At 44.1% G+C, this 72,089-nt stretch overlaps 1 protein-coding gene and 1 long non-coding RNA gene across 3 annotated transcripts; one reads left to right on the top strand and one right to left on the bottom strand.

Annotated features, from left to right (window-relative positions):
- Nucleotides 1–13,136: 13,136 nt before the first annotated feature.
- On the top strand, nucleotides 13,137–51,718 carry LOC127055372 (uncharacterized). Of its 2 annotated transcripts, XR_007775469.1 has the most exons (5): nucleotides 13,137–13,471; nucleotides 14,695–14,862; nucleotides 15,987–16,088; nucleotides 17,662–17,779; nucleotides 50,493–51,718. It is a non-coding gene; the product is annotated as an uncharacterized LOC127055372 (long non-coding RNA). The 2 variants fall into 2 exon arrangements; XR_007775468.1 differs by having other exon boundaries at nucleotides 13,137–14,862.
- Nucleotides 29,284–33,626, bottom strand: WNT8A (Wnt family member 8A). The gene is made up of 5 exons (XM_050962260.1): nucleotides 33,551–33,626; nucleotides 33,201–33,339; nucleotides 32,176–32,301; nucleotides 31,670–31,812; nucleotides 29,284–30,527 (listed from the first exon to the last, which is right to left on the bottom strand). The coding sequence occupies exons 1-5, from the start codon at nucleotides 33,563–33,565 to the stop codon at nucleotides 29,967–29,969; spliced, it is 984 nt and encodes a 327-aa protein (XP_050818217.1). The 5' UTR covers nucleotides 33,566–33,626; the 3' UTR covers nucleotides 29,284–29,966.
- Nucleotides 51,719–72,089: the final 20,371 nt, after the last annotated feature.

Below are 72,089 nucleotides of genomic sequence, written 5' to 3' on the forward strand. Positions count from 1 at the left end.
TAAAGTCAAGGCTTGAATGACAAGGACAATACAGAGCAGGGGGAAATTAACCACAAAGATTTTGCTTTTCTATGCCATTTTCCATTACTTGCTATGTTGTGTTTTAATAAAATGCACTTGGCTCTCAAACCAAGGCAGCAATGTGATATGTAAGGACTAGAGCATCACAGGAAATAGGTAGTTGATTAGATTTAAAAGTTAGTGCACTTCTCTGTTTCAGCAAGGCGCACCATTGCCTCGGGTAGCCCAGAAAGCTCTCAGTTCTGGAAGTCCATTCACTGCGGGCTTGGTGTGTCAGTAACATGATTGATACATAGTCTCCTAAAGAGGATGCCTGCCAAATTCTTGTGTTATTACCTCCTGCTCTCAGCTCAGGGGAGAGCCTTTTGTTGGTCTTCCCAATCAGAGGTGAGGCATTGTTACAGACAAATGGGCAAATGATATTCTAATGATAACACTGAAGGATCAAGAATTCTCTTCAGTTGTACCTCACAGGCATGTTTCACAGCTGAAGCGAGGTGATGCTATTGTATGAAATAGTTTGCATGACTTGTTAGAAAGATATGTTTACATAGTTTTGTCCTGTGTTCTATTTCCCTCCTCAAATTAGCTTAAAATGTGTGGCAGAACCATAGCTAGTGATGGAGAAAACTAGTTTGCTCATCCTTAGTTTAGCATGTGACACTACTCTGAAACCTCACAGTAAAAATGGGGAAGACTTTTATTATCTCTCTGACTCCATATCAGATTTGCTTGATTTAGAGGGTTTTTTTTTTATTGTTCACCTTCTTTTCAAAAATCAACCTCACATTTGAAACCTAAGCTGGGAGTGTTTTGGTTTTGGTTTTAGGTTTGTTTTTTTTTTTAATAAATTCCTCACAGATAATCAGAAAAAAATTCTGCAGCGAAAACTTGGGCTCAGATTGTGAACCCCTTACTCTCAAGGGTGAGCAGTTGCTCACATGATGCAAACTCTTGAAACCAGTGGGAATTTGTGTGTGCCAGGGCCTAATTTAGCTTTAAATTCTTTGGACTTTGGAAAAGGATTTTCCAAATTACCCATCCTTCTTTGTAATCTCATTTATAGTCCATTCCTAAACTCTCATTTCCTTTGTAAGGGGACAGTTATATTCTGTGGCATTTCCAGAAGCTGTACTGATTGTAAGGTTGGGAAATTCTGCACTTCCAAAAGCATCTTCTTATTGCTATGCTGGCTGGAGTTTCTTATCTCCTTTAGGAGTTGTAAAAGCCTTTTCTTACTGGGTGGCATTTCTGTTACAGCATGAATGACAGCAATGTTTTGAATTTATTTAGTTTCTATGTTAGGCCTCTTCTCTTCTTTCTATGTGAGAAGATTCCCAGGAGTTTTTAACATACGCATGTGGATAAATCTCCTGCATGCACCATAAAGTAGTTTCCCGAAGACCAATGGAAAGCAGTCATTACAGACTGATGTTTAAGCTTCTGAGATTAACACAGTCGCGCAATTGCAGTTACTTATTTTTATAATGTGTAATTTAGCAAATGAGCTGTGAAAAGTCTTAAGCATGGCAAAGGCTGCTTTAAAAGCATTGGGCCCAACTATGCTTTCAGTTGTACTAGTATAAATCCAGACAAGTGACTCCATAGTCTGCAGTCACAAGGAAAAATGAAAATCTGTGCAGCTGTGAGATCTGCTCAGCTGATTTATTATGTACCTGAAGTGCATAGTCTGTCTTTAGGGAAGATATAGAGAACCCTCAATTCCTACTGAAATCAATGGGAGTTGTGCCTGATTACTCCAGCCCTGATCTTGGCCAATGTGCAGCAACACCTTCTTATGGCAAGCAGCACTTTGAAGGAAGTACTGAGCCCCATCAGCGGTGGTTTTGCCCCTGCAAGGAAAGTTTGATCAGGCCCACTGAGTTTAAGACCAGTTTCCTCTTTCCTTGCCCACCACAGGTCTGGTAAGCACTGAAATCATTCTTTGTCAACTTATTACTTCCAAGAGAACCATCCAATTAGGGCGTTTCAGGATACATTTTTCTCCAGGGGCCTCCCATGCAAATATATGGAATTGAGTTTTGACCATGACTGTCTTTGTTTTGCAAACTTCTCTTGTAAACAAGACATCATGCTGACTTGCCTGAATAGCACTATCAACTCAATTCAATAGGAGCAACAAAGGCTTAGGAAATGAAATCCCCATTCAATTTCCTATTCATGTAAATGATAGCTTATCATACTGATTATTAGGTTCATGCATTTAAGATCAGTCTGATGGTTTTAAAGTCTTTTATTGCTTTTTTTATGAACTGCAATAAAACATATTGCCCCACCTGAGCAGAGTGCATCTGCATTGAATAAATGTTAACTGAGTGCTACAAAAGCTGCAAACCCATCATTACATACAGCAAAGAATGCCACTGAACTATAAAGCCAACATGAAGCCCCTTCTTTGCCATTTCAATTGCTAGTTCACTTCGGCAAAATATCTCTTTTAAATGACAACAGAACCTCTGAACTATCGATCATGTTATTTACAAACGTATTTTTAAAATACATGTCTCCAGTGAAAGGCACCAACTTGTAATCAAAGGACAGTAAGCACTAATTACACTGTTTTACAACCAAAACGCTTCTGAAATAAATGTCGTCCAACTTTACTAATTCTGGGTCACTGAGAACGAAAATGATGCTTAAAATTGTTGATTGGCTCTAGTTTTCAAGATATGCTACTGGGTGAGAACATACGACCTTTGACTTGGGAATAGCGGAGGATAAGTGAGTTATAAAGGGAAGGGATCTCAATTTAAACCAGAAATGACTAAAATACATCTTTGACTGGATCTATGAATAAATCTATGACTGGGTTTGGACAGTACTTGCTTTTTAGGCAAAACAATGAATGATGCAATCTGAAGCTGGTATTGCATCATACATGATATGAATTGCATCATGTTATTCCTAGAAGTCATGGATGATGCAATCATAACAAAGCTTACATCACTCTGCTGAACAAATTGCCCTATATCAGCTCTAGAAATCATACAGTGTAGTGCTCTCTTATTTGTCAGTGTTTGATTTTGCAAAGGGACACATTTCTGTTTAGCCAAAGTGAGCAGAGATGCCTCGTACTTGTGTGAACAGTGCAGATAACTTCTGCTATGTATGTGGTGACGTGACTTCTGCATCACAAAAGCGCAGTATAACCACTATGGTTAAGAAAGCCTATCACCTTTATTTTGGCTGCAAAATTGGAGATCAGGACAAGAGGTGGGCCCCACACATATGCTGCAACACTTGTGCAACAAATCTTCGCCTGTGGTTGAACAGGAAAAGGAAATCTATGCCTTTTACAGTGCCAATGATTTGGAGAGAGCCAACAGATCATACCAGCAATTGTTACTGCTGCATGGTGCCTCCAGTTGGGAAAGGTATGTCAAAGAAGAAAAAGTGGACTGTGCACTATCCAAACATTCCATCAGCTATACGCCCAGTACTCCACGGAGAAGGACTGCCGGTTCCTGATGCACTAGAATCATTCTCACTTGAGTCAGACAAGGAAGAGGATGAAACTTCTGGTCCTGAACCATCAATGTCACAGGACCCACATTTTCTCCCATCTCCTCCTCTGAACCACACCTCATAACACAAGGTGAACTGAATGACCTCAGGGATTTGGAACTACCCAAGAGTAAGGCAGAGCTGTTGGGCTCTAGACTACAGCAGTGGAATCTCCTGGCAGGCTATCAGGGCAAATGGAGCCCATCAATGCTTGCAGACTACTGCTAGACAGTGACAAGAGATGCTCCATTTAATGAATACAAGAGACAAGCCAAGAAGTGCCGAGTAGACACTGAATAGGACTAAACTATGTACATAATAGTTTTTGCCTTTTGTTTCATAATACATTTTATTTATATAACCCTTTTGCTGATTTTTAAAGTGTTACATAAACAGGACAGGTGAAATATTATCATGTAAACCTAGGTCTTTTCATGTGTTTATGGTTGCTTTACAATTTATGATTAAAACTCTATTATCTACACAATATACATAGACATAAAATGTAAAAACTTAAATATCTTAGAAACAGTAGCCAATCAGTTGTTTTAATTGTCATATTTGAATTCAGCACATCAAAATACATAATAAATATCACGTTTTATCTCTGAAGCAGACGACTTCTCAAAAATTGTAGACCAGTGTTATTTGACCTGGCCCAATTTAACTTCGACTGAAATCATTGGGAATCTTTCTGTTTTCTTTGAGCTGGATCTGATCCCTAACTGCTAGAGCAGAATAGTGCATGTCAAGACTACTAGATTTTAATTCTGCCACTGAATTTGTGTGGCCAGTGCTCAGTTTCCCTATCTGTAACATAGATGAGTAATTATCCACCTCCCATCCAAGCATCAATGGAATTGCAAGGCTAAATGGTCCAGTTTTCAAAGAGATGGGGCTAATGCACATGCATGCACCTGTTGCATGCACTAAACTTTGGAGTGGAAATGTGGGTAATTGTGGAGGGAAATGGGAAGTGCATATGCAGTAACCTGATCTGCACATGTAAGCACCTACTTGTGTACAGAAGAGCTGAGTTTCACACCTGTATTTTGCATAGTTTCCTAATTGCTCAAGGCCTTGATAATTTGGTCAACGGTGCTTGTAAATGTTTTGCTATAGTGGCCCTCATCCAAACATATGTAGAGAATAAATGACTCACTAATACCTTTGCACTGGTGAGTAAAGCAGTGATCCTAACTTTACACTAAGAAAATTTTCTTAGTGTAAAGTTAGGATCACTGCTTTACTCACCAGTGCAAAGGTATTTTTGGATATCCTAAATCAGTGCCCATGAAACCAGGTTATATTGGCCAGTTTACTTTAGTCCAACAAAGGCTTATTTTAAATAGTAAAGTTTATCGAACTGCAAGCTTACAGAATCAGTAAATTGCACATCTGGCTTGATTTTTATTATCTGTTCTGAAGGTAAATGAATAGAATATGTGATTTTGCAATCACTATTTTATTCCCAGGACATAGAGTGACAAACTGCTACGGTAAGTAAAAAAAAGTCATAAGAAAAGTGTGTGTGTGTGTGTGTGTGTGTGTGAGCGTGATATACACAATCAGGGGTTCCATTTCTGCAAACAAATACTGCTGAATGTATTTCTCACTTGCAGATGTCGCTCTTGTCCATGTTAAAATATGAGGCTTACAGAAGAATTCGTCAGTGATATAGGGCTTGTCTACATCAGAAAGTTGCAGCGCTGGTGAGGGAGTTACAGCGCTGCAACTTAGGAGGTGTACACATCTGCAGGGCACCACCAGCGCTGCAACTCCCTGTTTGCAGCGCTGGCCGTACTCCCGTTTTGTCTCGGGTGTAGAGGATCCAGCGCTGGTGATCCAGCGCTGGTAATCAAGTATAGACACTTACCAGCGCTTTTCTTGACCTCCGTGGAATAAGCAGGTATCCCAGCATACCTGAGGAAGCCTCTGGTAATCAAGCTGGTCTCCTTTCCCGGTTTGCTCTCTCGTTCCCCGAACCCCCGAGCAAGCAGGTCTCCTTCCCTGCGGTTTGCAGGGTGGTTCAGGGAACGCGAGAGCAAACCGCGCGCGGCGAAGCTGGTCTCCTTTCCCGGTTTGCTCTCGCGTTCCCCGAACCCCCGAGCAAGCAGGTCTCCTTCCCTGCGGTTTGCAGGGTGGTTCGGGGAACGCGAGAGCAAACCGCGGCGAAGCTGGTCTCCTTCCCGGTTTGCTCTCGCGTTCCCCGAACCCTCGAGCAAGCAGGTCTCCTTCCCTGCGGTTTGCAGGGTGGTTCGGGGAACGCGAGAGCAAACCGCGGCGAAGCTGGTCTCCTTTCCCGGTTTGCTCTCGCGTTCCCCGAACCCCCCTTGAAGCCGCCCAACAGCGCTGCAGTGTGGCCACATCTAACACCACTTGCAGCGCTGGTTGCTGTAAGTGTGGCCACTCTGCAGCGCTGGCCCTATACAGCTGTACTAATACAGCTGTAACAACCAGCGCTGCAAAATTTTAGATGTAGACATGGCCATAAACTAGCTCCAGTGAGTTCAGTAGGGCTATGCTGATTTATACCAGCTAAGGATTCATAGATTCCAAGGCCAGAAGGGGCCATTGTGACCATATAGTCTGATGTCCTGTATAACAGAGGCCATAGAACTTCCTCAGAATAATTCCTAGAGCAGAACTGTTAGAAAACCATCCAAATCTTGATTTTAAAAATTGTCAGTGATGGAGAATCCACCATGACCCTTGATAAGTTTGTTCCAGTGCTTAGTTATTCTCACTGTTAAAAATGGACACTTTATTTCCACTCTCAGTTTGTCTAGCTTCAACTTCCAGCCATTGCATTGTATTATATCAACAACATGTTGTATATACTAGCTGCATCCCCAGCTACCTCTTGCTTTTCCTTTCTCTGTTCCTTTTAGTTGCAGTCAATGAGTGCTCAGAAGAAGGGATCTAAATGTGAAAGCATAATATAAATGAATAAGACTTGGAAATTATCTGATTCTTTCTCCTCTTGAAAAGCTCAGAACACACTTCAGCCCAATAGAGGGGTCCTGCCACAGCTACATAAGCAAAAACCACTGGTGTTATGTCAAATCCTGCTGCTGCTGGGGACATTTTCACTGTGGATCTTCCCTCGGGGGGATGAAGTAAAAAGGACAGGCAGAGGGAAGGCAAAATGGGGAGATGAAGGAATATGTTTTCCATTCAGGTCAAAATGGGCTGTATGTAATATAGCCATAATCTGCTTTCATCTCAGTTTGACTTTTAGCCGGCCTCCTCCTCTGTTCCCACCAATCACTTAAACCCTTATGTAGGCCTCCACCCTGAAAACACTTATGTACGTGAGTAGCCACATTCAACTCGCCCAACTCAGTGTGAATTCTTGTAACAGTTGCATGTTTAAGTGTTGGCAGCTCTCACCTAGACAGCCTGGGAGATGTCAAAAAGGCTGGGGGGGAAACTGAACTTCCCGGCTGATTGTGCTCCAGTTGCTGTTGTCTGGGTACGCAGAGTAAACAAACAGCTCCTCCTCCACAGTGAGACATGAATGAAAAGGCTATTAGCTAGGGATAGGCGAACCAGTTTGGGATAAGAGTAGCGTGCAATCCATGTTTAGAATAGAATATCAGATGTGTGCTCTTTTATAGCTTATAGATTTATGCGTACAGAAGATAGTGAGCTAGATCCTCAGCTTGTATAAATTAGTGTAACTCCATTGAGGTCAATGGAGTTGTACTGATTTGTACCAGCTGGGTATCTGGCCAACTGTCTAGATACAGAGTCAAATTCCCTGACAGTGTAAATTGGCACAGCTCCTGGAGCAGCACTAATTTACACCAGCAGAGAACTGGGCCCATATTTATCCATCATAATATAGACCTTATTAGTGAGAAACTGCCTTTCATATTTCTGTACTATATTAGCTGTTTTGTTATAGACTCTGCTTCTTAGTTACAACTAACAAAGTTTGAACATAAAAAAATCAAGATCACTATCATTTGCATCTGCGACTCATTTGTCCATGCAAAATAAGACCAATGCGTTTTGCACAAGTAAAATCTCAGTTGTGCCAAAAATGCTACATGCAAGAGATTGTGTGCTGGAATCTGAGCACTTAGCCCAGAGAGGATAGTCTGTTTAAGGTAAGAGAATTTCCATTTTTGAAGACAGAATAAAAACTAGCTTATAAAAGTTGCTTATCTTTTAGGCCCTGGTCATTTTGTAAGGCAAACCTCTGAAGTCAAGGGTTCATTGTTTTCAATTTCATTTCCAACATAAAATGGACAATCTTTCATAAAATACACAGATCAAGGATTTTCTTTTTTCCTCTCAGAAGCAGGTTTCTGTAACCAAAACATGCTAACATTTCTTCTGTTTTGCAAGGGAAAAACCAAAAAGTTCAATACAACTAATGTTGCAACTCTGCAGGTGTCTTAAGTTCAGGTCACAGCAGGGGGTGCAGACTCATAGGGAGAATGCAATAACTTTCTGCATCTCTTCTTTGAAAGAGGGAAGAATTAACCCATTCAGCTAAATTAGTTAGCAAGGGACCAAGAGCTGAGGAAGACTAAAGACTCCTGAAGAATCTCTTGGTAAAAAGAATCTGAGTTGGTTTATTAAACTCAAAGACCTTTGGTATTTGGGATATTCCAAAGCCTATAGACTGAGTAATCTGTTACTTGCTTCAGAGTGCCATCATGTTGCCTTTCCTTGGATTCCCACCTCTGGAAAGCAATCACCTCTGCAGTCACCCTACAGTTTTGGAAACCTAACACTGTAACAAAATTGCTGAAAGCACTGAGGCAGAGCTTCCAGGGAGGACATCCAGTCCTACTCTTTGAAGAGCAAAGCTGATATTTTGGATGACCCGGATAACCAGGGTACAGCACAGTTAGTCGTGTGTGTTCTGAAGTTACAAGACTTACACGCTTAACCCACTGAGCATAGCTATGAAAAAATTGCCTTAAAGTTTATCTGTTCTTATTTCTTGCCTCAGCCATCCCGTGGAAAGTTGATTTCAGGTCTGGGTATTGGGAACTCGGTTCCATCCCCAGTTTAGCTGCAGACTTCCTGTTTGACCTTGGACAGATCATTTAACTCCACTGTGTCTCAGGTTTCCTATCCATAAAATGGGGATAGTGATACTTAATGTAGTTCCACTATTCATGGCATTGGACCCAATAATGTGGTAGTAGTTTTGAAAAGTTCTGTGATATGCTGGAGGCCTACTGAGAACAATTAGATTGAAATATCATTTTGTAGAAAGACCAATATAAAGAACAGGATCAGCAGAAATCTCTTGCCAACAGCTTGTGAGGTGGTTCTTTTCAGTATCTTTTCCAATGCACTAATCTATCTAGAAGCCAAGTTTTGATTTAAGTGTTAGGAACAGGTCAGTGGCTTTACATATGATGGCAAGATAGTTAAATTGTTAGACTTGGTTTACAAGTTAAATAGAGTCATCACTCATCCATATGTTGTGTTTCAGCCTCAGGCCTATTAGTTCCAGTGGTCTGCCCTGCAGGAAACTAAAGACCAGGCTCTTCCTTTGTCTGTTATCCATTCAGACCCAATCACTAAGCCTATCTCCACTGCAGGGGACATAAATTCCCTCCTTCCCTGAACACATCCTTCTCTTACATGTCCATGTTGACATATCTTGATCTGCCTTAAAGACAACCAAGAACTGGTTTTGATGGATTTGTTCCTCAAACCCTGGCATGCCAGCACATTTGGACAATGTCCTGACGTCCTCCCTCAATTTTTCTTAAATGACAGTTTTGTCTCATTAAGGACTCACTAAAACCTGACTAAGGACTTAACATTATGGCCCATTGTGAGCACCAAAAGGTCATGAAACACAAAATATTATTAGAACATGGCTATATAGTGCACATAACAGTGCATAAAATTGTATGGATGTGTCACTCTTACATAATTAGAGCACAGTGGGTGCTATGAAATGTACCATTCATCTGCAGGGACTACCTGAGTCAGTATACTTCAAAAATTCAGTGACTTATGAAGAAAAATGTCATGGTTGTAGTCCATAAGGTAACTGGAATCTCAGATAAATTCATATTCAACTGTGAAAACAGATTACTCTGTCCTGTACTTTTGCCACCAGCTAATCTGACAGAGTCTAGGACACAAGTTGTCCACTCTTTCAGAGAAGTAGGCAAATAGTCAAATAATATCAAAACCAGTGTTTGGGGATATTTTTGCTTAATGGAAGCTCAAAGCCAAACCAATAGAATCTGGGCTTCTTGTCCATCCCAGATCACCCCTCGCGCATTAAAGGAAAAGCAGGGTGCACTGAGCAGGAATAGAAGGGAAGGTGAGTTTTTCACCATTCACGTTATTCTGTGCTATCTATTTTTCTTCTGTCTGTTACCACTGATGCATCTACTTGTGCTATTAAGTTGCCCTTGTAATTCTTAGCTTATCACATTCAATACCACTTCAGGAGCTGGCCAGCAAGCTGGGGGCTCTGTAAGAACACACCAAAGAGAGATAGTTGTGGCAGCCTAACAATAGCAAATTTATAGATGAGTGGAAACATCTCAGAGGGCTCAGGAGAATTAAGATATTTAGGGAAAGGTTGCTGTGCTCTGAAATTGATGATCTTGGGGTGGGGGATGGGATGAAAGGTCAGTGAATTACTAGATCATCTGGTGACTGATTTCTTCTGAAAATTCTGCAGTGGATCTCAGTGGTGCATTTCAGCCCTCCAGCCTTTTCTGAACCAGAAATGCAGCGTGGGGCTAAATTAATAACAAATTTAAAGTTAATCAAACTGCTTTGAAACTCAGAAAGGTTCAGACTTTGGGAAATAAGCTCTGTCTTCTATATCCTCCTTGTAAAAGAGACCTGTCTAGTTCTGATCCTGCAAGGTGCTGGATGTCCTTGGCTGCCAGTGATGTAGTTGTAGGAGGTGCTTGGCTAGAGTTCCTATAGAAGGTGCTCAGCAAGAGGTAGCATCAGGCTGAGAGGAAGAATGGTCGATTGTCTAGGATAGTAGCCTGTGAATTGGGAGACTTGGGTTGAATCCCTTCCATGGATTTCCTGTGTGACTTTAGGCAAGTGACTCAGGTCTGGTCTACACTACAGTGTTAGGTCAGCATAAGCTGCCTTGCATTGACCTGCTTGTGCATATATGTACACTTAAATTTGTCTCCCACCAATAACAACGAGTCCTTGTGGCACCTTAGAGACAAAAATTTATTTAGCCCATGAAAGCTTATGCCCAAATAAATTTGTTAGTCTCTAAGGTGCCACAAGGACTCCTCATTGTTTTTGCTGATACAGCCTGACATGGCTACCACTCTGAAATCTGTCTCCCACCACTGTAAGCTGTCCATCACGCTGATATAGTAACACCACCTCCCTGAGTGGCCCTGAACTATGGTTTACGTGTTGAGGTCAATGCAGCACGAATGTAGGCACTGCATTACTTACGTTGGTCCTAACACTCCTCCTGCAGCTGTCCCACCATGCCCAACACTGATCACTCTGGTCACAATTGTGAACTCCATTGCCCAGGAGTGATTTGCCCTCCCTTCCCTGCTTAGAGCCCCATGAATTTTTGAAATACTTTTTCCTGATTGGCCAGCTTGCTGAGCACACCTAGCATCTCTCCATGATTATGTAGAACGGCCCAGCTGACCACGCTCCAGACACACTCTGGCTTGGAGTACACAGGAGATATTGGATATCATGGGCCTGTGGGGAGAAAAGGCTGTGCAAGCACAGCTATGAACCAGTTGTAGAAACCAGACATCTATGAGCAGATTGCCACGGGGAATGCAGGAAAAAGAGTATGACTGGGATCAGCAGCAATGCCGCTTGAAAGCAAAGGGGCTGGAGCAGGCATATTAGAAGGCCATGGAGGCCAACAGTTGATCCGATGCCAAGCCACAGACCTGCTCTTTTACAAAGAGCTGCATACCATACTTGGTGGAGACCCCACAACACCCTGCAGACCGCCATAGATACCTCAGAGGAGCCCAAGTCACAAGTCCCTGGTGTGAACAGCGTGGAGGTGGAAGAAGAGGAGGATGGGGTCATGTGATTGGGAGGGACCAGGCATGCCACGAGCCAGGACCTGTTTGAGACTCCATCGCAGTCCAGGCAGTGGAGCATGAAGGAGCCTGATGCAGGGAAAAGGCACCTCAGGTAAGTGTGTAAATTTATTTTCCATTACCGTGATGACACCCCCCAATTTAGAACACAGCTACTGACTTTTCATTAATTTACTTGTTCTAGAAGAGGTAGTGGTACAACAAAGAGAGGTGGAGTTGTTTGCATCTGCTTTCCATTCCCCTGTAGAGTTAGGTGGGGGGAAAAGGCACACAGAGCAGTTTGTTTATGTACACAGGAATGTCCCTTGAATTCTCCTGATAGATCTTGACGAACCTTTCATGGAGGTACTCCGCAATCTTCTCCCAAAGGTTTCTAGAGATGGCAACCTTATTTATTTAACTGCAGCAGGATGCTTTCCCATTCCAGCTGGTGATAACTTCGGCAGGCACCTTTGCAGTAAACAGGCTAGCAGCATACAGCCCAGGGTGGCTTTGGGATGCCAACAGCAGTTGTGCTCTCTGTGCCTTTGTTACTCTCAAGAGTGAGGTATCTGCTAAAATCACCACCGCCTCTGGAAAATGGCGCCAGTATTGAGTACTATTGCTTTGTATTCATAGTTTCATGTAACCAAGCAATTCCCTCCTCGTTTTCCTCACCCTGGCAGGCCACACGCACCATGGCTGAAGCTGTGAGTGGCTCTGTGCACAAGCACTCTGAAGCAGAAGTGTCAATAAGCAAGTCTTGTTTAAAACTTAGGGGGAACAAGTTTCTGTTGTGACTATATTGACAATGGTACTACTTTGCCTTTTGGCTGTAGCTGCTGCTGCTGTTGTGGCCTCGAGGGGTTCTCCCTCCACACCCATATAACACATGAGCCAGATAAGGAGGAGAAAGAAGAGGACTCAGGCAGACATGTTCAGCAAGATCCTGCAAGCCAGTGCTGCATTAGACCATGAACAGAGGGCCTGGAGCATGAATATTGCAGACTGTATGGAGAAGAAAAGAGTTGACAGGAAAAAGGCACAGGAGACAGAGAGGGAGATGCACCAAGACATAATGGGGCTTCTCCAATAGCAAACACAGATGCTGCACACTGCTGTGGACCTACAAGCTCATCTCCCTTTGCAGTCCAGTTTTCTGTTCCCTGGCTGACCAGAGCAGGGGCTGCTCCAGACTAATGAGAACACCTGACTCCAATTAACCTGCAAAGAGTCAGGCGAGTCCATTAAGTAATGTGAACACCTGACTCTAATTAAGGCCCTTTTAATACTACAAAAGGGCTCACTCCAGTCAGGCCGGGGAGAGCCAGGGAGCAGAAGTGTGGCTGAAGGTCTGGTTAATGAAGACACCCTCAAGCCATTGGTAAGGGAGCCCTAAGGTAAAGCTGAAGAAGGGAGAAGCAGGAGAGCTGTGGGGAAGTGGCCCAGGGAAATGTAGCAACTCTGGCAGTGAAAGGTTGGCTGCTAACAGCTGCTACCATTAGGGTCCCTGGGCCGGAACCCGGAATAGAGGGCAGGCCCAGGTTACCCCCCAATCTGCCACTACAGAAACACCTCCTGGGAAGAGAAGATAGACCCCTGTCAGGACAGGAGGCTAAACTGTTCTGAAATAAGCCCTAGGGACAACAGAGACTGGGGGAGTTCTCTCACCAACCTCCTTGCTGGCTTATGATGAAAAGGGCTCAGTAGACTGTAACCCTGGCCCTAGAGAGAGAAGGGCTACATGGAGGGTCTCAGTGAGCCCCTGAGGCTAGCATAAACCGCTTGGAAGCGCGGGACCCACAGGGACAAGGTCGGACCTCTACCACACAGTGTACACTTTGAAACAACTCCATTGTGTTTGTCAATGATCCTCAGTAGTAATCATAAAGGTACAGCAAATAATACAAAATTAGTAGGCGCATTGTCAGTGTTACGTTCATAATGTGCACTGAGCAGTTCATAAGACCCCCAAACTGCAGGGGCAGGTAGAACCCAGTACACCACAACACATTACGGTGACCCACTCTTAGAGCTCTTTCAAAGCCTCCTTGAGCCGTATAGCTTCACAGCTTTTTAGCTTTTTTGGTAGCCCTTGTATCTATCTAGACAGCGACTCCACCGCGACCCTGGAGGCAACTTTTCCTCCTTTGCCTCACAGATATTACGCAGGACCCAGCAGGCAGCTATAACCACTAGAATATTTTTCTCACTCAACTCCAGTCTTGTGAGTAAACCACTCCAGGGCCCTTTCAATCTACTAAAAGCACATTCAACGGTCATTCGGCACCTACTGAGCTGGTAGTTGAACTTTTCTTGATGCTGTCATGGTGATTGGTGTATGGCTTCATGAGCCAAGGGAATAAGGAGTAGGGTGGGTCCCCAGGATCACTATTGGCATTTCAACATTGCCAATAGTAATCATCTGGTTGGGAAAGAAACTCCCTGCTTGTACCTTTCTGAACAGTGCTGTGTTCTTAGAGATGCAAGCAGCATGCACCTTCCCTGACCAGACAACACTGATGTTGGTGAAGTGTCACCAGTGAGCCACCAACGCTTGCATAACCATATGAAAATAGCCTTTTCTGTTTGACATGCTCTGTGATAAGGTGGTCTTGTGCCAAAACAGGGATAAGCATGCTGTCTGTCGCTCCACTGCAATTTGGGAACCCCATTGCTGCAAAGCCATCCAGTATGTCTTGCACAATGCCAAGAGTCACAGTCCTACTTGATTAGTAGCCAGGCACGCTTGCATGACAGCAATCCCCACATTGGATTTGCCAACTCCAAAGTGATTTATCACTGACCGGTAGCAATCTGGCATTGCAAATTTCCACAGTGCGATTGCCACTTGCTTCACCACTATCTGTGCAGCTCTCATTCTGGTGTCCTTGTGCTGGAGGGCTGGGGTGAGCTTGGCACATGAATCCAGCAATGTGGCCTTGATGGATCCAAAATTTCTTTAGCCACCACTGCTCATGATTCCAAACTTGCATTGTGATGGATCCCACCAGTCAGTGCTTGTTTCTTGGGCCCAGAAGTGGTGCTCTTCTGTTTGCAGCTGCTCCTTGAATGCCACTAACAACCTTGAACTGGTTCTCCCTCTGTTCCACAGCAGTCTGATCTCCAGGAAATCATCATCATTCCCTGCAGCAGTTCTTGTGGCTCTACAGATACTGGCGGATCGGGCATCCGGTGCTTGCAACACTCGTGACAATAGTGCAGAGCTGTGCAGGCTCCATACTTCTGTCAGAGATGGCAGACAGTGACAAGTCCCACGCAGGTTTGTGAGATTTTTCAAAATACAGTAAGAAAATTATGGGATAAAGGAGATGGCATTATGAGGTGGAGAAAGTTGTATGATGGGAACTTGACCCTGCAGTGCCAGTCATCTCTGTGTGACTTGGTTCTGCCCCACCATGCATAGACAAAACTTCCCAAAAGACTGCTGGATGGTGACATGTTGCATCCTGGGATACCTAGCATAAGGCTCCGTGAACTAAAACCCAGACTTGCAGAGCTTGGGGCAGCACACATTCCCACATGGCTACTAGGTGTGCATGCAGAGCTATAGCCAGAGAGCATGTTGGAGATTAGGTATCACAGGAAGTACCACCCAAGGGATCCAGAGTGACAGTTCTCAGAGGCCCTCTGATGGGCCAAACTCACTATATAATCCTGGAGGATGGCCCAGGAAGTTGTCTGGGTAACTGCACAGGCTTTTGTTCTGCTGTGGCTCCTGATCATACCTTGCCTTCTGAAATCTGACCTGAGCCTGACTCTTGCTTATTGATCCTGGCTCTGGCCATTCCTCTAATCCCTGACTGCTGTCTTGTGGCTCTGCTTGATATGTGGACACCAGCCCAGCTGTGACTGCTAGGCAAGACTGCCTACAGCCCAGTGCCTTACGCTATGGTGCACCACACTGTGCATTGAAACACTCACTCCTGGTGAGCATATGCAGTGGCAATGCAAGGAGCCAAGCATGCACATGCACAAGAAATACACTAACTGTACCATAACTGGTATTGGCAGAAGTTTGTAGCATCTCTGTATTTCAGTATCTCCAGCTGTAAAACAGGAATAAAATTACTTTAAAGGTTGTGGGGCTGTCAAATAATAGGTTAATGGGGGCTGTATAAGTTCCTAGGAAAGGCTTTTAAACTGATGCCAAACGTTAATAATACAGCTCCTCCATGGGGATGCTGTCTTTAAAAATAACTGAAGAGATCGTTACAGGTTTTGGAGAATTCTAGAAGGGCTCCTAGTGAGCACGCTGCTCTGGTTAAAAAGCAGTCATTCAAACCAGAATCCAGGGTGGCATTTATCCTAGTGAATAATATCTGAAAGATAATTTTTCCATGGTTGTCAGCACATTCTATGTTAAAGTAGCTGATGTCTTTTCAGGAGCTCGAATCCCATCTCCAGTACAGAAGTGGCCTGTCAAGGAAACTGAGGCAGAATTTGCTGGATGATGTAATGGGACTGTAACCTTCAAGTTAAACTAAAGTAAGTGCTTACGATGAAAGGATGGTTGTATTTTCATGTGTACTTTTAGTAGGGCAACAATACGTAGCAGCCTATAAATACATAGCTGTACTTCCATTGCTGGGAAATATGATCTCTAGGGAGATAATAAAGTTGTTGGGAGAACATAGTTCCCCAAGGGTGAAGCCACCATCTGGTTGCAGTCAAGTTTCAAAGAAAAGAAATCAAGATATTTGTCAGCAGTTAGCTTATCAGGCACAGTGGCTAAACATACAACACTGTAGTAATCACAGTGACATGAAAATGAGTTACTTTCAAGATGATTCGCTACAGGACATCTCCATGCAGTTCTAGAACCCTGCTAAAACAGCGCTGTGGTACATATTTAACCAAACAAGAGGGGTATTTCAGGACGTTATTAAGAAGTGATATGCATTTAGAGTGCAGCTTTCTAAATGTCTTACTCTGGAAAACGGAATGAGGCAGAATTCTTCAGGCTAGACTAGCATTTTATATCTTAGCACTATGATTAATGATATACCAGATCTCACTTAAATAAATATTGATTAAAGAATAGATCTTCTAAAACAGTTACTTTGTCCCTGCACAAATACAAATTACAAAAAGGTCCTTACTACTACCAATACGGAGTGAATACCTACGACAAAATGTCTCTTAAGAGAAGACTTTTTTTTAAGGTTATGGGGTCAACAGGTTTCTTCTGCATATAAAAATTATATGTTGTATCATATTTATCTATGTATCTATTATGCTGGCTTTGTGTACTACACCTTTAAATCTCTAAGGACTCTGGGGCTTTGCTAGTGCAATACCAGAGGGGAAGTGGCTGATGCCTTCCCTATTTGGGGAGCACTGAGGTGAGCTAAAGAGGGCCTGGCATAGAACCTTGGGCTTGTCCTATATTGTTTTCCTGATGTGATGGGCCTTGTGGGTTGCTGCAGGGGTGCAGAATCACCTCAATGTAAGAACTGAGGTCTGGTAGCCATTTTGTATTCAAGTCAGTACAAACTGTTACAGAAGCTAGATACGCTGTGTGCTCTCACTTGGAGACTTTACTCTTGTTCTTGTTTTGTTGTTCTGGTAATAAGCCATTTAGACTGAAAATATATGTGTGCTTGGTGGGAATGGAGATATACCATATGGGGAAATCCAGTGAAATAAAAAGTCAGTTTTGGAGCTTTGGACTAGATGACCTCTGAAGCGCCCTTTAACTTCCAGTCCTACATTTCTGATTCTATAATCTCCCATCTCTAGGTAACATGCTTCCTGCAGATGCCCATGCACAATTACCCACCTGTGTGAGAGCTGGCCTCATGTAAGGGAGAGCTTGGCTATTACCATTATCAACGTTGCTGATTTATCAAATGCAGAATTAGCTTCAGAACCTAAGCCAACACAAGTGATTTTTGCAATTATAAACATCCAAAAGATGAGTTCTCTGACCTCCTAAGTAACTAAGGCAGATTTTAAAGATCACTGTCAGGCTAAATACAAATGATAAACCATGGGGGGAAAAATGGAGGGACAGGGTTTGATTTTGTAGCAAAATTCATTCTGATTTCAACTGGTGCAGGATAAGTGTCCCTGTGAAGATGACAGCTTGTACATTTATGGGATTTGAAACAGACTCATGATCCATCTTCCAGCATCCTGCCTCCAATAGAGAACAATGCCAGATGTCTCACCAAAAGGTGAGACACTCCTATAATGAACCTAACTTTGCAGTACTATATCTTGAGGGGAAGGTTCTTCCTGGTACCAGCTGGTGATCAGTTCATGTCCCAAGTGATAAGGATTGATAACCCTTGTAATTCTATTGTAGTGTAGAGGCTGTTCCTATTCTTATCAATGCCTGACCTTTAATTATTTAGGAATTTAGTGAGCTATTTGCCCCCGATAATATCCTATAACAGTGGGCTTTTCTGTTCATCTGTTTTAAATGTGTTGCCTTTTTGATTTTTGTAAAGCACCCCCTTATTTTCTGGAACAGAGTAAATGGAAGTGACCCACTGATATGAAAGAGTTTTTGTTTTTTTTAAAGCTGAGTTCATTTTTAAAAGAACAGAAGAACGACCGTACTGGATCAGACCAATGGTCCATCTAGCCCAGTATCCTGTCTTATGATAGTGGCCGCTGCCAGATGCTTCGATGGAGTGAGCAGAACAGGATATTCTATCAAGTGATCCATCCTCTGTCATCCAGTCCAAGCTTCTAGCAGTCAGGAATTTCTCTCAGTGGGAACTCCTGCCATTACCAGTTCTCTTGAAAGCAATATTTTCTGTCAAATTCCATGCTGTATAAATATTGTTTTAGAATGACGTCCATGCTGAATATGATCATAGCATTTTGTGTTATAAGCAGTTGTATTTTTTTTTTGAAGCTTAAGAGAGACACTCCCAACAGGTAACAAAGAGGGAAACTGGACTGAACTGTGGAAAATGCCTCACTCAGGGCAATCCCTCAGAGAGTGAAATAAGCTGAGATGACCTAAGGCAGGCTCCCTATTGATATGACATTGTCTGGGTTAAAGTACAGGAAATCTTGAGCATCTATCTTCATCACCCATTTACGTTATCTCTCTGAAGGTACCTGGCCTGTATTTGAGGAGCTCTGGAAACCACAGGTGCAATTTAGTGCTTCCATCTGCCTAAAAGGAATTGGACTGTGATTTGTGACAGTTGTCTGGTGATTGATGAGATAAAGATGCAATATACGCATGCCCTCTTCCTATCCCCTGATCATGCAGGAAAAGAGTTGTCTCACTTACAGTTGCAGATCTGAGGGATGGGCCTGAACTAACATAGCTAATCTGATCAGCCTCGAACTGTGGGCTTTTTGAAATCTAGCTTCAAGTCCTTCAGCCTGAGCCCTTCTGCCGTAGATGTAAATTTTAGATACGCATGATCCAGTGAAGCGCGCACTAATGCTTGATGTCTCTGCAGACACACCAACATTTCATATGGGAATAACATCTGTCATGCTGTATTGTGAAAAGGGTGTTTGTTGCCTCATGTGCCTGACTGAGGTTTACGTTTTCAATTTGCTAAGAGCCCCAGGGCTAAACTTAAACTCTGTCACAGAAGTATGGTCCACAGCAGCAGCGGATGTAACCTCCCCATTCAGTGCGAGTACTCTTCCCCTGCCACTGCCGAGGGGGCTTTGACCACTCACAGAAGCACTCTTTGCCTTGGCACTGCGGCGGACCCGAATGCACGGAGCTGAAGAGTGAGGCTGCTCCAGACTCACCCAGCAGCAGCTGCTCATGTCCTATAGAACTGAGCCTGGCCCCCTGCTCTGGGCATTGTGATCTGGTGCACAGGGTCATGGCATCATTCAGGTTTGGGCCAGCAGGGCCATATTTGAGTGAGTGGTGTTGCGACACATGGGGTCTCAGTGCCCAGAGCAGGGAGCTGGGTCCAGTCCTGCTGGGCAGGAGGAGCTGCTGTTGCTGGGTGAGTGTGGGGTGGGCTTGCTCTTCAGCCTCCCTCTGGGGTCTTTTCATCCTGGTCCAGTGTAGAGAGGGTGATGAGAGGGGGAGGGGGATGGAGGGAGCTGCTGTGGGTTGTTAGTGCCCCTAGGTCACAACGCCAAAGCAGATAGCTGGGCCCAGCCCTGTGGGACAGGAGCTGCTGCTGCAAGGCTTCTGTGGGCACGGTTGTGCCCATGAGCCACCACAAAATTCTCCCCTGGTGTGCAGAGAGCACAGTCCCCAGACCAGCAGCGCTGCATTTTGTGTCAAGGGCTGGGATTGCTCAGCATTTTGCAAGAGGTGCTCAATGCCTCATGGGGCTGAGCCAGCTAGTTCCCCTCCTGCTTCCTCCATGCTGCCAAACCAGGACGTCCTGTAAGAGATCCCAGGCTCACACAGTGGTTGAGGAAAATTGGCCAGGGTGAAAAAGAAAGATGGCATGAGATGGGCAGAAGTGGGAATGGGGATTTGGGCCAGAGCAGAGTGACCTTCAGGAACTGTGTGACAGGACTGAGAGTGGAGTTGTCATGTCCGTGTGAAGTACATGTCGAGGACATAAGATTGTTACAAGGAGGAGAGAGAAAAATTGTTCTCCTTAACCTCTGAGGATAGGACAAGAAGCAATGGACTTAAATTGCAGCAAAGGGCAGTTTAAGTTGGACATTAGGAAAAACTTCAGAACTGTCAGAGTGGTTAAGCATGGGAATAAATTGCCCAGGGAGGTTGTGGTATCTCCATCACTGGAGATGTTTAAGAGCAGGTTAGACAAACAGGGATGGTCTAGAAGATAATACTTAGTCCTGAGTGCAGGGGACTGGACTAGATGACCTCTCGAGTCCTACGGTTCTGTTTTATGCTGTGAGTTGTAATCCTGAAGATTCAGTGCTGGCACCTGTGAGAGATTTGGGCAGATGCCACCAGTGTTGGAATTTGGACTGAACTATGGAATTGGGGGAACAAGACCCACCACCTGAGTCTGTCTGACTCGAATATCTGGGCTTTATTGCTGTCCAGAGTGGAGTAGGGATTGTGGGAAACCCCTTGCCCTTCAACAATGCCCCTGAATGTTATTGTGAATAATGAGTAGTGTGGCTTGGGGTGCTCTGCATTAATAGATAGCAAAAACACATCAAAAATACCCTCTTCTGAATATACCTGGGAAAAGGTTGATCTCACAAATGATAACCAGAGCGGGTGTGGATAGGCACTATAGGCCTGAGCAAAAGCCCATTGAAATTAGTGCCAAGAGTCCCACTGAACTGAACAAGACCAAGTCCTAGGGGAGCTGCCCTGCATTTCAGAACTTGCCACTTTGCTGTCTTAGGCATGCTCCAGTTCTGTGCAGAGACAAGCCTGCTCAACAGAGCCACACTTGCAGTGATTTTGAGATGTAGTCCAACTGTCTCCAAAGAAAAGAGGCTGAAGCCAAGAAACTTATTTTGCATATGGCCTGTGTTTGAGTCCAATCTGAGGTGAAAGGTCAAAGCATTAACCCTTTATATCTCTCCCCACTGTTTTTTACGTCTTTATTCCATCATCATCGTCACCTTTTATTGCATACCAGGGGCTACTGAAACCATTTGAGAAGGAAATTAAGGGCCATATACTGCCTAGGCTTTGCACACATATGGCTCTTGAAGATCTATTCTCTCCTGGATGTGCCAATGTATAGCTTCCATTAATGTTAACAGGAATCACAGATAAACACTGAAAGGAGAACAGAGGGAAGAACTCTTAAAGAAATGAGAAGAAATCTAAATTCTTCCCTCCCACCATGTAACCCTCTTCTTTGAATCTCTTCATTGGCTTCCTCTCCTTCCACAACAGGTTCCTGCTCCTTGTCCTGACCTTCTAGGTTTTGCGCTATTCTGCTCCTGACTACATATCTGCTCTCATTTCCTCCTAGCTACTCTCTGGGAAGTCTTCTCCCACTCTTGGCTGCATTCATCATCCTTATGCTGCCCACTACTCAGGGGTGAAAGTAACTTTAAGGACTTGCTGGTACGCCAGAGTCCTGAGCTGGGGGCTGGGCCTCAACCAAAAGGGGCATGGCCTCAACCGGACGAGGTGGGGCATTTAAATTCCTGGGCCCTTTAAATCAAGATTTTAAGGGCCCAGGGCTCTGGCAGCGCTCTGGGCCCTTTAAATCACCCCTGGAGCTACCAGCTGCAGAGGCAGCTTGCAGCCTTGGGGCAATTTAAAGGGCCTGCAGAGGACCCCTGCGCCCGTTTAAATTGGCAACAGAGCCCCAGGGGCTCCCGGCTGCCACCACTACCCCAGGGCTCAGGGCTCTGATGCAGATTTAAAGGGTCTAGGGCTCTGCTGTGGTAGCAGCGCCTGGAGCCCCTGGCCCTTTAAATCGCCACCAGGGCTCTGGCAGTGGGGCACGGGTGGCAATTTAAAGGGTCCAGGACTCTGCTGTGGTACTGGGGGCCTGGGGAAGCCAGTCTGGTATGGCGCACCGGCTCTTGCCAATATGCCGTACCAGACCGTACCGGCTTACTTTCACCTCTGCCACTACTCTTGGGAGCTGCCTTCTGTTTCTCAGGCATCAAGTGTCCTCCCTCTCAATATCCTCTTGGGGGGGGTGGGGATAGTTAGGGGTCCAAGCCGTAAAGCTGGCTCTATATCTGAATTTCTCTAAAGATCAGACCAGTCTCTTCAGGAAGCACTCTTCATCTCTGAAGCCTTTCAGTGCTGGTCTTTCTGAGGGTCCCCACTCCATGCAGAACTGCCTTCTGGCCTGTCATGGGTCTAAACAGACTTGTCTGTTTCAGAATGACATTTTAGGCAGCTAGGGTCAAGGGACTGTCTCCTTATTCATTCATGAAGTAATGAGTTTATTTTAGCGGTCTGGGAGGAAATATCAAATTTATATGCAAGTTATATTTATTTGGTTGTCTCCAGTTCCCCTTACCCTTCATCATATTGCTCATCATCTTAGGTCATGTGCTCTTTAGGGCAGGGACTGTGCCTACCTCTGGTTACAGCCTCTAGTATAATCCTGAACAGGGCAGCTGGAAGCTATTAGAATATTAAATATTTAATAATTATGAAGTTGTGCTCTCCAGTCATTCAGAGCCCAAATTAAATACCTTCAATGCCAGATATTCTCTCCCCTCTGAAAAATATCTGGGCAATACCTGTAACGCTTATCTTGAGTTTTGCAAAAGCAAGCAGTTTTGTAAATGCTGAAATCATTAATTATCTGGACTCTTATGAGACTGAATTGAAAAGAACTTTATATGGTTTCACTGTATTGTGCTGGCTATCACACATTAGATAGGCCTTGATAGTGAATGGATATCAAAACTCACACAAAAGTAGTTCTACAGTTAATCTGGACATTTGCTTACCAAAAGATCTGCGTTAATGATATCTTATTTTCGGAGCAAATCTTTGTTGCTAAAAAAGAGGGGGGTTTTCAGTGATGTCTTTAACGTTGATAGTCTTACAGACTAGTTTCAATATATTTCGGCTTCCTTTGAGCAGTTGAGTCTAGAATGTTCCTGAATACAGCACTGCTGTGTATGTAGGGGAAAAAAGAGAGAAGAGAGAGAGGAAAAAAAAACCAGGAGAGTGGAGGGGGTTAAGGATCATTGCCACTCGTGCACCTCCTGCTCTCCAGAACCCAGGAATAAGTGCACTGCACTTCCCTGAGTTAAATTTGTTGGGAAGTGCAGATGCTCGGCAGCTTTGAAAATCAGGCCACTTTGGTTTAGGGGCTAATTTTTAAGCACACACTTGTAAAAATGTTAGGTTAAAATTACAGGTGGGATTTTCAAAGGCATCTAATAGGAGATGGGCACCTAACTCTCTTGAATGTCAACAGGATTTTGGTATCTAACTCCTGTAAGATCCTTTAAAAATCCCAGCCAACAAATCCTGCAAACTGTATCTTGCAGACACCATCATTGTCCTCCACCTCATTCATGTATATGGAACTGACAGAGGCCATCCAAGTGCTGATTAAAACCCTTTAACTTTGTCATGCTAAAGAAGGTGTTTGCAAGTCGAAAAGGGCCAGTGACTTTTGTTTGAGGGCTTCAGGGAATTGCTGGGACTCATTCGTTTCACTAAACAAGAGGCTCTGTGACCAGCAAGTCTCGCTGCATATGAAAAGGTCACTCACCATGTTCAAGAGAGGAGATTCTAACACTTGTCAGCTTGAGTGATGGAGATTCTCTACTCTCAGAGCCATAATATTCATGTCATACAATTGCCAGAAGCACTGGAGATGGATGGCCAAAGAATATATTTTCCTGACACTTTAATATGATGAGAGGGGAGGGTACAGCACAATCATCCAATATAGAGTAAAGAACCAGAGTGGGGCCTTGGCAGAGCAGACAAAAGGCCAATACAGTGCCCACATAGCAAGGCCTGTCCTCTGCAGGACACAAGCAACTGAAGTGAGGCTGGCCTTAATAAAGGCAGCGATTGTCTGTATTGGGAGAGAAACTGAACATAAGATTGGCCATACTGGGTCAGACCAAAGATTCATCCAGCCCAGTTTCCTGTCTTCCAGCAGTGGCCAATGCCAGATGCTTCAGAGGGAATGAATGGGACAATTATCAAGTGATCCATCCTCTGTTGTCCAGTCCTAGCTTCTGGCTTCATATGCATTTAGAGCGAATGCTATTCCTGTGCAAATAAGCAGTCATCCTCCAAGTTTCTTTGCAAAGATCATAACTTCACACTAGCTATTTCAGGACCCACCCTTCATGCCCCTCATGCACTTGTTATATGCAACAGGCCCAATCCCATTCTCTTTGCACTCAGTAGCAAAAGCTCCTCTTTATTCCACCTGCCTGATATTGATCTCACTTACAATGGTTTTATGCAGATGTGACTCTTTGTTTCAGTGGACTTATTTTTCATTCCCAGTGGGCCCAACTCTAATCACACACCAGTGTAAACAGAACTGAGCCCAATATGAACATGAAGGTTGTGATTCTGCAGCTGGCTTGGGCAGCTGTCCCATTGGCTTCAGTGGGAATTCCCATGCAGAGTGGCTTTATAGTGACTCATTCCAGCCTGTGAGGAGATGGTTTGGTAGGGAAGTAGCGAAGGTGTTGGAGTCTGGTGCCATGAGTCACCCTGGAAGTGTGTGTTCTCTTTCTCTCTCACACACACATACCTCACTGACATTGAGGGGAGTTCTGTGTCTGGACAGGGAGCACAACTTCGGAGAAGAGATTCAAGAACCACTGCACAGAGCTGAGAGGAGAGTTTTGACCTTAAACTAGCAGTTCCCAGAGACCCAGAAAGCTTCTTGGTTTAGCCTGTTCACTGTATAAAACAAACCAACATATGAACTTATATCTTCTCTGCCTTCAGCCAATGGCTTATGCCACCCTACTTTTGTCTTCACCTGTTGTCTCTCCATGTAGACTGCAACTCCTGGGATAGAGATCTTTTGTTCATTATGCCTGTGTACAGCACCTAGCACAAAGGGGCCTTCAGCCCTGATGGGGGACTATCACAAAACAAATAACTATTTTTCAAACTATTCTATAGTTCAGTATGACTTAAATATAGTGGGCCAAATGTATCCCTGATGCAACCCCATTCCAGTCAGTGAAGTTGCACCAGGGATGAATTTTACTCAGTTTATTTTTAAAACTCTGTTTAATCACTAAATATGGAGTACAAAAAATTATGATTTTGCACAATAAAAGCCACTAACAGCACACTGAAGAGGGGCATAAACCCACAACACTGTGTATCTGTGCATGCTGAAGATATATAATCACTGCTTTAGGCCACTCAAAAGTCCAGTCATGAAGCCACTTATAAAATACATAACTTTTCCCATATCAAATGTATTCCACATGAAAAAATTCCTTGTAAAGACTATCAGATTCTGAAGGCTCCATGTCCAGGGCTGCTCTTAGTAACTCTAGCTAGAACAACTCGGTAAGAATCATCCCCTGGGTGAGGGTCAGTGAACCGTCGTGCTCCAGTTCTGCCTCCTCAAGTCCCTATCACCCCCCTTTCCGTCTCAGAAGAACATCCTTTTCCTGTGTCTTCTAGATGGCCCCAACAAGCTCCCCAGTGGTGAGTGGTGGAAGCAGGCAGTGTAAAGCTGCCTATAAAGACTCCTTACACCATGGCAATACTCAGCTGCCTCTTTAGGGCAGCTTTGAAGTCACTTTGTCACCTTTGCTCTAGCAACATAAAATGACCTTATGGGGCATTGAGAATCAAGTCTCTAGGTCTGAGTTGACTTTAAATGTGGTGACTCCATAACCATTGGTCTCAGCAAATGTTTTCTCCCTTGATGTAGTTTGAGATGGAAGGTTTGTGAACAGAAAATTGCAGGCCTTATTGTAATCTTTAAAAAAAATAAAAATAAAAATAAAAGATTTTGGGCATCTTATCTTATGAAATGTTGCTGGACAAAATGTAACAAACTGGGCAGCAATTTAGGTAAAATTGCCTTTCAAAGAATTAAATCGGTCTGCAGGACTGGGTCTTGGGGGCAACCTCAAGGACTATTAGAATGTGACAACTTGTATACATGACGTTTGCAAATGTGAATATTGTTGAAAGTGAGTAATAGTGCCCTGGGGTGTAATGGCTCTCTGTCAGTGTGCTGATGGATTGAGATGATCTTAAATTTCTATTGTTTCTTACTGAATCTGACAGAGATTGATTGAGAATTGTATCTAAGCAACAAGATGGATGGAGAAAGAATACTGAAAGACAGTAATATTAGCTTTACTTAATGTGTTTATCATTTGTGTCTTAAGGTCTTTTCTAATGACTAAGAAACAGACATCAATATTACCTCTTCAAATAATACTTTAACTCTGGCAAAATTAATTATCTTTATGCCTTTGGTTGGAACATCTTGAAAGTGCAGGATTATTCAGTGCATGATTATTTGTTCTTTATAGAGTAATATTGGTTTGCATGGTTCTACATAAATAAATGGGAAAACATGATGGGGCATATTATGTTCTCAGGTACAACCCCATTGAAATCAGTGGAACTGGGCCAGTGCAAATTACTGGAATTTCAATTGATCCCTGCCTCAAGCAGCTAACAATCCACGATCCTGATCCTGCAGACACAGATGAATTTTACTTTTGGCCTGTGAGTAGGGTTGTCAACATTGTATTTCAACAAGAAAGGACTTATCTTATCACCCCCGCCCCATCCATCCTCCCAATATTATCATAATCACCAATAATAATTATACACAGCACTCACCTACATTCGCAGGGGTATTTCTTGCTGCTTTCTGCAGCACTCAGCAACTCCCAATCTTGTTGTACTGAGATGAAGAAGTAATGGATGTCCCTTGTAATAAGGGACTGGGGGAAAAACTGTATGTGTGAGTAGCCCTGTTGAAGTCAATGGGACTATTTAGACGTACGAAGGTAAGCACTTTCATAAGAGTTTGCAGGATCAGGGCCCAAATTAGACCAATAACATGATTATAAATTCTGGAGGAACAAGAAGTGAGGAACTTGGATTTAAATGAAGAGTTGCTCTAAGGAGAATAAAATACAAAAGGGCTCAGATCTTACACTGGGGTTTCCAAGGTGCCTAAGGGAGCAAGTTGCCAAAGTCTATAGGATTTCACAACCCCAGAAGAGCCTAGCCCCTTTAGATGCTTTTGAAAATCCTAGCCTAGTGAATAGCTGTCTTGTGATCTGCATAAAACAATGCTCTCACATACACATCCTCAAATCTCTCCCCCCTCCTGGCAAAAACAAAGCCCCTTTGTGTGATTTCTGGTAGAAAACCTTCCCCAAGCTGCTGTTAAAACTTTTGGTCTTAGGGCAAGTCTACACTACCACGATACATCAGTGCACCTGCCCCGATGCAGCTGCGCCGCTGTAGTGTGTCTGGTGAAGACGCACTACGTCTACAGGAGAGTGCTCTCCCGTTGGTATACCACCTCAGCGAGAGGGAGAAGCTATATGTCAGCTGGAGACTCTCCCACAGACAGTGCAGTCTGGACAGCATTTAAGTCGATGTAACTTGCGTCGCTCGCGTGTGGCTTTTTTTCACACCCCTGAGCGACGTAAGATACATTGACTTAAGCAGTAGTGTAGACAAGCCTTCAGTCTCACAGTTGGGTGCACATGGCACACTTCCTTCTCTCGGCTCTTCCTGGGGTCATCTCTTTTTTTGGGGACCTCAATGTTTATTGTGTCAGTCTGCTTCCACACAAGCACTCGAAGGGCCAGCTCCTGTGTAGGGCACATCAGACAGCTCTGGCCATTTGTTAAAAAACCTTATCACAGTGCAGTGATTAAAAAAAAAAAAAAAAACAGACCTGATCTTTAAAGGTCAATATCTCTGTATTTTAATGTCCCTCCCGCAAGAGCAAGGGGTTATTGCTGGGGACAGGTTGATCACTTGATTAATGTATTTATTAACTTAGCTATTTTCATTGTATATCAAGGGAGTCAGCCAATTTGAAAACAGGCAAATAAATACTTTTAAAATATTTTGCTTCCTGATTAAACCTCATATGTCACCCTCAGACTTGGGCAAAACTAGTAGCAAATTTAAACCCTAGAAAAAGTGGCTGAGACTTCTCTAGCATAAGCCTGTTGACTCAGTGGAAGGATGAATCTGGCCCATTAACTTTAGCAATGGCAAAATTATAACTGCAATGTCACAAATGAGGAGCGCAGAATCCACACTTAAGAAATAAGCAGCAGTAGCAAGTGTCTCCTCCTGTTCTCCCAGGCATGCATGGCATCAGGTTGTTTATAAGAAGCATCAGCAGGGAGCCTTAGCAGACACATTCACAACAGTCCCCAAGTTTTCTCTCATGCCTTCTAGTTCAAAGGGCTCATCTTGTTCCTTAGAATAAAGAATTTTGCAACAAGTGCTGATACTTACCACATCAAAGCTCAAGGGAGTTTGCATTGTTTGTAGAACGTTAGGCCATAGACAAATTAAAGAGACGTGGAGTTTCAAAATTTACTTTAGCAAGCCAGTGCCTGCATGCTTAGTACTCAGGGAGAGTTAGATACTACAGTGATAGGTACTATAAAATCCTCTGTAGAGATTTAGAGACTAAGCTAAAGCAAACTGAAGTAAGTGGAAAAGCCTCCCATTGACTTCACTGGGCTTTGGATTAGCAATTAATACTTGTTGGAAAAGAGGCAGGCTCTTTTACAGATATATTAATGCTGTACTTTTATGAGTCCCGGAGGAAAAAACCATTGATTTAATTCAAATGTTTATTGCAAAATATAGTCCAAAAATCATAACCTTTTGGATACTATCAGAATATATATACAGCAAACAGAGTGTTGAATCAATAATACAACTTGCTTAATAATCAATATTATGCAGAGAGGATGCCAAATTCTTCTCTACTGATTTTTTGTTCAGTTGGTGCACTATAAATTGTGTTATTTCATCTGATACAGATATATATATATATATATAGAGAGAGAGAGAGAGAGTGAGAGTGTCCATGTGATTTATATTGGATGAAATAACACAATATATATTGCATGAAATCTGTACATACTGTCTGTAAATCTAGGAAAGCACTTAAGGTGAAAAAAGTATCAGAGGGGTAGCCGTGTTAGTCTGGATCTGTAAAAGCAGCAAAGAATCCTGTGCCACCTTATAGACTAACAGACGTTTTGGAGCATGAGCTTTCGTGGGTGAATACCCACTTCTTCAGATGCATGTGGTGGAAATATCCAGGGGCAGGTATATATATGCTAGCAAGGTGAAAAAAGTTGTAGTTGTCCCAATATAAACCATGATGCTGTGAAGACCCTTCTCACATCAGAAAGTGCATAAGTATTACATTAAAAATATCTACAAGCAACACGTGCGTGAACCACACAGGTTCATATTCTGTTCTTAGGCTTGTGCAGCATCAGTCAACAGGGAAGCACATAGGTACCTGAGACCAGATTTCAGCCTGGAACAGCGAGATCGGATCTCTGTTATACTGATGCCTGGAGTTACTCCACTGCCTCAGTGGATTTACTCCAGATTGACAGTGGTGTAAATGACAACCGAATCAGGCCCCCAGACTATCATCTGATATCACCAAAAAATGAAACTACTTCTTTACCCGGATACACAAATACAGTGACTGTAAAGAAGAAGTGTGTTACAAGGAAATATAAAAACCAGGAAAGTAGGCAGGAAGGCCAGAGGTCCACTAGGGCCCATGGCCTGCTCTGTGTAATCACACAACATTGGTCGAGTGACGTACACCCACCTGACCCTACCTGGACAATCCCCATTTAACGCTTTAAGAGGAAGATTAGCGCCCCCACCCCACCATGTCCCTCAGGATCCTGGGGAAATTTCTTCCCAACCTCAAATTTGGTGATCAGTTGGCAACCGCGGGTAATTGGAAAAGCAGCTCTTTGTCATGAATCCACTTGTTAACAGCAGTGAGTTGCCGATTATCTCTTGTGCCCCCTGTTCCTCCGCCTGGTGGTGTTGGGAGACGAGCCATCTCTTCTGGAGCAGTAATGCTTGGTAACTACCTGTTTGCACTGCTGGCATTTCACCATGCAGCACCAGTGGAACTTGCAATTGCAGCTGGTGACAATCTCAGTCCTCTTCTCCTCCACTTTCAGGCCGCACTCAATGCAGAGCCTCCTGCAGCTCCTCCTCTCCCACTGAGACAAGTTCTTGCCACTCTGCAGGCATTCCCGCCCCTCGGTGCCATGGAGGCCCAGACTGGCATTCCTGACGCAGTAATCAGGAGAGTCTTCCAGGAAGACAAGTTCTGTGGCTAGCACAGTGCTGAAAGTCTCTGCTGTGGCCCCACGGCTGTCGGCACTATTCCCAGCTCTCATCCTTCTCTTGTCCATCTCCAGCTTCTGGGCCTGGTCATATTTGATCTTCAGATAATTCCCAATTTCTCGAAACTCAGCAAGCTGGAGCCAGCAGGTCTGGATGCTGCAGCTGCCCGATACCCCGTGGCACTTACACGTCCTTTTCATTGTTGCTTTCACAGCCTGGGATGAAAAGGCAGAGCAGTTAGGAACAGCAGAAAACTGCAGCACAAACATGGTCTGTTGCAATAAAACCTCAGATAGTGGCATAAGGGGTTGCTCTTCTTTCAGTCATCAGTTCTAATCCAGCTCATGCTAGTTGGGGCTGAAAGTCATTACTGTGTAGTGGCCCATGTGAAATGAACTGGTGCTCTCAGTCCAGTTCCTGATGGACATATGTTCCATCGCTAACTGGGAGCTGGCAGAGATGTAAATATTCAATGGGCATGAGCTGCTTTACCCCCACAGCTGGAGTCTCTTTAGGCCTCCTGTGAAGCACATTGGCAAGGTAATGCTATTACCTGGGCTGTCCCAGGTCTCTGAATAACTTCTGCGTGAACTGTGCTGGTTTGACAGCTCCGCACATGAAGATATGAAATAATCTTAGATACAGAATGATAATCTAAGTATTTATTCTAATAATCTATGTAGCACCTTTAATCCAAGCACTTCACCAATATCATCTACCAATCCCTCTCTACAATAATTATAGGGTGCCAACACTGTAGTATCTATGTCCGATAGTTAGGCTTTGATATATCCTGTGAAATAGGTATGCTGAATGTTGCCATCCTCATTTTACAGCTAGGGAAACTGAGGCACAGAAAGATTAAGTGACTTGCCCAGGGACCCGCTGCCAGAGCCAAGGTTAAAATCTAAATTGCCTGGCTTCTGCTACCCTGCTCTAACCAACAGACATTTCCTCCCCTAAGGAAAGCCTTGAGCTGCACATGACAAGAAATGAAAATAGGGTTTGTTCTATTTTACTGTCTGAAGAAGTGCTTACTAGCTAGTCCAAAGACTAGGTTTTGCAATTCTTGAGAAACGGTGCATGTCACTATACTTGCTGTTTGCTTTGCTTTGAACTGAAGTGCAAGTGAAGCCTATTGCAATAATTTTCTGATGTTCAGATTTTAGGGCCTGATTCCAAAATCCTTACTCCTTATGCACATGCAGCAGTACTTATTCATGTAAGCAGTCTTGCTGAAGTCAATGGGACAACTCAGGGTTGGAGAATAATGAGGCCTTAAAGCTTTGTAGATTATGTGCTGATTATGAAGATATTTTGGATACAGACAACTTTTTTTCTTTCTTTTTTTACTTACAAGTCTCCCTGCTTCATTGTTATGCAGATTCATTAAAGCTCTGGCATCTTGTCCTGTCTCCAAAGCATCCACAAATAGTTTGGAAATTCTCTCGCCAAATTCCACATTATCACTGCAGCCTCCCCAGACCCATCCTCGGCCACCTAGGAAAGGACGCATCGTTCACAAATAATAACTATGTGCAGAAGCTCAGGGCGTAGGTGGATTTCAGTACAATATGTAAACCCAGAGCTCTAGGAAACATGTTGGAGGAGCCATTCCTGCACTGGCAGGGAGTTAGCTGGATGAGAAGAACCACAGAATCATTTCAATGTGTAATTCTTACAAATGTTAAAAGCAGAAACAGTCCTTTGAGCCAATTTCTCACTCTGTTACAAGGAAGTCAATGGGGCTGCACAGTTGGAACATAGTTAAATGTAGCCCTACACTTTTTCCAAGTCGGAAAATTGTGATGCCATCAACCCAAAAGCAGATCAGTGTACTAGACCAGTAAAATCACAGCTCACCTACACGGCCATTCCTTGAATCGTCACAGCCACAGTTGTCAAAGTCTCCCATGCTGCAGTTTCTGGTGAGTGTGTACATTACTCCAGCCGAGCTGATGGCATGAACAAAAGAGGTTTCTCTGGTAGCTGGAAAGAGATGAAAAGAGACTTTGTCACCCTCAAGAACAGAAACCACCCTCAGTCTCATTTTACTGGTAAGAAGGCCCCCTCGGGGAGCTGCCAACCAACCGAGCAATTGCTGGGCTGAAGTCTTGCATAAGGCAATTAGGACAAAAGATAGAGTGGTGTGGGAATTAAACCCTTCATAGAACATGGCAAAGTACTTGTGAATTCTGTCTTCTGCCAGCTTTGTTGTTACTGGCATGACAAAGTGTCACCTTGTGTGTATTTACGTATGGAAAAGAGTTTCATGGTGACAATGAGATTTTATAGAACAGGCTCGATCCTAACACCAAGATCCATTATCGCTGACTTCTTTTGCTACCCAGTCAGAGTTACTCTGTAGCAGCTTTCTGTCCCTGTCTGTTTTCTGATTTGGTGGCAGTCTCCTGCATGGTCTTCTCTACACAGTAAAGCTGCATCAGTTTAACTTAAATCAGTTTTTAAACTCATGCAAACTCTTCTCTGGACACACTTTTTAATTTCACTTTAAGAGGTTTCTTTTCAGTTTAAACCTGTTCCCACCATATAGGCTAAACTGCAAGAAGCCACTCTTAAGCTGAAGAGAGAGAGAGAGAGAGAGTGTGTGTTCATTGGTTGAACTAATTTGGATTTAAAGTCACACCTGAGGTTAAACTGGTGCAACTTTCTCATGTAAACAAGCAAGCTCTTAGTGTGAGGCTGTGTCTGCAGCCTGTCTCTCGAACCTCCCTCCCCGCTCCAAAATTTACCATTCTAATATATGTATCTGTATAGTCTAGATCCCACCTAGCTATAAACTGGTTGTATCCCATACACAGAGAAGGCAGGAGGGAAAGGAAGGAGTGCTAGATAAATCCATGCTCTGCCTCTAAATACACACTTACCACTCCGCAGTCTGTTATGAGTCGAGAGCTGCAGGGCACTTTCTGGGCAGTTCCAGCGTTCCCAGGTGAACTGGTGTTTACATTCTTCAATCCCACTGTGGGCCCCCACTGCCACGCTGGTGGAGTAGGTCAGATACGCCTTGCATGGAAACAGAATGGGTCTTAAACTCCCAAACCTTTCAAAAGGCCACTTGAAAGCAAATGCAAATAGGTTTCAACTGTTTCCCCTCATTACACAGAGGGAGCTGGTGCCCATATGCACATCAGTAAATGTGGTGCCTTAGAAAGGCAACATTTGGTTTGCTAACAGGAAAAATCTATCATTAAATTCATCATAATCCATAAATTACCTTTGGTCCCGTCATCAGAAAGTTGTTCACAGACCTGTAACAAATAAAACAGGATAAGTGAGATAATTTAACACAGACTCAGACGCATCACCAAAACGTCCTCATTCAGCTGGGCTGAGACCCTACCATGCTGATGTGTGGAAAATGGCACAATAGATCCCAATGCTGTTGAAGATGATGAAGGTGTTGCTCTTCATGGCTGTCAGGGTGAAGTTTTATTCCACTAGCTGATCTAAAGCTCTCCACACCAGAGAGGGTTGAATGAGCAGGGCAGCTCTGCTTCTCTCCACACCCAAAGAGGGGATACTCAGGACAAGGAAAGTTAAAAGAATCCAAATCTTGGATATTTATAAGGTGAAGTTCTGAATGGCTAATACCCCCTATTCATTTGCTACCCAATGACCCTATGTGGTAAAGAAGCCTCTGATCCAATGGGTGACAAGATAGCAAAGGAAACGCCTAAAGCTGCACTTCAAAAGACAAGGAGCAGTTGTCACCCAGAGCCTGTGATGATTCTCAAGGAGAGTAAACTTCCCTAACAATGGGCAACCTTTAATTCCATTAAACGCACCAGCATTCATCTCTCGCTGTCTCTCTCTCTAGCTAAGGTCCACTTGCCTTCTTCATGATACTTTGTCTCTGCACAGAGGTTCACTTCCCTGGCTCCTCTCAAATAACAACCACATTTCTATAGTTTCCCCACTAGCTCAGTGCTCCTTGCTATGAGAATTTCCTGAAGCATTCAGTGCCAGTTTTATAAAGCTCTGTTGGGGCTGGATCTCCCAGATTTGAAGGGATTTGTTTAAAGCCAGACACCCCACCCACGCCCCCAACACTTTCATCGATTAAAGAATTTGTGTTCCATAAGGGCAACCAGGTGCTGCAAAAATGGCATTTCATCCCTCCAGGATGTTTGGAAATCTCACTGATTTACATTGCTGCGGCCTGAGAGCCCTGTGCAAAGAGTCGGTGAGAGGTTTGCTCCGTACCTATATCTCCATATGCGACACACTTTTTTTCTTTTTAAATAGTGAGGACAGTTTTCAGGAAGAAGCAAATTCTGCACAGTAAAGTTAACCACAGCAAATGCATGATCACTTATGCTGGCTTCAGCTGTGTGAGCCTCACAGGTATCCTTCAGCACAGGACTGGAGGAGCCAGAGTGTCTTCTCACATACGTGGGTGTAAGGGGGGAGTAATTCACTGACATTAAAAGAGTTACACCAGTATACAGCCAATATTTGAGAGAGGAGAATCAGTCCCGAGGATCCGGTCCTGGATAGAGGTATGGGCAATATTGTTAAGGGCATCAAAAACCAATAGTGTCAAGGCTGGAGTGATGTCTATTGGTGACAGCCGGCCTTTCTTAATAGGTACTCTGGGGTTCTATTCCTGGGTCTGCCACTGACTTACTGTGTATCTATGGGCAAGTCATTCAGTCTTTCTCTCTCTCTCTCTCTCTCTCTCTCTCTCTCTTCTTTAGTGTTCCCCATGTATAAAATGGAGATTATGATGATTAGCTACCTCTAGGGTATGTTGTTGGTTTAGTAACTAAATGTGTGCCAAGTGCTTGGTGATCTTCAAATGAAAGGCCCCATAGAATTGCAATGGATTAGTTAGGCTACCTTATATCTATGAAACACTTAGCAAAAATATATCTAATTGCATCTCACTGTGTCTGTAAGTGTCTCACTCCCACAAATACACATATGGGTCAGCTCCCTGCTCCTTTGGAAAGCAGAAGGAAAAGATCATTTCTACCTCTCGGCGCCAGGATTATTAGCTAGCAACAGAAGACATATCACCTAGGTCATGTGTAAGGGAGACTTGGAGCCAGTGTAGCAAAGCTGCAAACAACAATTTTGCAATTTAAGGATTATAACTGTAGGTTGGTGCGAATGTAATGAATGCAAAATAAAAATATCTCTTCATGAGCACAGAGCGTTCACAGCCCTAGTGTACTCCTGTGGGGATGACAAAACTGGGCCTGAGTCAGCGTTTTAACTATTAACATCCTGAAATGACATCTTCCTTGTACAGAGCTGCAGAAGGGCAGTGCATTAAGACTAAAGTGTCGCCAGTGTATTTAGAGAAGCTCAGTCATTTAAGCCCAGGTATAATAGCTTGGATTATATGATGCATTTTTATATACAGCTGCCTTTTCTTGTTTTCAGTGCCACTATCTATGCAGGCATGTTAGTGTTCATTATCTGAGAGAGATTGTGCAACTCAAAGATTTTGGAGCATCAGTTACCTCAATTCATACTTGATCCTCCTAACCATGTGATAGAAAAATAGCTTGTAGGGGTGTGGCGCTCTTCTGAGGAAGATTGTGTTATTTGAAAGGGTCTCTGTCAGGTTAAAAATCCTACATTCAAACCACACATGTCCTTGCCTGCCTGGGATATTAATAACACCGTCTACTCTTAAAAACACATGGATCTCAATCTCCTATAACTTTTATCATCTAGTCTGGTTTTTGACTAGGGTGACCAGATGTCCCAATTTTATAGAGACCGTCCCGATATCTGGGGCTTTTTTTAATATGGGCTCCTATTACTCCCACCCCTGTCCTGAGTTTTCACACTTGCTGTCTGATTACCCTATTGCTGACAAACAAGAGAACCTGTTCTTACAAGCCTGCCAGCTCCAATTAATTATTCTCCATTTACAGCAGCATAGCTCAAAGCAGAACCTGCCTCAGTGTGTGATCACAAGCCGTTCAGGGCAAGAATAAGACTATGAAGACATAAATGGGTAGAACTGAAATATTCACATTTTTGTAGAACTCTCCCTCTCTCTCCCGATCCTACCTCCATTGTAAAAGTGAAGGGAGCTCGAGTCACTTGACTGGCATGAGAGATTTCCCCAGATATTTATAGTAACAATAATACTTTGCACTTCTCAAGCTTTTCATCCATAGATCTCAAAGCAAAAGAGGGTAACTAGAATTATTTCCATTTTACAGGTGGGGAAAACAAGGCAAGGAGTGGTGGAATGACTTGCAGAAGGACACAATATATGTAACAAAGCTCCACTGGACACAGGTATTTTGAAACTAAGCATCGTGCTCTAATCACTACATCCCTAAGTCTCACGCATGGGTGAAGTTCACTAACACCTGTGTGAGCACTGACTGTTCAATCTTCCTGGTTTTGGTGTCACCCAGAAATCTGCTTTGAGTTTTAGCTTCAGATAAACCTAAAATGTCAAAGCAAAAGTCATATAAAATATTGTTGTAGCTGTCTCGGTACCAGGATATTAGAGAGACAAGGTGATCCAATAAAAGGTATTACTTCACCCACCTTGTCTCTCAAAGCAAAACTCGGTTACTTTCACATTGTTATATATTAAAACCCATTTTCACTTGAAGAGGTTGGATGAACCTTTTGACATGCCCAGTCTGCGCAGAGCCTAAGGCAACAAGCAACCAACTGGGTGCAGCAAAATGTTCAATGTCTAGTGTGGTCTGGGTGATTGTGGGTTGATAAACTGGCAAATGTCCGTCCATTATGTTGGGCAGCAGGATGCCGAGAACCAGTCTTGAGTCTCAGTTTCAAGTTTGCAATGAAACCAAGTAAGGTTCATATTGGTTTCAGGTATCACTGGAAACAATTGATCCAGAGAACACTGTGGTTTGGTAGATATTGTTGAGTTTCAGCTGAATTCTGTTGACTTTACTGATAAAATGTTAATATGGTGTTTCTGGGTTTTTTTTTACTGTTTTGGTTTGTTAATCCACTCATGGTCTGGGCTTCTCACAGCCCTTGGCACAGGAGATAATCAGTGTAATGAAATATATGGACACGTTCCCTACCAGCTGTGACATTCATTAAACATGCAGCCTGTACTTACGCCTGCGTGCCCTATTGACTTTAGTGTGTGCTTTGTCACCCAGATCTGCCTTCCTTCTTGGGTGTATTTTGTGAGATTGCATTTCATTGCAATTTTTCTGTCTTTCACCAGGAAACTAAAGGCCACATTTCAGAAATCTGATAGGTGGAATCCTGTGCAACCATGAAAGGGTTGTTGTTTTTGTTGAGATAGACAGACTCCTATTGAGGAGGCACTGTAGTTTGGGTTGGGATCTGGGTTCAGATCTGGGTCACAGTTGGTCCAGCTGGACTGGAAAGTAAACTTTGCATCTTGTAGTGGATCAGCATTTTGAGCATTTGGGCTTTCACATGTGTGATAGCAGAATTTTGGGCCCTACGGTTAAATAAAGGAAAAGGAGAATTGGAGCCACTATCTGGCATGGTGTAACTATCAGGTTAACCCAATTTTGTTTCCTTTTTGAACAATAATTTTACAAACTGTATATTAAGTGTGGAAAAGTGCCTGGAGGGAGTGGATGTGGGGTGCAGCAGGATGGGGGAGAGGAGGAGAAGGTTTCAGAGGTCTTGAAGAGATGGGCCTGAACGAAAATCAAGACCCAAACACTCCTGCAATCAGAGGTATTCAAAATCTGAATTCCCACATGGAGTTTGTAAATAGCTCCTCTCTTTATAATGGGCTGTAGAAAACAGCCTGTGTTCTGGATTCTAGTGTGTATGAAATCTGGATCCATCTACATATGTTATGACTTGAACCCATCTCTAAATGAGGATAATTCTTATCAGGGAGATGCCTATAACTTCAGGCTCAGCTGAAAGGACTGTACTGACTGGAACAATAGTGTTTTTCGCTGAAATATTAATGAAGATGTTTCTGTTCATATTAGGATTTTTAACCCATGTTTCCAAAAACCTAATTGTTGATCCTGAATTAAGCTGACCATGTAGTTTTAACTGGAGGCTGATGGCACAGTAGTTTCTGATCGGACAGATGAGCTGGAGGTGTTTTAGTCAGATAGTGAACAGTGTGGAGAATTCACCCAGCACTAGAGACTTTGTATTTATATTGCAGTAGCACTTAGAGGTCCCAACCAAGACAAGAGTCTCTTTGTGATAATTGTTTAACTACGCACAGTCCCTGCCCTGAAGAGTTTACAAACTGAATAGACAAGACAAACTACAGGCTGGGAGAAAGTCCCAAAGCTGGGAGTAGAACCCAAGTCTCTAGTCCCAGATCATTGTAGCCATTAGATTCTGAGGAGCACCTCTGAAACATGTGGCAGAAGCAATACCAGTCCTGCAACCACCACCATGGCCTCAGTGCAATCTGACTGGCTGTGTCTCCAGGCCCACTAGAAAATCCAGTATCTTTGCTTCAGCACTGGTGCAGCCAACTAGTACTAGTGTGGTCAGGGCTCTAGCATTTCCAGCAATGTATCCAAAAAACCAACCCAACCCATGCACCTGGGTGGTGGAAAGCTGGATAAAAACAACATTGGTTATATTGTTCTTAGCAAGTGATACATTCAGACCCCCAGCGTCAAATCCTGCATTGCTGGCTCCATTACAATAAAAATCCACCTGGGTAATTAGAAAGATTCCCCCCCTTCCTGGAAGACTTCATTTTATTGTGTTCACCTGCTTTGTTCTCCATGGGAAGCCAGCGTGAGTCCCCACATGTAATGCCATATACTTGTTTGTATACAGAAACCCTCCCAAGCAGGGTGTCTCGATGGCTCTTTCCCTGCCACATTTTGTGTTTTAAAATAGTCCCTTGCTGACAGCCCTGGCCCAGGTGAAATCCTTCTACACATGCAGTCCACACAGGAGCATTTTTCTACTCTTCCCAATTAAAGGTCCCAAATCTCCCATTGGGGGAAATATGGTGTAATATTTGCCTTGGCTCTCCATAGGTTGCCACGTTCCCCAGGCAGGTGAGTAGCTTACGGTGCTTCATGTCAGTGGGAGTTTTGCCTGGATAAGGAATTTGGGCAAATTAACTAAAGGTGAACTGCGACGTTCACATCAGAACTGAAATGTGCAAGTTTAGGCTGCAATGTTGAAACCTACCCGGACCGAGGCTCCTAACTTCATATTTAGGTACCTACCTGGAAATGGCCTGAATTTCAGAGGTTCTGAGGTCAGTGGGAGCTACAGCTGCTCAGCACCCCTGAAAATCAGGCCACAATAGGCGGCTGGATTTCACTATTTGGCATGAATTCTTTTGGTTCCAATTAGTGAGCCGGATGATTCCCTTCCAGAACCACAAACCCATTGGCGGCATGGGGGATCCTTCCAAATGTCCACGCAGTTCACCATGCTGACAGCCGGAGGCATTGTCTCCTGAGTGGGAAGAGAGCGCAGCTTCCTAACTGTGAGCCTGAGGAATCCCAGCGCCAACACCATGGCCCTTAGAGTGTTAGCCCCTTCTCATGAGGCCCTAAGGCTCCTTCTGCCCCATGGCAGCATAGCTGGGAGAGCAGAAGCTGTGACTGGAAGTTAATGCTGCAGGGAGCAGTGTTAGTTTCCAAGGCAAAATCCATGTGAATATCTATGATTATCCTAGAGGAGTATGCTGCTCGCTGGCTCCACCCCTTCTGCAGCTGGCCCCTCCTCACTGACATTGTGATTAGAATGCATTTGAGTCCCTTGGTACCACGCAGTGGAAACCAGCCTTTCATAGATTCATAGATTTTAGGACTGGCAGGGACCTTGAGAGGTCATCCAGTCCAGTCCCCTGCACTCATGGCACGACCAAATACTTTGGCCCAATGGCCCAGCTCCTCAGGTATTTAAGCAGGGAGCTAGGCACCCAGATACCTTTGAGGATCTGTTCTTATGATGCTTCTTATGTAGGGCTGCCAACTCTGACTGAAGCTATTCCAGGAGATTATTTTCCCCAACATAGTATAATGTCATTTTCTTAAAATATCCTATTAAAATCTCCTGGATTGCTTTCAATGGTCACCAGGAGATCAATGCCGATTCGGGGAGATTCCAAGCCAATCCTCGAGGGTTGGCAACCCTATTCTTATGTGTTAATCAGGAGTAATACTTCACTGCTTTTGCAGGCCATCTGCAGGTCCCCAGTAGGCACAGAGGTTCCCAGCCCCTATGGCAACCCCGCCATAATTGCTGCTCCTTGTATTACATCCAAGTGCTGCAATCAGGATCAAGTTCCATTGCGCTGAGTCTTGTACAAACACACGTCTCTGCCCTGTGGCAGGTAGTGCTTTTAATCCAGAGATCGCCAAGCACTTTGCTGAGCTTGAATGACTGGTCCAAGGTCACACAGCCTAGATGCTGAGGTGATGGACTCTCTGCAACTACCCAAGACTTATGGCAACTCATTGGCAGAGCCAGGAGTAAAGCCCAGTTTCCCAGACTTCCAGCCCCATTCTCTGGCTGCTGGACCACTGTCAGAGTCAAAGGCCAGGGAAACAGTTCACAATGAACTGTATGTTTTTTCTCAAAGATTTTTTTTAAAGTGCCACCTCTTTAGCCCTCCAGTACAGTTAAATGCTGAGATTAGCCCTGCCATGCCGTGGGTCGGGCCCTGTTTGCTCTAGCTATCTCTCAGGCTGGTATATGTTTCTAAAACTCATTCTATGGAAATGCTAGCTGAAGGAATTCGCAGCCTGTGATAAGATATAGCTAGTGTGAGAATTCAGTTACGTTAAACATTGATCATACCAGACCCTCTAATGGGCATTATCGACAGAGAGGCAGCCGCACAGGAGCCTAGCCAGCACCTGTTAATGGCAGAACCAAGGCTATGTGAACGTGCTACCAGACAAAGGACATTTCTCCCCCCACCCCGATACATGACACATCTTAAAACTGAAGTTGTGTTCTCCTCTCATGATGTTCCTACCCCACCCCCTTTTCCAAGCTTCTCCTTCCCTCCCTCCCTCCTTGTCCCCTGCCCCTTTCCCCAAAGGAACAGACCATATTCTCCTCAGCCAGGGAGCAATAAGCAGATTAGCTTGCAGACTCAAATGCCTTGATAAAGTTCTAGTCTGTTGTTCTGCAGCACAGAGGCACGAGCATCTTGTCTGAGCTGGGAGGGGGTGATTACACACTCCCTCCCAAAATGGCTAGAATGCTTGTGAAGTTGTAGTTGCTTGCTGTTTAAAGATGTCTTGCTCCCCACCCCAGAGGTGGTTGGGTTTTAGTGACTGTATTGCAGAGTTCATGGTAGCCTGGAGGCAAAATGGCCAGTGGAGAGAGAAGCAGAGATGGGTCAGGAGACATAGGGGGAGGTTTTCAAAGGCACAAAGGACAGTTAGGGACTCAACTCCCAGTGAAAGTCAATGGGAGTGGGGCATCTACCTGCTCTTTGTTTCTTTGAAAGAAACATCTAGTCCCTGGTAGGTTTCATTCCCAGCTGTACTGCCGACTCACTGGGTGAGACCTTTAGCAAGTGATTTATGGGGAGAGATTCAAAGGCACAAGGGGCGAAATTCAGGCCTCTTTGAAAACCCAAGCTTTAGGCCTGGTCTACACTAGGGGGAAGTGTCGATGTAAGATACACAATTTCAGCTATGGGAATAGTGTAGCTGAAGTCGACGTATCTGATTTCGACTTACCTCCCATCCTCACGGCGTGGGATCGACGGCCACTGTTCCCCCTGTTGACGCTGCTACCGCCGCTCACTCTAGTGGAGTTCCAGAGTCGATGAGACCACATTCGGGATCACTAAATTGCGTCGAGACGAGACACGATATATCGAACCCTGATAAATCAATTGCTACCTGCCAATCCAGCAGGTAGTCTGGACGTACCCTTGGGCTTTCTGTGCTTCACTTTCCTCATCTGTGAAATGGGGACTGAATACAGATCTACCTTTGGGCAATCCTGGGGCTCTCTGCAAGATTTTTGCTGCATTCAGAGCTTTCAAGAAATAAAAAAGGTTTTGGGATAAAATTTTCAATATTGCCAAATGACTTAGGCACCTGAATCCCAATGACTTTGAATGGCGCTTAAACACCTCAGTCACTTTGGAGCCATGGAAAGTTTTACCCTTTATCTTTTCCCCCTGCAAAGATACAGCCATCTGAGAGTTAACCAATGGGCATCTACCCTGGTAACCAAGCAGTCCAGCGAGCCAAACAATAGCAATCACAAGGAAGTGACCAAATCCAGCCCCCACTTTATTTGCTTCCATGGGGATGTGTGTGTGTGGGGGTCCCTTCAAAGCCTACAGAGCTCGTTACATAGTGACATTTTGAAGTAAGAGCAAGTCCTTTTTTTCCTGCCTCCCTCCCTATCCCCCATTTTTTTAAAAGGAAAATGAAATGCAAAATTGCCATGAATGCAACTTTACAAACATCTGTACAGGAAGGGGATGGGTCCCTGTTGGTGAGCCTTTCTAATCTAACAGACAGGAATCTGTACAAGAAGGGATTGGGGACTGGATACAGAACAAGATTATTTAAAAATATATGACTTATTAAATGTCTCATCTCACTTAATTATTTCCTTCCAAGCCCTATTTTAATTAGCCCTTAATCATTTCCCTTTTATGGCCTGCCCCCATCTTTTCATGCTCTGACTCTTTCTTTTCTCTACCTCTCACAGACTTTGTGTCTAGTCCCAACTCTGCCACTAACCTGTTGTCTGGTGTTGGGAAAATCACTTCGCCTCTGTGCCTCAGATTCCCTATTTGAAAAATGGGGGTCGTGATATTTTATAAAGCACTTTGAGAGCTGCAAGTGAAAACTGCTATATAAGAGCTTATTATTTATGATGTCATCCCACTGCTAAGCAGTAGGAAATTTTGTGGCCTTGCAAGTCAGCTTTCTGATGGAGGAGAAATCAGTGACATGGAGTATAATTATCTTTGTAGTGTCACTTGTATCTAGTGTGTGGTGTCTCAATGCGGAGCACAGAAAATTCTCACACAACACAGCTGTAAGCAAGTAAAAAATCTTCTTCTTTATTTTTACTTCTACCTCCTTATATAGTTAATTTCAGTTACATAAGGACTAGCCATGCATACTGACGTTGTACATACTAATCATATAATTGGACAAAAGCATACTATCACGCGCGCAGCATGCACAAAGCAACAATCCTGTAGGCACCATAAAAGGCCCTGTTTACTGTACTATGCAAGGTCAGATAAAACTCAGACAGTCACATGATTATAGCAAGGGTCCCAGTATTTTTCCAGACTGACTTGACAAATTGCGGCCTAAAATACACGATAGTTGCCCACAATTCCCCCCTTTTTATTAAATGCAGAGTCTACAAGGCGCTGCAAGCTGCGCTGAATACACTGAATTATGCAAGGAATAAAAAGTATCAATAACAGGATGCCCAGCAAAACAATAATAAATGTATGAGCCAAAGACACAAGCCAGCTGGGCCAACCAAAACCTGCGAGCCAAGCCCACAGGGGATCATTATTTTGTTTTATGCTTAGCGCATAAGCTTTAAGCATAGCGATTTGCTGTTGAATACGATTACTATTATCAGTCAAATTAAAACAACACATTTTCTTTACAGCTTCACATCCCAAATGTTTTTGCAACAACAAAAAGTCAATAGCCGCTCGATTATCCAGGACAGCATGCCGCAATTCCTGCTGTTCCTGGTTCAATAATCCAATAGCACTAGATGTGGTATTAATGGTTTTAGCCAATAAACAGGCAAGCTCGGCCAAATTTCTCCCATATCCTACTGCCAAGCCCGGAAGACCCACCAATGAAGCAGCTAAAGAAACATATTCAGCCTTACTAAGCAGGGTTACATTCCCATTACATTTAGGGGTCAAAGGGGAAGCACTTCGTTTAGCTCGTGAATGGGTGGCTCGATCAAGCAAAGTTGCTGAAGGCATTATAGGGACCAGGCGGCTAAGACAACACTGAGCGGTAGATAAATTGGCAGGAACATAATTAAACGTACGACTTTCACAGGTAAAAAACCACCCACTAGGCAAAGGGACATGAGCATAGTTACTGGTTACATTTTGAAGGGTTGTACAATTTCATCGTGCTGGCCCAGTAGATAGACAGCCTTTTGTTGGGCGGTGGTTGGAGCAATTTACCATACGTGCACACGTATTATTGGGATGATTAGCAACAAAGGGGGTATAAAGTTGCACAGCATCCGGGCGAAGAGAATAACTGGGGGTACCCCAGTCTATAAGCGTGGTATATTGTATCACTGATTTATTAGACGCTGTCCGATACCACTGCAAATTACACAAACCAGAAGATCTCGATATAGGTAAATTCTCAGGGGCTTTGCAAACAGGCACAAGGCATGTGCCCAACAAGCCATGCATATTGGGTGCAACAGTTAAGCAGAATTCAGATTGATTAAGCACATTAGCCAGCCGCACCCAAATATTATAGCGCAAGCGCTGCTTTAAATCCGGCGCAGCTGCAGCAGGCACTAAAATCACACAAAACAATAATTCAATTATCCAACACATCTTGATCTCAAATAAAAAGAAAACGAAGGTCTGGAATATCGTCGTCCTGGTTTGTGTCCTCCGGGTCACTCGGCGGGTCACTCGGTGGTTGCTCCGGGTTACTGCGGGCAAGCCACGGTCGAACCCACTTCGCGGGCAGCCATTTAGGACCTGTAACAGTAGAGACACAAGCATAACCCCTTCCCCATGTTAATAAATCCGCGGGACCTTGCCACTTTTGATCTGTATAATCAAACCATCGGACTTGTGGACGGGGCAACCGACAATCTTGGCCCGTGGCACCAGCAAGGTGCCGCATAACTGATGGGACATTATGGGGTCCCACCTGTAGCCAATTAAGCACATATAAAGCCTTTAAAAGGCGAGCATGGGGTGTACGGGACAATGGATCAGCATCGGGGGCAACTCCCCCTTTTTGTTTTAACAAAAGAAGTTTCAGGGAGGCATGAGAGCGTTCCACAATAGCTTGGCCGGTGGAGTTGCCAGGCACACCGGTAACATGGGAAATTTTTCATAGAGAAAGAAAGTGAGCTGTACGACGAGAAATATATCCAGCACCATTGTTAGTCTTAATGGACGCGGGAATGCCCATAACAGCAAAGCAAACCTGCCAATGTTTGATAACATCTCGGGAGCCAGTACTGGCCAATGCTGTTGCCCATATAAATCCTGAAAAGGTATCCACTGTAACATGAACATATTTGAGGGAGCCAAACTCAGAAAAAAGGGTAACATCAGTTTGCCAAATTTGTAAGGAGGACAAACCGCGAGGGTTAACACCGGAGGCAAGAGAAGGGGGTAAAACATGTTGCTGGCAACTAGGGCAAGAGGCCACAAGGGCACGGGTAGTGGACAATGGAAGCTTAAATTGTTTGGCTAAGGCACGGGCGGACTGGTGAAAAAAGTCGTGTGAAAGACGAGCCTGAGCAAAAGAATTAGGGACATGGACTGAACCAACCAATTGGTCAACAATGGCGTTGCCCTGGGCCAGACCATCCACAATACCAGAATGACTGCGAATATGAGTAATAAAATACGGACAGGAACGGGCATCAAGTAAATGCCAAAGTTTTAAAAGGGCCTGCCACAGGACAGGATTAGGCACTTGTTTCAAAAGAGAACGTTCCAAGCGGCTTGTAACACCCACAGCATAAAGGGAGTCACTAACAATATTAAGGGGGGTGGTAGGCCACTTAGCAAAGGCACGGATAATGGCTTGAAATTCCAAAACTTGCAGAGATCCCTCAGCGACCACCATTTCATGATGCCAGGCACCGGCAGTATACCACAAAATGGCGGCGCGAGCCATTTTGCCGCTTGCATCAGTAAACACAGTAAGTTCCTGGACAGGGGAAGATTGTCGCATGACTGCCTTTTCCAAAGGAATGGTCACTGATAAAAGGCGGTGAGGGGGATAGTGATTGGTAAGTTGACCAGTATAACTTAATAAGGCAACAGCAAAAGAAACATCAGTAGCAAGAATGTGAGACAATAACGGAGCATTAAAAGGCACATAGATAACATCAGGATCAGCTCCCGTAATTGCAACAGTACGGGAGCGAGCGGTCATAAGAAGCGATGCAATAGCCTCTAGTCGAGTGGTAACCGTTTTGGAAAGTTGGGAAGAGGGAAAAATCCATTCAAGGCAAACAAGGGGATCAGAAAGATCAGGAAGCCATTGAAAAAGTAGCGCCTCCAGGGAGGTATCTCTGGAGAGTATTGCCAGGGACACAGGCGATCCCGGAAGAATACGACCGGAATACCGAAGGGTGATCTTATCGGCAATAGTACAAAGAGCAGCTTTATGGTGCGGTTGCAAGGATCGAGGTTCAGCTGGATCACGGCCTCCTTTAAGAAGTTGAAGAAGGGGAGCAAGGTCCTCATTAGAAATGCCGCAAAGTCCACGGACCCACTGTAAGTCGCCGACCAGACGTTGGACATCATGCAGATTGTGAACGGTGAGATTAAAAGTCAGTTTTTGAGGTCGCACGATGGAATCCGTAATGCGCATGCCTAAATAAAAATAAGGTGCTTGTCGCTGAACTTTGTCCGGAGCTATAGTGAGGCCAGCAGACTGCAATACAGAAGTAATTTCCGAAATAGCTGTTTCAGGATTAAGAGTTGCTGCAGCAAAAAGGATATCATCCATATAATGATAAATAAGCCAATCGGGATGTGCACAACGAAGGGGCCGTAATGCCCAGGCTACATAAAACTGGCAGATGGTGGGTGAGTTTTTCATGCCTTGCGGAAGCACTGTCCATTGATATCGTTGAGCAGGTTCAGCTTTATTTACGGAAGGAACTGAGAAGGCAAATTTATCCCTGTCGTCAGGGTGAAGAGGGATTGTAAAGAAACAGTCTTTTAAATCAATTATGAGTAAAGGCCAGCCGCGCGGAAGCATCGTAGGGGTGGGTAAGCCTGGCTGGAGGGCTTCCATATTTTTCATAACTGCATTTATTGCTCGCAAATTATGCAGCAGACGCCATTTTCCCGACTTTTTGGGGATAGTAAAAATTGGAGTATTCCAGGGGCTCAAAGAGGGTTCAAGGTGACCCTTTTCAAGTTGTTCTTGAACCAGTTCGTGTACATGGGCGAGCTTATGAGCTGGTAACGGCCATTGAGCGACCCACACTGGAGTAGAGGTTAACCATTCTAACCGTAGGATCGGCCGCCCCTCAATGGCCGCTAAGCAAAAGGTGAGTTTTGTAAAACGACTCCCCACTGACTTAAACAGTCACGGCCTAAGAGCCAGACGGGAGCAGAAAGAACATAAGGACGCACCTTTGCAGTTGTAGCAGGGTCCTTATCGTTGCAAATTGTGATATAATACGTACTGATGTGAGTGGGTTGGGATCCACCAATGCCCCTAACCGAGGTTGCGGCATCTTGTAAGGGCCAGGAGTCGGGCCAAAACTGAATCGGGACAACAGTCACATCAGCTCCAGTATCCAAAAGGGCATCATGTTGGATCTGGCGGCCATCAGGGCCATGTAGACACACCATCCGGGAAGGTTTACGTTGAGATACTGTCATGGCAAAAGCTACCTGTGGAGAATCTGTAGAGCCAAATCCATGAGGGCCACGTTCCGTTAATTTAGTCTTTGGCACGGAACTGCGAAATGGGATTAGCTGAGCGATACGAGTGCCAGCTGCAATATTAACTGGAGGAAAGAGGGCCCGGACCATTATTCCGATATTTCCAGTATAGTCCGCATCAATAAGGCCAGGTAGCACAAAGATTTCTTGTTTAGACATAGAGGAACGGCCGATTAGAAGAGCACTAAGTCCGTATCCCAGGGGGCCATTCACTACCGAGGGAACGACTTGCACCTTATCGTTATCCAACGTTACATCTGCGGCTGTGGCCAAGTCCACTCCGGCACTTCCTCGGGTGGCTTCTGTGAGGTATTCCAAACAACCGGCTTGGGGTTGGGAGATACTTGTATCTTTGCGCCCCCCCGGCGGGCGCTCCGCGTCCCGTTTCCCTGAAGCGGTGTACCGTCCTTCTTGAAACGAGACCGGCACTCAGACGCACGGTGTCCAAATTTGTCACAGCGATTACAGGTTCCCGCAAAAGCCTTTGTCGTGTTTTCGGTCCCCGCCCGCGCACTCTTATTTGGGCAATCCTTTTTCATATGCCCCGGCTTTTCGCAAGCAAAACAAACTTCGGACGGGCGGGAAGGCTTACCGGGTCTCACCAAAGGCTTAAGGGCTACCGCCAACGCGGATGCATGGGCCTTTGCATGTATTTTTGCTTTATCTGTTTCTTCATATATTGACGCTCTGCTGCAGGCCTCCACCATCTCAGTCAAGGAAGCAGTTTTTGGCAGGGTGGCTAGGATACGACGACAAATGGCGTTGGCATTCTGCGTGGCAAGATCAAGCCCAACGGCTGTTTTCGCCTCGGCTGTCAAGTTTGGGGAGCGATCTATTGCTTCTTGAAGTCGGTCAAGGAATGTGGAATAAGACTCTGAAGGGCCTTGGACAATTTTTGCATACGGTGGAATCGGTTTACCAATTTGAGGCACATCTTTACCCTGGCTAATAGCTATTGATGGACCTATCCTCCATTAATTTATCTAGTTCTTTTTTGAACCCTGTGATAGTCCTGGCCTTCACAACATCCTCTGGCAAGGAGTTCCACAGGTTGACTGTGTTGTGTGAAGAAATACTTCATTTTGTTTGTTTTAAACCTGCTGCCTATTAATTTCATTTGGTCACCCCTAGTTCTTGTATTATGCGAAGGAGTAAATAACACTTCCTTATTTACTTTCTCCACCCCCGTCATGATTTTATAGACCTCTATCATAGCCCCCCTTAGTTGTCTCTTTTCCAAGATGAAAAGTCCCAGTCTTATTAATCTTTCCTCATACAGAAGCTGTTCCATACCCCTAAATCATTTTTATTGCCCTTTTCTGAACCTTTTCCAATTCCAATATATCTTTTTTGAGATGGGGTGACCACATCTGCATGCAGTATTCAAAATGTTGACATACCATGGATTTATACAGAGGCAATATGATATTTTTTGTCTTATTATCTATCCTTTTCTTGATGATTCCCAACATTGTGTTCGCTTTTTTGACTGCTGCTGCACATTGAGTGGATGTTTTCAGAGAACTATCCACAATGACTCCAAGATCTCTTTTCTTCAGTGGTAACAATTAGTTTAGACCCCAACATTTTTTTTTCTATAGTTGGCATTGTTTTCCAATGAGCATTACTTTGCATTCATCAACACTGAATTTCATCTGCCATTTTGTTGCCCAGGCACCTAGTTTTGTGAGATCCTTTTGTAGTTCTTTGCAGTCAGTTGATATGGCCACTGTTGACCAATTCTCTGTATTTGATGTTTTAGCTTTAAAAATGGTAAGAAAACTGTAGTTAGATGATGCATGTCAGCACCCTCTTTGAACGGGAAATTCCTGGGGCTTCCTGCATGCTGGATTTCTTCCAAGGGGGGACTTTGAAAGTAAATGTCCTCCATTAACAACTCCCGACCCTGAGATCACAAGTGTTAACCTTACTTCTGGAGACCAAAATGCAACAGTTTTGGAGGGGAGTCTTTTGTGTGAGGCTACAATAGCTGCTGGTTCCCCTTGATAATTCTGTGAAATCACAACTTTTTATATGGTGGGTGAGTCTCTCTTAATATCTCTATATGTCTGTATTTAATATGTCTCTTTAATATCCTGGGACCAACATGACTACACCAACGCTGCATGCAACTTTTTATGAGAGCGTTAATTTCAGAAAGGATAGAAATGTTGTGAATCCCCCAGAGATTTTATGAAAAGAGAGCCTTTCCAGTTAGATTGTTTTGTTTTTTAATGATAAGACTGGCTGTTGATCAGAGCAAATGGCAGTGTTCTGCTCCCAAAGATGAATTGTATTGACTTCATATATTTGCCTAATCTGTTCCAGGAAAGAACTTGAGAATGTGCTGTCTTGGTAATATTTTTTTGGTAGCAAAGCACCATCTAGTGGAAGAATACAATGTTCCAAGTATGGAGTTACTTTGCAGCAGTTGAAAATAGAGGGAGAAATAGAACAAGCTGTTTTATGGTCTAATCTGCCAAAATAGCCGCCTGCTCTGATTGCATAGTCTTTTCTGAAGTGTGCTATCTGGTTGGTTTCTCTGACTTTCCTCTCTCTATATTTTCAGGCTATCTAGATAGTGAAGCACATGCAGTTGCTGTGTGGTTGACATGGCTGCATACTTCGAAGAGAGAAGCACCTGCATTTTAGAAGGATTTCTTTTAAAGGTAAATTATGCTTGTCTGCATATAAACTCTGTGAGGCCAGCAAATGACAGATTCATGTGCTTGTTTAATATGAATTGTAATCAGTAAGGACCAGAGCTTGTTCACACTGGAGTTAAGAAGAGTTTGGACATTAACTTCATTGAGAGCAGGATTCAGTGATGATAATACCTTGCTCTTATGTAGCACTCTCCATCAGGAGATCTCAAAGCCCTTTACAAAAAAAGTAGTATTATGCTAATTTCATATATGGGGAAAATGACTTGCCTAAGGTCACTCCACAGGCCAAGTTGGGGGCAGAAGCCAGGACTCCTAGGCCAGTATGCTAGCTACTAGGCCACTGCCTCTCACAGATAAGTGAATACAAACTACTTAGAAATTGCTTACGTTTCTGCCTTTTCTGTTTAAAGGGCCTTAACAAATGCTAATAATGGCCCAGGTACATCCGCCATGACAGTGTATGGCTGTTCTATAGCATAAAACATTTCAAGAGTCCTAAAGTGCTTTGTCCATTTATTAAAGCTAGACTCAGGACCACTGAAGCCAATGGAAGTTTTGCCATTGACTTCAGTAGAAGGAGGTTCAGGCCCTAAGCCTCTCATCCCCTTGAGGTTGGTGGTATTATGTGTATCTGACAGATGGGTAAACTGAGGCACAAAGGGTCAGGGCCTGATTTTCAGAGGCACTGAACACCCACAATTCCAGCTGAAGTCAATGGGTGCTCTAGGTGGCTAGCACCTCTGATAACACTGGTCTACAATTTTTGAGAAGTCGTCTGCTTCAGAGATAAAATGTGATATTTATTATGTATTTGGATGTGCTGAATTCAAATATGACAATTAAAACAACTAATTGGCTACTGTTTCTAAGATATTTAAGTTTTTACATTTTATATCTATGTATATTGTGTAGATAGTAGAGTTTTAATCATAAATTGTAAACCTAGGTCTTTTCATGTGTTTATGGTTGCTTTACATGATAATATTTCACCTGTCCTGTTTATGTAACACTTTAAAAATCAGCAAAAGGGTTATATAAATAAAATTTATTATGAAACAAAAGGCAAAAAACTATTATGTACATAGTTTAGTCCTATTCAGTGTCTACTCGGTGTTTCTTGGCTTGTCTCTTGTATTCATTAAATGGAGCATCTCTTGTCACTGTCCAGCAATAGTCTGCAAGCATTGATGGGCTCCATTTGCCCTGATAGCCTCCCAGGAGATTCCATTGCTGTAGTCTGGAGCCCAACAGCTCTGCCTTACTCTTGGGTAGTTCCAAATCCCTGACAAGGTCATTCAGTTCACCTTGTGTTATGAGGTGTGGTTCAGAGGAGGAGGATGGGAGAAAATGTGGGTCCTGTGACATTGATGGTTCAGGACCAGAAGTTTCATCCTCTTCCTCATCTGACTCAAGTGAGAATGATTCTGGTGCATCAGGAACCAGCAGTCCTTCTCCGTGGGGTACTGGGCGTATAGCTGATGGAATGTTTGGATAATGCACAGTCAACTTTTTCTTCTTTGACACACCTTTCCCAACTGGAGGCACCACGCAGAAGTAACAATTCTGGTATGATCCGTTGGCTCTCTCCAAATCATTGGCACTGCAAAAGGCATAGATTTCCTTTTCCTGTTCAACCACTGGCGAAGATTTGTTGCACAGGTGTTGCAGCATATGTGTGGGGCCCACCTCTTGTCCTGATCTCCAATTTTGCAGCCAAAATAAAGGTGATAGGCTTTCTTAACCATAGTGGTTATACTGCGCTTTTGTGATGCAAAAGTCACTTCACCACAAACATAGCAGAAGTTATCCGCACTGTTCACACAAGTACGAGGCATCTCAGCTCACTTTGGCTAAACAGAAATGTGTCCCTTTGCAAAATCAAACACTGACAAATAAGAGAGCACGACACTGTATGATTTCTAGAGCTGATACAGGGCAATTTGTTCAGCAGAGTGATGTAAGCTTTGTTATGATTGCATCATCCATGACTTCTAGGAATAACATGATGCAATTCATATCATGTATGACACAATACCAGCTTCAGATTGCATCATTCATTGTTTTGCCTAAAAAGCAAGTACTGTCCAAACCCAGTCATAGATTTATTCATAGATCCAGTCAAAGATGTATTTTAGTCATTTCTGGTTTAAATTGAGATCCCTTCCCTTTATAACTCACTTATCCTCCGCCATTCCCAAGTCAAGGGTCGTATATATTGACCCAATAGCATATCTTGAAAACTAGAGCCAATCAACAATTTTAAGCAACATTTTCGTTCTCAGTGACCCAGAATTAGTAAAGTTGGACTACATTTATTTCAGAAGCATTTTGGCTGTAGAGCAGTGTAATCAGGCCCCAAGTGATTTGCCCTATGTCACACAGTGGGTCACTGGGAGAACCAGGAGTACTTGCTCTCTGTTTAGCATTACAAATGCTAGACCCCATTTCCCCTTCAATCAGCAGATGGATCTTTAGAGAGGAAGACTGGGCTAGTAGTCTAGACCTTTGCGTGCCCAGTTCAATTCCCTGCTCTGCCATGTGCTTCCTGTATGACCTTGGGTTAGTCCCTTAGCCTCTCTGTACCTCAGTACTCCATCTGCTCTATGAGGATAATAGCACTGCCCTGCGGTGAGGCGAACTACACGAGAAGCTAATAAGATGCCCAGGCATTATGATGGTGGGGGCCATATAACTGTGTTAGTGAGATTTCAGTCTTCTGTAGACACTACTGATTTACCACATACGAGGTCAGTGTCTTTAAGGCAAAGGCTATATACAGAGGCCATGGAAACAGCATGGATGGCAGTGGGAATTCCAGGTGCACAGCAAAGATAGTGGGGGACATCCTGGCTCCATGGAAACCAATGGCAAAATTCCCATTGATGTCAGTGGGGACAGGGTTTTACCTGCTGTATGTTGCTGTGAGTATCATTGGATTTGCAGTCCTGTAGTAGTTGTTTTAATATTGTCCCTATTGTACTGAGCAAGAAATCATTTCTTTGGATTTAGTATAGAGCTCTCTTTTGTAAAAGCTTGTCTCATCAATGCACATCAAGGCCAATTCTGAGCTCACTTGCATGCCATAATCAGTCACTGGATTTACATTCATGTTACGGAGATCAGAATCTGGCCTAGTATTTTAATATGGATGTAGGATCCGTCTCATAGATAGCACATTATACAATGCACTGATATTAGAGGTTAAACACATGTCTTTCCTCCAGTGCCTTGCTTTGCTGAGTGCTTTAAAACAGGAAATTTACCAAACCAGGCACTGGAGGAAGAGGCAGCTGTATTCCCCCTTCCATACAGGTGTAAAATAACATGACTAAAGCTCGGTCAGCACAGTGTGGAGCTAATTTCAAATTGGAGCCAATTCAGTCTCCAATTATCCATTGTGAACATTAGAGCAACCGCATGCTGGCAAATAAAGCTAAGTCTGGTGTTCTGACAGTTCAAAGTAGTTAGATATTTTTAAATTATGCTACCAAAAAAAAAAAGCTGTAAAAGTCAGATTGTGATCCAAGCACGGGGCATGCTGTTGAAAAAGAGCCCTTGGAACAATAAAATGGCGTGGAATGTGCTTTGGAACGAAGCAATAGTGATTTTCAGTTCGGTGCCTTAAAATAAAGATCCATATGCAGGCCAAAAAAAGCTCCCTTCTGAGGCTTTGTGTAAAGCCAAGACATATGTGGTCCACACCCTTCTGCAAAAATGTCTGATGAATATCTTGGAGGCTCACACCATGGGAGTGAGGTTTGGGCATGTGTATGTTTACAAGGCAGCTCTCTGTACGCTCACAATGCCCCTGCTCTGCTTTCCCATTTAAAGCCAGCTGTAGAATGAATCCATCCTTTCACTACATCACCAGGCACGAGGCTGGAGAAAATCACCAAGGCCAGGCACTGGCTGAAAATCGAACATCAGTTACCCTGGTGTAAATCTGGAGTAACTGTGGAAGTCAGTGCAGTGACACCAGATTTGTGCCAGTGTGAGGGAATGAGATCTGGCGTCCTCTTCGGCATTTTCCATTCCTCACCACCCTAGTCCAGGACGACCTGAGCACTAGTCTGGGAACATGAGTGCAGACAGGTAGCATGGTCAGCGGTTGAGGAGAGGAAAGGAAGGTACCAGGTGGTAAGGGTTACCTGCACCCTTAGTTCTAAAAGGGGACGGCCCTCTGAAGAGTCCTGTCCCTTGCAAAATCTGGGCAGGGGCTAGAGCCGAAATGAAGCAGTAGCCTAGCTGTGGAGGAGTCCCTGGCCTTCGCAGAGTGATGCCCTGAACCTGCCATAGAGACCTCCTGAATGGATAGAACAATATGCTCTTGTCATTTGCTGCCTCTGTCTCACATATGCAGAGTCTCTCAACAGAGTAAAAGAACTGTTTTCCGAGCTTCAGACACTGGAAATGCTGGGTGCTCCCTTTGCTGAAGGACCATGGCAAAGGTTTCTCTCTGGGCTGGAAGAGAAGGAAGGAGGAGAGGGGAGAATGGAAGGGGAAGCCCCCTGCTAATTCCTCCCCCTGGAGAGAAGAGCCTGAGTTTCCAAGGGGCAGTTGGGCTTCCTCCATCCCTCCTGCCTCAGCTGGGGATGCCCACGGATGTGCTGCGCACTGTTTTCACGTCTGAGTGAGCCTCTGTACTGGTGCTGCGGGGGCACAAATAGGCTTTATAGGTACACAGTTGTCTTGCCTGATTAGATCAGTAAATTCTTATGACCTAAACAAAACCAAAATGCATGCAGAGGGCAGATGTGACTAGTTCAGCTGAAGGGCAAAGCCCAGGCCTTATCTTCTTGAGCTGTGGGGTGGGGAGTTGCTGGTCCTGGCACACAACATGCCCTTGAGCCATCCAGCCGGCACTGAGCTCTCTTGCTCCCATTTTTCCTGTGTGCTCCCTTTAGAGCTTACTGTCAAGGGTGGGCGCAGCCAGGGGCCCCACCACACCAGCAGAACAAGCCCCTTTGAGGGGGGCAGGGCTGTGCCCAGGACTCCATTTGCCACACCACCATCATAAGCATTCAGAAGCTGCGCTGGATGAGTTGAGTCCGGTAGGGAAATGTCTCCCCAAGGCCTACTCTGCACTATTGCAGCCATGCAATGCAGGGCAGGGGTTTGCCTGAAGGATTTCACTGCCATCCACAGGCCAGAATATCCACACACAGCACAGTGTTGCCAAGTCTCACAAATCTCATGATATTTTATGGTTTTCTTAAAGCCCCAGCTCCTGGAATCCTGTGAACATGAGCGGCTCAGCTCTAATTTTATTTCAAAGTGCCCTGATACACACAGGTAAAAGAGAACAAGGGAACAGTGTTTTGCAATGCAGATATATGTTGAATAAATAAAAAAACAGGTCACTCTTTGCACTACACTTACAGCCTGAGCCAAAGCTCATTGAGACAGTCTCACTCCTACACACATCACTGACTTCAATGTGCTTTGAATCAGGCCTTTACTGCTGTGGTTATACTTTACGTTACATCTAGAGGTGGTTTCACTGCTGGGACACATCTGAGTGCTAAATAGGGAAGCTGGGTCAGTGGCGTGAGTCACAGAGGCTTGCCGTCTAGCTGGCCGCGAGCAAGTGGAGTTGCCAGAGTCCTGTCTGCTTTGTATACCACAGCGTCCCTCGAGAACATGGTTTATTTTTTCTAAGCAGGGGCGTGTGCTGTGTAGGAAGTTCCCTCTGGCTCAGCAGGAGTCAGTGTTTTTTAAAGGAGCATTGTTTACTCCAATTTTATCCCCAAACAAACCGAGCGCTGGCCAGAGCCATCAGCTCCACATTTGCTTTTCTTTAGAGTGTCTGCTGCCTTGTGCATTTCCTTCTGAGTCCTACCCCCAGCTCCCACCTAGCTCTTCTGTCTGAACTCCTCTGGTACCTCTGATGTTTCCATGCAGCTGCTGAACTGCAGCTTAGATCCTTGATCTCGCTAACCTTCTCGATTAGATGTCTCTTTCCCTCAGGCCCTGCTTGCTCCTTAGGCCATGCCTCAGCTCTGCCTGGCTCTCCCTCCCATGCCTTCCTTTCCTTTCTAGGGGGGAAAGATCTCCCATGTCCTGGGAGCAGCATGAACTGCATAGTGAATACAGTGTGGTCGACTCTTGCTATTTTTTTTAAGTGCATGCCGCATAGGGTGACCAGATGTCCCAATTTGATAGGGCTAGTCTGATATTCGGGGCTTTGTTTATATAGGTGCCTATTACCCCACCAACCTCCATCTTGATTGTTCACACTTGCTATCTGGCCAACTTAATGCTTCACCACATTTGGTATGTGAGAAAGTTTGGTTCTGTATCTGAAGGTGTGGCTTGTGCCCAGCTCTAATTACTGTACTAAAATGCAGCTGTTAAATGAGCGGTATGAAACTGCGTAACTTCTCTATTTATAATTATCCCCCTAGGAATGCAGAGGGCTCCTGTGCTGAGCCACCCTGTGATCAAGTGCTAGGATCCTGCATAAAGATGCAGAGTAATTACAGCTGACTCATGCTGGCAGGTGGATCCTGTTAGCTCCAGCCAGGATATGAGAGTGGATGGCACTTTTCTGAGACAGAGTGGGAACAGGCTTTGTGCTGGCAGTCAAGTAGCAAAGCTGTGTTTAGATTATAATGTTTGTCTTTTCTGCCAGGAGTAGTGTGGGAACTCCACCTGCTATGGAGGGCTGGAAGGTAACTTGTTGCTATGTAGACTGTAGAAAGAGCTTGAGCTAAATAATGAAGGGGTGTTAGTTATGTAGGAAATGTTTATATTCCTTTCCTCTAGCTCATAGAGCTCAATGGTAGAACTATCCCCGGCTAAATAGATGGTTTGTGGGCTGGAGTAGAAAATATGTGGTACCCCCTAAATGGCTGAAAGGACAAAAAACAAACCCTGATTAGTCTGTCCCCCTCCCTCTAGCTGTTGATCTGGTGCCCCAGGAAGCTGGCATCCAGAGTGGGCACCCTGATAGCTACAGGGCCAGTCTAAGGGGTAGACAAAGTATCTAACTGGAATTAAAAGTGCTGCGGAGGGCCACTGAAGTGGTGCTGAAGCCTGGTGATATGAGGTGCACAGAGTTTTCAGAGGATGACAATGTCAGAAATGGTTAAAACAAATGAGGGTTCCTAGCATGTGAGCACAATAACATGGTGTGCATTCATAAATTCAAATTACCCACATCTCCAGATCTGGTTATGGGACTGAAGGGACTTCATCCGGTGGCAGAAAGGACCCCTTGCAGAATCAGTGTCTTCAAAACTGGCAGAGATTCTTCAGAGGGGGAAAGACGTCAGGGTTTAGGATTAGAGCTGCATTTCAGAGATTAAAGGAAAGACTTGTAGGAAGCAATACAGATTCCTGCATGGCAGAAAGCTAACAAACCAATGAGGCAGCCATGAGGGGAAGCAAGTCTCCACTCCTCCAAGTCAATGTAAACTCCTCCCTGTACTGCTCTATTAGCTGCAATATAGTAGGAGTCTGCTCTGGTTTTTGTGGATGTGAGTGGTGAAGCTCTCACTGATTGCAATGGCAGCAGTACTGGGCCCAAAATCCAGAGGGTTTGGGTGCTGCAGGGAGTTAGCACATTTTCCTTTTACCTCTGGAGGCAGAGTGTCATGGGCTAGCTCCTGTTCCCACTGACCCTAATGGAAGGGGGAACCCCCTGCCAATCTGCTCTGTGTAACTCCACTGCCAACAAGGTGAAACTTAGCACAAGATTTGTCCATTTTGCAAAACTACCACAGTTCAGCGAAACTTGCTGTCTGCTCCAGAGAGAGGCCCAAGGATTTGGGGCTGATCTTTAACTCTCTGATACAGTTATTTCCCTTCAGTAGTGATACTTGTCTGAGTAAGGTGAGCAGGATTTGGCCTCTGGTTGCTGAGCCTGATTCCCTCTGAAGTCAATAGCCAAACTCCCCCGGCTTCAATGGAAGCCAGATTGAGCCCACAGCCAGCCAGAGGCCATGGTCTTCTTGTCTGAGGCTCACGAACAAAGCAGTGCAAAGGGGTCCTAGTATTAGAACAGGAGGATCTTCCAGCTCAGGAGTGAGGAGGGCTGTGTGGTGAAGCTCTTGCATGGAGCTGCCCTGAATTCTGTCTGATCCTAGTTAGTAGAGCTCTACCCTGATATAACATGACCTGATATAACACGAATTTGGATATAATGGGCAGTAAGGCAGTGCTCTGAGGGGCGGGGCAGTGCCATTGTTGGCTAAGAGAAAGACAATGGTGCTGCTTGGCAGCACAGTTCAGCTAACAACTTCCAGTGCACAAGCCAACAAGCCTCCCCCACCCCCGTGAGCGATCAGAGGCGCAGGCAGGTACGGGATGCACCGGCCAGCCCGAGACAGCTGGGAGTGAAGTCCTCTAGGTAACAGCCCATCAGCCCCCTGCGGCAAGGCACCGGCACACACAAGCGGACCCATCTCTACTTGCACAGAACTCGTTATTTTGCCACCACATCGGACGCACTTCCAGAGAGGCCACCCGCAGGGCCAGCCTCACCCGGCTCCTGCATCTACAGGTGATCCAGGGCAGTGGCGGCAGGGCACAGCATGGGAGACGTGGGAGCTGCTGGTGCAGCATCCCGCCTGAGCCTCACTCCACCCCACAGAGCCCAGCTCCTCATCAAGGAGTCAGGCTGCATGGTCCCTGCTGCCCACATAGTAAAGGCCGCGGCGCACCGGCGCAGCCCTCAGGAGGGAGGCAGGACTGAGGAGCCACCTCACCCAGCTTGGAGGGGAGGGAGGACAGGGACCGAGCTCTTGCGTGGGGGGGATCGCTAGGGGTGGGAAAACAGGACTTCCCTGTTCCCTGCCTAGAGTGAGATTGCAGCAAACAGCCCGGGAGTAGCTGCTGTGTAACTCAGACCCGCTGTGGTCACAGCTGCCGCCATGCTGGCAGGGGTTGTAAGAGCTCTGAAAACTAGCTGGGGACCAGAGAGCTGGGGATTGGTGTCTGTCAATCGAAGGCCAAAGCAAGTTCGATATAATGCGGTTTCACCTCTAACACGGTAAGATTTTTTGGCTCCCGAGGACCACGTTATATCGGGGTAGAGGTGTACTACTAATTCTTTGCTTTGTGAGCACAAAATTCACAGAGATGAAAAATCCCCATCACTTTCCTATTTTGATTCTCTTCCCCCTTATACTCAAGTACATTTATTAAAGCAAAGTGGCCAGACCTGTGGCCTGGAACGTGGGTTTCTCTAGAGGGGTGGGGAAGGCTGTTTTCCTGCAATGTTTAGAGAATTGCTACTGTTAGTGGCACCAAAGGAATTTTTTTGTGATTACAACTTAATTTGAAGAGTACAAGTACTTCTAAAGTTCTGGATATAATCCAGGTTGCCAAGAGAATGAAGGGCTTGTCAACTGAAATAAAACTCAGTCCAAGGGCTTGGAATTGACTGGCATGGCTTTTAGAGGTATAGAACTATATTGGTATAATTCACCACATGGATATTCTGTTCTGGAATACAAATCACTGTTATGCAGTAGAATTACTCTGCTCCTCAATGGAACATTGATAGACATAGCTATGCCAGTCACTTTCCCCAGGGTATAAAAGTCCTGAGTTAACTTCCCACTTGCCTCCCACTAAAAGGACTGTGATATGCTGCCTAAGCAATTCCAGAGAACTATAATGGCTTATCTGGCTGAGTGGGATTTGTTTTAGTTTCTGGGAGCTGTTGCTTCTCTTACGAGTAGAAAAACGTAATGTCACACTGAGGAGTCCTCATATGGAGCATCAAGTGGATGTTTAAAGTAAGATATTTGTGACTTGTTAACCAGGAATGAAGTAGATAGTGACTTTTTTTGCTTTCTCATTTTCTAACATAGCATGGCTTTCCTCTGCTTCACTTCTTGATCTCCTGAGTTTCCCACCTCTGCTTTGAATAGTTGCTTATCTAAACTCCATCTAAGATGGAAAACAACCCCAAAGTCAGGTGTCTATGGGGAATGTGGTCTTCAGAGGAGGGTGTATGAGATTTTTGTTATAATAGCAATGTATGGCTCATGATAAAATGTCAGCACTACTGACAGTAGTGGTTTATGTTAAGTTGGAGTAACCCCATGAAAGTCAGTGGAGTTACATTGGTATAATTGAGATCCCTGGACCTCTGTGTTATAAGACAGAGAGCACCATACCCTCCTTAGACAGTGCATTGTTTGGTTTTCTGCTGTCAGTGGAGATAATCTGTCACATGGCTACAATGGAAACTTATTGGCAAAGAATATAATTCATGGAGCTGATTTATTTTAGAGGCATTGAAACTAAATAGTACCCTTGTAGTTAAATATAGTAGGCCAAATCCCACCCCAAACACACACACCTGCTCAGTAACTTTATCCAGGCTTTCCAAATATTGGGCTGATTGTATGCTGTGTTGAATGGATATATATTTCAAGTAACTCCAGAGAAGACACAGCAACAATGTAAATGAGACCAGAACTTGGCCCAGTATCCACCTCAGTAACCCATCCATGGGCCAATGGGTATGCCTGTTCTCAGTGATGCAGTGAATGATATAGCGACAATGCAGAATTAGAGAACAATTCCTCCCACAATGTGTTAGGTCAGCCTGACCTCCCACTGAGGCAGCAAAATTTAACTCATGGAGTTACTGCCCAATGGTTCCCATGGGGGGGAGGAACGTTGGGCGTGCATGAGTGGGAAAAGAACAAGGCCTCCCAGCTCTTCCTCCAGGAGATCTATGTGCAAAGGCAACACCACATCTGCAGAGTTGTCTGCATGGGAAGCTCCTAGGCACTGCTCCCTCCTCAAGCAGGGGAGGAATGCAATCCCAGAAGGAGTTATTAAGCCATGTTGACTCCCTCCCTGAATTCCATGCAGCAGTACAAGGAATGGTACCATGGAGTGCTTCTCTTCAGCTCTGCCTCAAACCCTGCAGTGCCTAAGAGATTTTGATGGGGATTAAACTGCCACATGGTTGGCATTCCTTCCCTTCTGCACAGGCAGTGGGAGGGCTGTGCAAGCAGGCACCATGTTGGCGGAAATGCTGGGGAGGTTGGGGTTGGGGCTTGATTTTGTGTCAGACTTCAGTATACTCTAACCATAGCCTGTAGCTGGAATTTCACTCGGCTGCTACGTACAGTTAGCTATTTAGGGCACAGAGAGTGGTACACTCCAACCTGGCTGAGGCCTGCAGATGCTAGTTTAAAGCAAAGGATTAATAATACTTCAAAGGATTTCAGAATTGTAAACCTATTGTGTTGGTAAGTTTCAAAAACCAATATTTTCTCTTAGACATGGAAACATACACTTTTGGCACCTAAGAAGGCTCATACAGGACTTTGAGTCACAGTCCTTCTAGAACGCTGCAAAAGCAAGAGTTCGTCGGTTTCAGAATACAGTATTTAATTAAAACTCCTACTTCCCCCAGAGACCAAAAAATAAACAACGTTTGTTAAAAAAAAAAATTAAACCGGCACCTGACAGTGAACTGAAAAAACAAATCCGAATGGGAGCAACCCCTCCCTGAATGAGAAGCCAGTCATCTTTTCAGTTTTACATTCAGGATGTGCTTACTTTGCTTTTCTGTTCAAAGGTCCCAGATTCGAGAACAAAACCAAGTGTCAATAAGTTACTGTTTTGATCAGACTGCAAAATGCAGATTTGTACAGAAACTCTTAGAGGGGATATATGTGCCTGTTTTTCTGATATGATGAAGTTGAGTCCTTTCCATTCCCATAGAGCTCATGTTGTTTTTTTATACAGGCTTGTGGACCAGTGTGCCTGTTGCTTTGAACAGGGGATCACTGGGCAGGTTTGGAGGGGAATGAATCCTCTCATTAGGCAGGGGCAGCCACTGCCACTCCCCCACCATGCAGTTTTGTAGTCACAGACCAACTGGGCATTCCTCCCTACCCCTAAATCTCCTCCTCAGGTCCCCCATACTGCCACAAAGCAATGCCTCTCAGAATGGAGGGTGCGGTATACAAACTTTCCTTCCTCTTGCAACTGAACCACAACTGCAGTGGAGAGATGAGCCCAGGATTCCTTCCAGACAGTGCTTGGCTGGTGGGATTAAGCCTGATGTGGTGGCTAGCACTACTGCACCAGCATGTCAGGAGGTCCCTGTCCCAAGCCAGGACTTGTTTATATATCCAGACAGAAGGTTTTTGGTGGTAGGGGAAGTGCTGCCACTCAGACGACCTGTTAAAAGAAAGTCTGGGTCCACCATCGCATCTCTGGATGCTGTTAAGTGGACACTTCCTGCAAAAAAGAAGACCTTGGTTACTTTTCTGCCCAGCCAACCCCCTCTAAAGAGAACCACTCACCAAGGTCCGCCAGGAGTGCACCGTGGCTGCCATTGTAACAGTTCAAAGATATATACAAACCACATTAACAAGCAACCACATACATGCAGGGAGAGACTCACAGAATTCTGCTCTGGGAGGTGAGCAGAAAAGCCACACAGGGCACTGCCACTGAGCTAAAGAAGACTTCTGGCTAGCTGAGGATGGGAGTAGTTTTCACCTACAGTCTAGGCTTCTCCCATCTACCGCAAGGGAGAGAATTACACTTGAGCAAGTCTGACACATGGTAGCCAGGAGAGGGCAATGGTACACACTTGCTGCTAACCCATGATTAGACTGTATGCCCTTATCCTTTGAGGAACTATGGTGTATATAGTCTATTCAGCGAGGGGTTTTAACACTAGAATCTGACTACGTATCTGTTTCTTAAGAGACTGGTAAAGTAAGTTAAACCCAGAGGGGCTGATCCTGCTTCTTTATAGGTAACCAGGAATGTTTCCCTTCTCTTCAATAAGAGCAAGAGCAGTCTCTCAGTGAGCAGACCATATCAGAGGGGTAGCTGTGTTAGTCTGAATACCCACTTCATCGAATGCGTGCATTTCACCCTCAAAAGCTCATGCTCCAATACGTCTGTTAGTCTATAAGGTGCCACAGGATTCTTTGCTGCTTTTAGTGAGTAGACCAACACACAAGTGCAGACCAAACATAAAATCAGTTAATGACTTGTATAGTCAGAGAACCAACTTAATCCCTGGTGTAACTCCTCTAAGAGTTATACCAGAGAAGGATTTGGGCCATTAATCCCCTGATTAGTATTCATTTTGTATATTAAGTGGAATACACCGGCTGCCGGCTGCCTTGTGTCCAGTAAACCTCAGATGCACTCACTTTATTTACATTTCACTTTCTGCAAAATGTGGTTTGTCAGACATGACGAAGGAAGAAAAAACAAGCTGGTGCCATATCAGCCACTGCAAAACATTTTCTGCTGTAAATAATTGAAAGTTAACTTTTAAAATCAATCTAATATGAGTCATTCTGGGAAAAGTCTTCCAAGAGTTCTATTTTTCAAAATAAGTTGCAGGAGAAAGTATTGGCTGTTTCTGAATCAGTGTATAAAGAAAGTATTCAAAAAATGGAAATTTAAGAATAGCTTTCTATTTAATGAAAGACAGTGTATTCATTTACAATCTCTCTTCTCACTTAGCACACACCAATATTTTCTAGAATATCTGCTATCAGTAAACCAACAGTGAAGCCACAAATCCAATAGGAGCAAATAATTTGAAATATGGTTTCTTACTGACTGGAATTAAAAAACAAAAGTTTCCAGTTGTCTGAAGCACACTTTAAATATATACATGCACTTCTGGCTTAGCTGGTGCGAATAGTTGTGCGTTACAATGGGAGGACTTGGTCACAGAATGCTCCGTTAGCTCTTGCACTCAATATTCAAGTTGCATGCTCAATGTTTATTAGATTTTCCTTTTAAAAAAAATCCAGCAAATGTACCTGTATTAAACACTTCCGCTGTCAACACTCTCCTGAGCTAACTGTTGTTTTTTAGAGTAGAAATTTAGGATAAAAGTTATCCTGTATGTAATTTCATTTACTTCAATAGAGCTTCCCTCATGGATAGATTTGGCTTGGAGATTGCAAATAAGTTGATTCCTTATCCCTTCCTTAAAACTGTCTGATTTTACTACAATCTGCATTGAAGCAATGGAAGTAAATATTCACAGGCACAACAAAGGAAAAGCTACTAAAGCCATATGCTGTTACCGCTTTGCTGCTCTCTTCTCAGCTACTTCGTGACTGAGCCAGTAGGGGGTTAAGAAAGTCATGCTAATCCCTCCTCTCTATCCCATCTCTATTAATACTGATTAGTTTGCTGCTTGGCTAGCTCAGCTCTTGAGCAAACCACTGACCATTGCTGCAAAAAAGAGATGAAGGACATTAAGGGAAAAATCAACCTGCACAAAAATGAGATTAAATTCTGATTTTTTTAAGCCACTCGACCAAGGATATATAGACCTACAGTTTTCTCCCCATCCTTCACTAGTTTTATGGAGCCTGGATCATGAGTTATCGTATAATCTAGCATTTGCAGTTAAAAGGGTATGTACCATAGTATAGTATTTAGACCCCAACTGAGCAGAACACCTGAGCATATTCTTAAATCCAATTTAAATCAATGGAATTTAAGCATATGCTTAAATGCTTTGCTGAATTGGAGATATAGCAAAAATTTAAGGCCAAATCCGGAGACCAGAAATGGCCTGAGTAGGGCTGCTAGGAATATGTGTTGGAGAGGAGGGACAAAGAACCTCTCTCCCAGTCATGGAGGGGCTGCAAAGCTACATGGAAGCTACTTCAACCTAATCTCTGGAGAGATCCCCAACATCCCTTGAAGGAGAACAGGAGACTTGCCTATGAGCGGACCCTAACTTGGTGCAAGAAGCCTCTGCAGAGCCTTGCCGCTGCTTCCCCCCCTCATGCAACTGAATCCCACTGGTTCTGCTGCCAGAGGAACTCCCTAGCTTCAGAGAGAAACTACTGTGGAGAATATTATGTCTCTGCACTACTGATCTCCCCTTCCTTCCCCCGCAAACCTTTAAGACTGGTTGGTAACTCTCCTTACTGTACTTTGCTTAGCCTTGAAATGCATTTTATTTTATAGGGTAGCTGAATGAGAACACACAGTATGTAGAACACAGCTAGTTCCAAGCATTACCGCAGCATTTGCTAACGCCACTGCACTTGATTCATCAGCATCTCTGTGATGATAAATCCTACTGTCAAGGGGGTTTAGCTGCACCCCTGGACATACTGTGCAAGATTTTCAGTGTAATCCTTTTTGCTGTTCAATCTGGCTACTCTTCAGTCGTTATTTTAAAGTTCTTGATTGAAAAAAAGAATTCCTATTTGTTTGGAGACTGATGCAAAGCCCATTTAAGTCAATGTGGAGTCTTTCCATCGAATCATAGAATGTCAGGTTTGGACGGGACTTCAGGAGGTCATCTAGTCCAACCCCCTGCTCAAAGCAGGACCAATCCCCAGACAGATTTTTGCCCCAGATCCCTAAATGGTCCCCTCAAAGATTGAATTTACAACCTGGGTTTTGCAGGCCAATGCTCAAACCACTGAGCTATCCCTCCCCGCCTCCAGTAGCCTTTGAATCAGGCCCTGGGTGAGTCTGGAGACTGACATTACTGCCAGTTCCCTTTGTGCACTGAGGAAAATTAATTAATGTGTATTTATAAAGAATGACCCCTGGCCTTTTGGCCAAGATGCACCTACATTAAAATCATGACCATAATATACCAAATAAACTCCTTATGAGTGCCCTCCTTTTACCTATTGGGATCAGTATTACAGCTCTCCAACCTACTTCCACCCTCTTTAATGCATCCTCTTCTCCCACTTCCTCAGGAACCAGCTAAGCCGTGAGTTATGCCCTGGCAATTAGCAGACCGAGAGGGGTGCTCTGTATCTGCATCATCCAACTTTTACATGTAGAACCAAACCTAAGAGCAACAGTTATTTCCACCCCTACCCTCCCTCCGAAAATATAGGTGTTATTGGGTTTGACAATGTATCTTTCTATCAGGTGGGAATGAACAGGCAGATGGCTGCTGAAATCTTCACTATTGTATGGTAACTAAGAGTTGGCATTTGAACAACCTGACTGTCTCTTTAAAGGGACACATCAACTTTGGCTTATTATGCAAGTAGTCAGGCTAGATAATCATAATGGTCCGTTCTGACATTAACATCTATGAATCACACAAATATTTTACCTTCTATTGTTACAATTAGCAGTTATGGTTGTTACAATTAAAAGAGATGAGGAGAAACACTTTGGTTTTTCAGATTGTTGGGGTTCTGCAGCTGACAGGACTTTGGCCAGAGTTTTCAGATAGGCTCAGCACCCTGGAGAGATGCCAGACTTTCTAAAGAGAGGCGACACATTTTTCAAAAGTGCTGAGCAACCAGAAGCTCACATGCAGAGCAATGGGTTAGGTTTGAAAATGGGAGCTTTTTGACAATCTGGCCCCCATTGTGGGCACTGAGGTCTTCTGAAAAACTGGCTGAGCCCTTTGGAGAATCTGATCTGTTGTGTACAGTCAGTTTCACTGTTTCCCCTGCATAGTCAGTCAACCCCCAGTCTCACCCATGCTATTTGTATAGGGATCTTGCACACAGCAAAAGGAGAGAGTTGTTTTGTTTGTGTGATTGTAAAATCACAAATTGGTATAAGAATTTTGGGGCAGGTCTAGTATTAAAAGTAGTTTCAGGTAGGCTTTTTTTGGGAGCTGACTGGACTTCAGATTGATGGTTTCCCTTTGGTTGTAGCAGGATTAGCTAGTAGTAGTATGTAATTATGAGAAGAGACATGCCTAGTATGAATTCAAATCATCAGCCACCTGCAGAGTAACAGCTTTGCTGCTGCATGTTGCCTCTGCTAAGTTTCCACAGTTTGTTACAACATTACTCACTATGGTGAAATAAATGTACTGGACTCAAACATCACTTTCATGTTTCTGGATGCTGCACACAGTACAATGCCACTTATTTTCACATAGAAATCTTTGTGCACAGTCTGTCAGAAAACATTTGAGGGACAGACAGACCACAGTGCACTGCACAGAGTTGGGTACAATCTGGAGTTATATCAGGAAAGGTGAATGGTGACATTTGCAATCCCAGTGGAGTTGGTTATATTTGCTAATATGATCAGCAGTTAAATAGTTAATGATATTGCTATGAGAAATTATCAATAGGCTTCAGAGTCAATAGTTTAAATGAAGCAGAGGCAGAGAATTATCAGCTCTCAGAGCTATTGTTATAGGAGTGAAATGTAGCAATCTCTGTGGTGCAGCGTGTAAGCTGACCAATGCACAGAACACTGCAACAACTAGGGACAAGAGAAATTTTGCCAAGCCCAATCAGGGCCGGCTTTAGGCCTATTCCACCAGTTCCCCCGAATCAGGCCTCACGCCTCAGAGGGCCCCACACCCAGTGAGAATCCCTTCCCTGGCTAGAGGTGCCTTTTTAATTTTTACTCACCTGGTGGCGCTCCGGGTCTTCAGCAGCACTTCGGCAGTGGGTCCTTCACTTGTTCTGGGTCTTCGGCGGCATTTCGGCGGCGGGTCCTTCAGTGCTGCTGAAGACCTGGAGTGAGTAAAAGATCCGCCACTGAAGTTCCGCCAAAGACTTGGAGCACCGCCCGGTAAGTACAAGCCCCACGTTTTTTTACGTGTTTTTTTTTTAAGTCATCCCTGCCAGGGCCCCATCGAAACTGTTCGAATTGGGCCCTGAACCTCCTAAAGCCGGCTCTGAGCCTAACAGAGCAAATCCCTCCTCTTATTTAAAACAAACACATGCACCAAACCATGGGAACTTTACATGCCACAAAAACTTGATTACAATCTTATTTATAAGGTTTTGAGGAAAAAACACCTCCTATACAGCAAAAACTGCATTTTACTTAGACTTTCACCCTTCTGTGGTAAATTGAGTCAACCCTTCCTAGGTTCCAGTGCATCATAGCTCTTGTGATATTCACAACACTAAGCCATTACCCCCCGCACAAGGCTACTTAGAAGGACTATCAGAATGCAGTAATAGGGAAAAGGAAAGGTTTAAAGAGAGCTCCAATGAATAGGAAAGTTTAAGGGGAGATTGATAAGGCAGGCAGTCTCTTTGCCTCTGGGCTTGTTTCCTGGGCTGCAGTGATTTGGAGCAGGTGAACTTTGTCACTGTGGGAGACACGCTGTACTGACTCCTTAGGCCAGTTGGGTTGTAGCATTCAGAGGCCCTGGAGGAAGCCGTGTTCAGCCCTCTTCATCCCATCAGACATGAATCCTGGAGGTACCAAGTTCCAGGATAACAGAGGGACAGTTTCTCTTTGGGTAATGGATGCAGTGGAAGTTGATATGAGTATGGAAATTGGGTTGCTAGCCTTTCTGTGTGGAAAGGAAAGGGGACAAGGTACCCTTATGAGTGCAGCACTTTAGAGGAATAGATGCTGTGGTAGATCAAAGTCTGTAACTGAGCCAATAAACTGACAACTAATTTTTATTATCATGTTAGTGTCATCTCAAAATAACACAACCACTCAACTAGGAAAGTGATTTTATTTTCATAAATGTTATGGTATTTTTGGTGGTCAAGGTAGATTAATTTTGAGATTATAGAAGGAAATATACACTTTTATTTTTAAGATCAGAAATGCTGGGCCTGACCCTATGCAGTCCTCGGTACTCCAGTTCTCACTGGCTTCAATGCAACTGAGGGTGATCAGCACCTGTCAGGATTGCTCCGTCCCTGGCAGGATTGAAAAAGAAAACAGAACAGAGCTTCACTGAAAGGATTTTCTTAGATCATGTGCCTTTTGTTCCGTCTTGCTGCCAGTATAAATATCCATGTTTGGGAACAGAGACAGGTTCCCAGGCTGAGACAAAGAATTCTGGGCGTGCAGCTGAGGCAACAATCCCTCTCTCTGGCAGGAGGCTGGTCACGTCGCAGTACTGCTACGTCTAGATCACCTGACACTTGCCTTCCAGTATATGCTCTTGTTATTTCCTTGACTAAACTGTTAAGCCTGGTCTATTCTTTCCAGTAGTGCTAATAAAACAGGCCCTAGGGTAGACAGCCCTACTGCTCTAGCTGTTGTTAGCTCCATGACAGTTAGACATGCTCTGAGCTTGTTTACTAGTGTAAACAGTCTGCAAATATCTTCTGAACCCAGGGCTGTCTATATCTGGGCTCCCACTGTTGCTATACAGCACCACAATGAACTGCGACTAGCATGGATAATTTGAACTTAACCTGTGCACTGGGATGTTGTGGTGCTTAGTTTATTAGTAAAGGCCAAACTTTCCAAAAGTGGACTTTGATTTTGGGAGCTCAGACTGAGACACCTTAGGCCAGATTTTTGAAAATGCTGAGCATCCACACCTATAAATGAAGACTATAGGAGCTGCAGAACTTCTGAAAATTAGGCCCAAGGCATCTCAAGCTGGACACCCAAAAACTGAGCACCTAGAATCAAAAGCCACTACTGAAAATTTTGAGAAAGTGTTTTTATATCTTAATATAAAAGGAGCAGAATCAACAGTCAGTCCAGGGACTTAGCCTCTCTTTCTTCTAAACAAACCACTGGAAAGTACTTCACAAGGCAGCATGTTGAAAAGTCAACGCCTATACTCCAGCACCACGAGAAGCGGCAGCAGTAAACTCACCACGGTGAAGACACCACGGTAAGTCGATCTGAGTACGTCGACTTCAGCTACGTTATTCAGGTAGTTGAAGTTGCGTAACTTAGATAGATTCCCCCACCTCGTGTAGACCAGGCCTAAGAGCAGCAGCCTAGGTCTGTGTATATTTTTCCCCTACAGAGAATGTTGGCGATATCTGAAAGGAGGTAGGAAAAACTGGCACAAAAAGGTGCACTCAGAGTCAGTTTAGAGTAGAAGTAGACTGTTCCAGTTCCAAAACAGTGAAGCCAGTGCTGTTCCTACCTGTCTGACAAGAGAAGCCTCCACTGTCTCCCTCCCCACCTGTTCTGTGTCAGATTTCCTTTGATTTTACTGTTATCTATTGGCCAATCTAGCCGCTGAAGTCAGCTGGAGTCCATTCTCTCCTGTGCATCATCAACAAAACTGCCAGCTAAATTCTGATTCCAATACCTTTATTGCTGCTTACGGGATTCAAATCAGAAAATCCGAGCACAGCTTGAATTTCATACACCAGGCTGAGCTCAGTGCTATACAGTGAGAAAAATTTAGTAACTGTTAAAGTGGGAAAATCTGCTGTGGAAGCCAATTGACAGTGAATAAATACAGACCCCACTAAGAGGTCATTTCCCTGACCATACTCTGATGTTAAAAACAGAGCTCATAATATCACTTTACTACTTTTGGCAGAGAGAGCATTAAAAATGGGAAAATTTCACATGAAAATGTTGACTTTTTCTGTCCAATTTTGAATTCAAAACTTTGACCAGGTTTACAAAAATACATGTTTAAAATTAATATTCCTTTTTAAAAGATCCCCAAACAGTGGAAAGTATGGAATATGCAGTTAATCTCACCCTAACAACCTTAATTCTGATTTGTACTGCTAACTTCCTATCCTTTCATATGTTTATAAGATGTGGTCCTTTTCGAATGAGGACTTTTCCAAATAGATTTTTGAATAAATTTTAACTTCCCTAACACTTTAATAAATCTGCAGCATATGCTTACAGCCAATTTACACTTGGAAAAGCCACTGTACTTTTACAGTCTCTGTGTTGAGAGTAATTATTTATTACAAAGGACTGTGGTTTGAGTATTGTTTTTCATGCCTCCAGTATGGTCCTCTGTCACCACACTAATCTTTACAAGCCCTTAATTTAAAGGACCTTTGAGATTTGGGTTTAGGAAATTTTAATTCCTAGATATGCTAGATTTTGTTTCAAATAACATTCTTATAATCTGGTGACATGCACACTTTTCAGGAATAACTCTTGTCAATAATTGATTCAGAAAATGGTAAAATATGTAGTTTTTCTGCACACCACAGATACAAAATGGGCAGAAATCCTGTCAGTAAAGTACATATACATAAGTTATACATTTAATAAGGCCTTGGGCCTCAATTCTGCGAGTAGAGCTTTGAACCTGCTTGGAGCCCTGTTGAAGTTATTGGATGTCACAATCACCAAAAGATTAACAACAAGATGTTCTAGAAAAATGCATTCTTACTTCATGGGGTCATTGCTTAAATTATTCCAAGTTTCAGTCTCAAGAGATAATGCTACCTCTACACTTCTGGTCATTCTGAAAGCAGTGACCGGGGGACATGTTATAGTTATCTGAGTAATCTGAACTGTGCAATGCCATGCTTTTTTTGTGCTTTGTCTAGACTGGGGAAATTCCCCCAAATCCCCCTGTTTCTCCTAAATCAGTGAGAATGGATTCGTTAATTTCCCTTGTAAAGGCACATCCTTTCCTAGATTGATTTCAAGGGATTGCAGAGCTTTGGTAGTTTACTTACAGAGTGAGATTCTTTCAAATAATTTCTTAAAGGATTACAATTGAGTCTGCTCAATCTAAACTGGTGCTCAGATCCCTATTAGCAATGTGCTTGGCCCTGTATTACACACAATGAATGCCACAATCACACTTCTCTCTGACCTTACATGCCATGCATATCAGGGAAATTCCTTCCCTGGGGCATTCCTTACATTTT

Source organism: Gopherus flavomarginatus, chromosome 7 (genome assembly GCF_025201925.1).
Source record: "Gopherus flavomarginatus isolate rGopFla2 chromosome 7, rGopFla2.mat.asm, whole genome shotgun sequence".
NCBI lineage: Eukaryota > Metazoa > Chordata > Testudines > Testudinidae > Gopherus > Gopherus flavomarginatus.

Excerpts from the sequence above, each read along its gene's own strand:
- WNT8A (XM_050962260.1), bottom strand. Across the intron at positions 31,813-32,175 it reads TTCAAGGAATGGCCGTGTAG|GTGGCCGAGGATGGGTCTGG; the intron begins GTGAGCTGTGAT and ends GTCCTTTCCTAG. Across the intron at positions 30,528-31,669 it reads ACAATGAAGCAGGGAGACTT|GCTGTGAAAGCAACAATGAA; the intron begins GTAAGTAAAAAA and ends TTTTCATCCCAG.